General features: G+C 36.0%; 4 protein-coding genes and 2 non-coding genes across 6 annotated transcripts; 4 read left to right on the plus strand and 2 right to left on the minus strand.

The window, feature by feature from the left end:
* Positions 1-10,585: 10,585 nt before the first annotated feature.
* On the plus strand, positions 10,586-13,516 carry LOC131624654 (metal tolerance protein 10-like). Its single transcript, XM_058895590.1, has 6 exons — positions 10,586-10,909; positions 11,850-11,962; positions 12,174-12,419; positions 12,517-12,597; positions 12,691-12,921; positions 13,019-13,516. Exons 1-6 carry the CDS (start codon positions 10,750-10,752, stop codon positions 13,361-13,363), a joined length of 1,176 nt encoding a protein of 391 aa, XP_058751573.1. The 5' UTR covers positions 10,586-10,749; the 3' UTR covers positions 13,364-13,516.
* Positions 13,517-24,881: 11,365 nt separating this feature from the next.
* Positions 24,882-25,001, minus strand: LOC131624660 (small nucleolar RNA snoR86). The gene has a single exon (XR_009290640.1). It is a non-coding gene; the product is annotated as a small nucleolar RNA snoR86 (small nucleolar RNA).
* Positions 25,002-25,512: 511 nt separating this feature from the next.
* LOC131624661 (small nucleolar RNA snoR116) lies at positions 25,513-25,595 on the minus strand. Its single transcript, XR_009290641.1, has one exon. It is a non-coding gene; the product is annotated as a small nucleolar RNA snoR116 (small nucleolar RNA).
* A 32,630-nt stretch (positions 25,596-58,225) lies between these two features.
* Positions 58,226-58,901, plus strand: LOC131624643 (cysteine synthase-like). The gene is made up of 3 exons (XM_058895582.1): positions 58,226-58,402; positions 58,579-58,716; positions 58,833-58,901. The coding sequence occupies exons 1-3, from the start codon at positions 58,226-58,228 to the stop codon at positions 58,899-58,901; spliced, it is 384 nt and encodes a 127-aa protein (XP_058751565.1).
* A 2,315-nt stretch (positions 58,902-61,216) lies between these two features.
* LOC131624656 (cysteine synthase-like) lies at positions 61,217-64,776 on the plus strand. The gene is made up of 9 exons (XM_058895591.1): positions 61,217-61,355; positions 61,433-61,542; positions 62,325-62,382; positions 62,525-62,788; positions 63,019-63,156; positions 63,439-63,490; positions 63,987-64,126; positions 64,338-64,418; positions 64,552-64,776. The coding sequence occupies exons 1-9, from the start codon at positions 61,317-61,319 to the stop codon at positions 64,639-64,641; spliced, it is 972 nt and encodes a 323-aa protein (XP_058751574.1). The 5' UTR covers positions 61,217-61,316; the 3' UTR covers positions 64,642-64,776.
* Positions 64,777-64,914: 138 nt separating this feature from the next.
* Positions 64,915-66,267, plus strand: LOC131624657 (uncharacterized). Its single transcript, XM_058895592.1, has 2 exons — positions 64,915-65,524; positions 65,598-66,267. Exons 1-2 carry the CDS (start codon positions 65,241-65,243, stop codon positions 66,088-66,090), a joined length of 777 nt encoding a protein of 258 aa, XP_058751575.1. The 5' UTR covers positions 64,915-65,240; the 3' UTR covers positions 66,091-66,267.
* The last annotated feature ends 5,822 nt before the right edge of the window (positions 66,268-72,089 follow it).

Below are 72,089 nucleotides of genomic sequence, written 5' to 3' on the forward strand. Positions count from 1 at the left end.
TGAGGAATTTGAGGTAATTTTTCAAGTTTGATCGTTTTGACTTGCGAGTGTGTGGTAATGATTTTGTTAAAATTTTGTACACGTCCAAGGTATGTGTTTATCGCTTTCTAGACTATAGCATATTCATGATACTTAGGCTTTTTACAACTTTTATGTCATTCATTCTTTCATATACTTGTTCGCTTGTGAATCACTTTAGTTCTCATCTTTTTTGTGAGGTAGCTTTCCATTGATCACATATATTGGAGACCACAATTCTTGTTCTAACTGGATTTTATTATGATTAATCTTTTGTTTGTGTTGACTATATGAAAGCATGAAAAGGATCAAGGCATTTTTGTTTCATTTTGAGCACAACTACCTAGCCAAATAGTCATTTCACCTTGTGAGTGTGTGATCATTCATACCCCCTTTTGAGCCTTTTGTCACTATCCATAGTCTTTGAACTTGATGCTTGCCTATGAGTATTGATTTCACTTTTTGTATGGATTTTGATTGTTGTTTTTCTTTGAACCCTCAACTTTGTGTTGTTGTATGAATTTTTACTGAGACACCACATCTTCTTGAATATTTATTCCTTGTAGGTTATACATCCATTTACATTAGACCTTCACTGAAGTATCCTTTCTGTTCTAAGAGGCTATTTACATTTGACCTTCATTGAAGGATAATTAATGACCAAAGAGGATATTTATGTCAGACATTCATTGGAGGATCGAAGACAGATAAAATATAATAAATAATCAAGTTTAGACACAAAAACCCTTCGAAGGAAATGTCAATAATAGAGGAAATTTCCAAAGGAAGGAAAAAAAATTAACTTTTCAATGTTTTCAAAACCCTGAAAAAAGAAGAATTAAAGAAAAAACCTTATCTTATAAGATGGATCAAGCAAGCATGCACGACAAGCACTGATGAACCATATCGTACGAACTTGACCAAATGCTAGAGCAAGGAAGCTTGCAAATAAAGACAACAAAGGAAACAAAAAGAACTCTTTTGTAGGTCGTTAATAGTAGGAACGGTAAAATGTCACTTCAAAAGAATTTTATAACCAGTTGGTTTGCTAAGGACCGTGAATCCATTGCGCACCATCAATGGTTGAGATCTCCTAAAAATTGTTAGAAAACACTCAAATAGTCTATGAAAGAGGAAACATCATCACCAACTAGTGTAGAGAGACATGTCAGTCACTCCCAATGAAATGTTGCTTATTACAAGAAGGAAATTTAATGCACCTCTTCCCAAGAATAACAATGTCCCATAAAATACTTCCGCGTTCACGAATTTTGTGGCTGAGTAAGAGCACGTGTAACAAATTCTTGTCATGCAAAGCTGAAATAAAGGGCTTGATGAGTAACTTGTATGGGTCGTCCACAAGGTCTAAAGATAAAAGCCCAATAATAAAGAAAAGAGAATGAAATGCATAACAAATAATCTAAATTTCCTCAACGAGTGGGTAGTTCCGCATGCAAGAACTTTGCTAGCTGTCTAGATCAATCTGATGATCGACAGTGATCCACACTTTAAATTACAATTTGTTTCTCCTTTTTATTAGGGATATCACACAATTTATCAATTATTTAAATTTATTCTCATTCATACACCACTTTTCACTCCGATACGGACTTGAATGTTAAAGTGTTAATCTTGCAGGTCAACAACATCTCCATCGCATCAAAAGCTTAAAATCATCGCAACATGTTCTTCATCCTCACTTATTAATCAACTTTGGTCCATTACAAAACAATAATATATCGCTCCTTTATCGAAGTTTAGGAAAACTACATACTTCATTAGAAATAATTTGGATTGTATTCCAACATCAAGTTCGCCATACAGAATTTTTGAGAGATTGTTCACTTAGAATATTGTGTGTAAGTCAAATATGAGTGTTGTTCATAAATTACCTTAAGTTTTGATTCTCAATTAATGTGAGACTTTATAGTGTATCTGAAAAGAAGCGCCTTAGTCAAGGTTAAAAAACTAAAGGATATGTCAACCCATTTTTGTGGCTCATATCCTCAATCCTAACATGTGACACCAATGTTTCGACTTCAAGTTTATAGGACCACTTTTCCAAAACATCATTTGCTTTAGTTGTTTTGTACAAGCCCCCACAGTTGTGTCCTTTGTTAAAAGACACCTCATTAGGTAGAGAAATATATATAATGTTTATGTTTAAAAACTATTTTTAGTCTCAATTTTCGAACATTGTGAGACCTTTTAATAAAATAGATTAATGATCCCTTAATCAAGACTAAGAGCTAAATGGTTTGTCAACCTTTGAACGTGAAATAGGTTTTACCTCTACATGATGTATCATTGCACTCATGTTAATAACATTGTTTTTTTTTTGTAATCAAGATATATTAATAGAAAAAACGTTCACAACGAGATTACAAAAGAGACGGCCGGAACCGCGGGGAAAATTACCCACCAATTGAAACCTAACTTAAGAAAAACAAAGGGTTTTTGTCAAACTCATAAAAGTTACAATTGGCATGAGCAATATTCCCAATAAACGCCCACCTCCAAACTAAAACTTTAACATCCCAACCAACATCCCTAGAATTCCAACCAAAATTCTTGAAAATAATCTTGTTCCTATGTAACCACAAAGTCCAAAGAGTTGCCAACCAAACACATCCTAGCTTACCTCTTTTAACTTTCTTCCTATTACAAAAAGAATGTCAAATCCAAAAACTCTCTTTAAAATTCTCTGCCTTATAATCCTCCAAGCCAATCCAAGAAGCGATATAACTCCACACATCATCCGTCATACGACAAAGAAGAAGAGAATGTCTAGAAGTTTCACTACAAACACCACAAAAAGAGCAAGACAAAGCCGAGGGAGAAATAGAGATACCTCTACGGACAAGCGAGTCTTTTGTCGGAATCCTATCACGGAGACACCGCCAACCAAAAGCTTTACACTTTAAAGGAACATCAATCTTCCAAATATACTCCATGACAAAGTCATAACGGTTTGGGGGGCCCGAAAACAACCTTCCTCATGCAAATATCCTTGTAACAAGAAGACACCGTAAACCGATTATGGTCCGTCAATCTCCAACCCGGACTGTCGCCAATGCTGCCAGCAAACGGACCAGCTGCCTAGCGCAGAAAATCCAGCAGCTTCCGCGGGCAGATTAACCAAGCCCAAATCGCTCCAACGCCACTCGCCATGAATCCATCCGCCCATCCCTGCAATTGAGACATCCTGCAAACGGGAAAGAGGAAACAAAGAAGGGAACAACAATTTAATAGGTCCTTCATTCAACCAAGCGGAATGCCAAAAGGAAGTAGAAAAACCATTTCCAATACGAAAGAACAAATTATCACCAAAAAAAATTTCCGGAAGTTTCTTATCTAAAGCTAATAAATCCATCCACCATGTCGACTTGGGGGTATTCTTAGAAATATCTCCAATACCGGCCACCCGAATCTTAATATCCCCATAACGCGCTTTTAGCACCTCATACCATAAAGAATTGGAACCCTCCAAAATCCTCCACTTCCATTTAAGAAGAAGCGCCAAGTTGAAATCCTCCAACCTCCTTAAACCAAGACCACCCTTATCGACCGGCCTACAAACATTATCCCAAGACACTCAATGAATCCTCTTTTTGTCCTCCACCCCACCCCAAAGAAAATTGCTTTGAATACTATTAATCTCTTGAATAACCTTTTTCGGCGCCTTGTAAAAGGAAAATGTAAAAATAGGCAAACTTTCAAGAACCGACTTCAAGAGAGTTAATCTCCCACCAAAACTTAGCCACCTACCTTTCCACGACAATAACCTTTTTTTAATGCTCTCCACCAAAGGCCTCCACACATTAACCTTCCTAGGATTAATTCCAATCCTAATACCAAGAAAGGTAAAAACCTTCGGTTCCATTCTACAAGCGAGGAAATTAGCCACCACCTCCAAAAAATTAGAAATAATGTTAAACCCAATAAGTTTACTCTTATTGAAATTAATCCCAAGCCCCGAAACAAGCTCAAAAGCTCTTAGAACCGCTTTAATGGACCAAAGGTGATTCCAACTCCCACCCCCCATCAAAAGCGTATCATCCGCGAATTGGAGAACGTCCACAAAACAATTGTTTGTCACTCTAACCCCCGCATAATCCCCATTCTCCACCGCTTTATTCACCAAAAGATTTAAACCCTCCGCTACAATAACAAAGAGAAAAGGAGAGAGAGGGTCACCTTGCCTAAGGCCCTTTTCCACCACAAACTCTCTCGTTGGGCTACCATTGACAAGGACCGACATTTTGCTCGAAAAGATCATCGCCTCCATCCACTTCATCCACACCTCCCCGAACCCGAATTTCCTCATCATAAACTTAAGATAATTCCAATTAACTTTATCATAGGCCTTTTCGAAATCGACCTTAAAAAGAAGACAATCCTTATTCTCTTTAGTAACGAAATCCACTAACTCACTAGCCACTAAAACTCCGTCTAACATTTGTCTTCCCAAAACAAAAGCACTTTGACTTTTGGAAATGATCGATTGAAGCACCTTTTTAATCCTCCCCGCCAAAACTTTAGATAAAATCTTGTAAATGCACCCTACTAGGCAAATCGGCCTATAGTCATCTAATCCTAAAGGACTAGAGACTTTCAGGATTAAAGTGATGAAAGAAGACGTGATATCTTTGGACAAAACCGCTCCCGAATGAAAATCATTAAAGCAAGACATAAACTCCTTCTTCAAAAAGGAACACCCTTTCTTCACGAAAAGAAGGGAAAACCCATCGGGGCCCGGACTTTTCGATCCATCACAACTCCACACTGCTTCCCTAACCTCTTCCTCGGAGAAAGGAACCTCGATAGATAAACTATCCGCCATACTAAGGGTTTTAAAAGCCACACCTTCCAACACCGGTCTAACAAATCACTATCCTCAAACTTCCTACCGAAGTGAACCTTAACTTCATTCTTCACCTCCTCCACCTTAGAGATAATAACATTGTTGGAAACAATAGGGCCGATATAATTCCTCCTCCTTCTCTCTTTCATAGATCTGTGAAAGAACCTATTATTAGAGTCCCCGTCATTAAGCCACTTTAATCTCGCCTTTTGAATGAGCATATTTTCCTTAATTTTGAGATTCAACCAAATTTTACTACTAGCATCTCTCCTTATCAAAAGCGTTTCTTCACTAACATCATCCAAATCCTCCACCTCATTGAGCTCTCTAACCCCCTCCTCTACCTCCAAATCATATCTACCGAAAACCACTTTATTCCACCAAATAAGTTTATCCTTTATCAACCGAAGTTTCTCTTTTAAAACAAAATCCCCTCTCCCATAAACCTCCAAAGCCTCCCATTCCTTCTCCACAAAAGGCAAAAAATCCTTGTTATTAAATCACTCGTTATTGAACTTGAAAGGTTTGGGCCTCCAATCCTCTTTATCGACCACAAGCCAAACCGGACAATGATCTGAAATATCCCTCGATCCCACCAATTGTCCCTCAATCCCCCATGAAGCTACAATTCCTTCATCCACCAAGAATCGGTCCAATCTATTCTTGGATTTGCCATCCTCACTAAACCAAGTGAATTTCTTTCCCTTACAAGGCACATCTAAAAGGCCGCTACCAATAATAAAATCATTGAAATCTCTCCACTCCGCAACAGATCTTGCTGTTGATAAACCCTTCCTTTCGCTACTCTTCTTAACCGCATTAAAGTCTCCCCCAATAATCCATTTCCCATCGTTGAATTTAGCCTTCAACTCCAAAAGCTTCCGCCATAACTCTCTTTTCAAAACTAGCGAGCACGCCGAGTACACATTAACAAAATAATAAACACCTTCATTCCCCAAAGCTCTAATCCCCAAATAACCATCGCCACGAAAACTATTAACAACTGAAAAGGATCTAGGATTCCACAGAATCAACATACCTCCCGAAAATCCATTTGCTTCAGAAAATGAAAAATCCACGTCCTCCGTCCCCTAAAAGCTCCTGGCCATTGCCTCGGAAATCTCCTTCAATTTAGTTTCTTGAATAAAGAAAATGTCCGCCTTCCCCTTTCGAATTATACTTCTAACTCTTTTCCTTTTTAACAAACTCCCCCCTCCCCTTATATTAAAAGTCCCTAAAATCATTTAGAACGTTTAGAAAAAACCTTCCCTTAGCCAAATCTCAACTTCCCTTCAGCTTCCATCTCCTCAACTCTAGCTTTGCAATCAAAAGATGATTCCCCCGGAATGACACCCAAATTAGAGATAGCGTTCCATAACCTTTCTCCCGATTCAAGACCAAAATTCCCTAAAATTCTCTTGTTGCATCTAAGGATATCTGAATCCACCGAGGAAACGGCATTGCTGCCCCCACCCGAGTCTGCCTGCAGGGCCGGAACAATGGCTAAACCATCAACTGAATCATTTTCAATACGAGAAGCCCACCGGTTAACCTCAATCCCAGCACCACTAAAACAACAACGTTGATCGACCTCGTCGCTCCCTCCTTCCGCCTCTACATTCAGGAAACAGGGATCCGAAGCTCTACCCTTTAGTGTTTTTACTCTCTTCTTGAATCTACTCAATTTCTTCTTCTTGGAGTTGAAAAAACAGTGACTAGAATATATATTGCCCCGCCTACTGCTCTTGCCTCCCTTGAAATGTTTTCCAACCTTCCCCTTTCCACCGTCCGAACAGCCTCCGCAAACCTCCCTGCCAATCCCCCCCATTGGCCAAGATATCAGCCTCTCCATACCCTCACAAAGAGCACACCGACTCCGCCACCACAGTTTCATCCGGCTGAGACTCGAGGGGATGAAGGAAACCCGAGATCCCTTCCTGAGAATCATTCCCATCTGAAGCTTTCGATAAAAGAATTTCCTTGTCAAACTCTCCAACCGACTTATCATCTTTACCGCCACCCCTTCCCTGTTCCGACGACAGCACAAAACCTCCCCCATTGAGGTCATAACCCGTGTCCAGATGTTCCCCAATCAACACTGGCCCTGGTTCCAACAGATGTCCTGTTGATTCCACGCACATCGGCACTTCACAATCCAATTCGTCACGCTCCCCTTCTTCCTCCACCGAATCACCCCACAAGGTGCCTGAACTTGAAGATGAATTACTCCGCACACTATGACCTCTCTGCATCGTACAACCACTCACAGCCTCTTCCTTCAACACCAGTTCAAACTCCTCCCCATCAATCACCACAACCAAACTATCTCTTAGAATAAAAGACCAAGGTACTTTCACTGAGAAAATAGCAGCATCCATCACTCTACCATTCAAACAACTCTCTTCCACAGACATAAAAACTCCTAAAGCATTAGCAAGAAACACCAAAAAAGACCGGTCCCAAACGTGACAAGGGATTCCTAGGACACGAATGCGCAGAATCCTATCCACATCAACATCAGAGGTTCTCCATTTTCTAATAGATCGAAAGTGTTTCTTCCACCAGTCCTCCCCTTCACTTAACAAGCCATCCAACACCCCTACTTCTGATTCCTCAAGAACGCATAAATTGGGGCCTAAAGGAATCGCAGCAATCGCAAAGAAACCCTCTAATTCTAGGAGAGATTGGATATTATAAGACTCACCGGGAGACAACACTTCAGCTACAAGAGCTTTCTTCCACCTCTCCTTGGACACGGGATCAGCTTCAAAAGATAACTTCATAGCCTTCTCCTCTATGGCAATCTCCCCACCAGCGACAATCTCTGCAAAAGTAAAATTCCCAACTCTCCTTTGATTCGCCCCCATCTCAGACAACCTCCTACCCCCTCCTCCGTTCTTCTTAAACCTCCTCCCTTCCCCCCTTTTACGCCTCCTTGCTCCCATGCAGATCCGTTTCTTTCGAAACGAGGAATATTCGCGTGAATTTTCCTCCCCCCACAAATCACATTGTCTAACCTTACTGCTAGCAATCTCGAATCTTCCACCTCCACAAACCTAGCAAAGCCAAACCTCTTTCCCCACTTGTTCCTTCTCGGTGAAATCGCTACCTCCACCACATTGGCAATACACCCAAATATTTCAAAGAGATCCAACGCCTTCGAATAATCTGGAAAGTTGGAAATGAAAAAGGAAAACCACTTGACTTCCACTTTCCGACAAGCATCTCCTCTCGGAAAAATATCCCATCTTGGGGGCATATGACGAAACCCCCTTCTTTCAACCCTGTTCCACTCCATCAAACAAACAAACCAGGACGACGACGATAACAAGACTAGAAGGTGAAGCCCGGGAGTAAATCCAACCCAGAAGCCCTAAAATAACCCCCACGACAAGGTCCCTGCTCCTAAGAACAAGAATTTAAATCGAAGACGAGGGGTTAATAGAACCCAAACTAGGGGACCACCACCAGACCCTCATCGAAAAAGATGAATTGAGGAAATGATAGAAAGTAATTGAGATGAAAATTCCACAATTTTATCATTTGAAACAAAAGTTCTATAACCTAATGTCAAAATGAATAATATTGTAATAATTTAAAAAATATGAAGAAACGTAATGAATCTTTTATACTTTACTCAATTGAGAAAATATGAAGAAACTAATTAAAATTAAAAAAGCTAAGCAATCAATGTCGGAATAACAACAAAAAAGTCCATGTTTTCAACCTAAATATCGATATTTTAAAAGTTGTTGGCATACATTAAGTAATCATAAAGGAAAAAAGATTTGATTGAGATAGAGATATTATCGAAACAAAGAGATACTAAGAGTTTGCAATTTTTGATATTCTAATTCTAAAGTAAGTGGACACTTAAGAGTTAAGGCCCTTAAAGTATCTATTTATATATTCTTCAAATTTCAAAGTTACCCTTAAGGATAGGTAATATATACCTTAAAGTGTTTTTTTGCCATTAAAGGAAATTCCTTTTTTTTTTTATTTATCAAATATATGATTTCAGTCAAATATAAAAAGTTAAAAATTAAGGCAAATTGCATTTTTAAAATTAAATTATTATTATTTTAATCAAACATTAAATTTTATTGGTAAATAACAATCAATTAATATTCAAATATATGATTTCGGTCAAAAATCAAAAGTTAAAATTTAAATAAATTGCACTTATAAAATTGAATTAATATATTATTTTAGTCAAACATTAAATTATATTGGTAAATAACAATCAATTAATATTCAAATATATGATTTCAGTCAAAAATCAAAAGTTAAAATTAAGATAAAGTGCATTTATAAAAAAATATTATTTTAGTAAGAAAAACCAATTAACATTCAAATAATTTTGAAATTTAAAAAACTAAAAGTAATCATAATAGAAAAAATAAAAAATAAAATGTAATAAACAATTCATTAATATTCAAATAACTTTTAGAATTAATTATAATATATTTGTCACATTATTTTATCCGATTAGTTATCGAAAATAATTTATTTATGTTAAATTTAAAAAGTTTTAATATTCTCTTAATTTTTATACTTAAAATTGAGGTTAAGTACATTTTTAATAAAACATTTATGAAATATGACAAATTGTTATATAAATTTTTTTTAAAAAAATATTTGTTAAAGAATGGATTGCTCATTAATTTTCAATGAATACAAATAGTAGTTAAAATATTTAAGTTAAAATATGAGAATTAATTTCATGCATCGGATTAAAAAATAAAGGGACCAAAATAATTATATTTAAGTTAAAGTTTTAATATTCAAAATCTATATTATTATTAATTGAAAAAATATTATATTGATTGAAGAGATTAATATCATATTAGTTTAATTTTTTTTATTTAATCAACATATAGATAAAGCAGAAAAGAAATAAAATGAATTAAGTAGGGACATTTTTAATGCCGGAACAATATATAACATTAAAATAATATATTTTTATTTTTTTTTAAAATTAAATTCCGCAAAAACCTGAGTTCCACTCAACTTTGAGTTTCCAATTAAATAAATAACCAATTAATATTATAATTATTACTACAAAAATAATATTTAATTATTAAGATAACAATAATAACAAATAAAAAGATTAAGTAACAGAAAAAATCAAACAAATAACCTATTTAAAATTTTCTTTTTTTACTAAAATACTATTTCTGATGCTATTTATAAAAAAAATATTAAATTCATTAAATAATTAATCAATCTGATTTATATCATGTCCAGATACATTAATTTTTACTTAATGAATCTAAAAAAAACAAACTTTATAAGAAACATTTTGAGTTAGATTTATAACTAAAAAAATCACCTAAAAAACAAATGCACATACAATGAACCTTTTCGAAATTAAACAAACCAACCAAATATAAAAATATAATACTTTATTTTTGTAAAGATACTATTTTTTCCTAACCTAACAAAAAAACAAAAAGTAAAAAGCATCAATCACTGTACAACAACAGTGTCCACAAAATCACCTAAACTCTAGTGATCCTCATCACAAACTCTATCCACTATTTAAATCCAAAAACATCTTTTAAAATTTAAAAACATTTTTTTAAAATTCAAAAATATTTTTTAAATCTAAAAATACTTTTTAAATTTAAAAATATTAAAAAACATTAAAAAAAAAAAAAAAACAACAACCTTATATATCACAATCAAACGTTTGACACATACACACTTTGCAGTTTCACCCTTACGTGTATTTCCTTATATCTAGGAAAAATCGTTACACATTTGCATCAAATCGTAACAAAATCAAAAACCAAATCATTATAAAAACACACACAACACACAACAACACAAACAAACCCTCCTCGTTTTTTCAGAAAAAACCAAACATGGCTGAGATTCATGGCAGAACTGAACCTCTTCTTGATGAAGATGCTGCTAATGGTTCTTGGAAACTCAACGTCAAGGAGTTTCATCTTCCATCCCAGAATGTTACTGATCGCCAAGACAAAAGTTCCTTCAGTTTCAATGGCCTCCTTCGTAAGCCTAGTGAGTATCATTCTTAAAATTTCCGAAAGTTTGTTTTTTTGAATTTTGTGTTTTTTCAACTGATACAGTATCTTGTTCTTTTTTATTTTCATGTTTTTCGTCCATTGAATCAATAAAGTTTCAATTTTTAGGGTTTATTTGGTTTCTGTAGTTGAAAAAGTTTTGAAATCTCTGTTTTTTTGGTGGTGATAATGTTGATTTTTTTTGTGTTGTTTGGTTGTAATAATAGTGGGAATCTATTATTAAAGGAAGTGCTTTTTGTGGTGGATATTCATCAATCTAAAGTGCTGTTTTTATTTAATTTTGTTATCAAAAGTATAGGATGATTAATATTGATAACGATCAAGGCTTAATTATGCATGAATCTTCCTTTCTTTGTTTCTTTACAGATCATTCTTTTGTACTCTTTATAATATAATAATAATAGTACTTTTTTGAAGTGTAAAATAGATTTCATGTTAAGTGCTTTTTTTTTTACGAAAGATTGTGTTTGTTCACATAATTTTGTTTACATTTTTAGGGTTTGTTTGGATTGAGTTTATCTACTGCTCTAAGTTTTGTGACATCAAAACAGCTTATGACATTTTATATATTTTTTGAACTTATTTTTATAAGTTCTTCAATATAGCTAGTGAAAACAACTTAAATGTATTTTATCTTTTGTTATAATTAAAAACAGCTTATGCAAGCTTATTTATAAGCACTTATTTTGTTATATGCGGCAAATAAGTTGTTTATCCAAACAGATCCTTAAAGTGTGTTTGGTTTCGTCTGATGGAGTGTCAAAAGTGATTTTAGACACATGAAATTGTTTTTGACAACCTTTGAGTGATTTCAATGGAATTGATTTTGCCTCCAAAATATATTATAAACTGAAGTTATTGATTGTTCAACTCGCTATTATGTGTATGTAACCGATCTTAAACCACTTGTGTTTCAGAGAAGCAACGCAAGGTGGCGGAGTATTACAAGAAACAAGAGAGACTCCTTGAAGGATTTAACGAAATGGAGGCTATGCATGAAACCGGTTTTTACCCCGGAGGTCTTACCGAGGTAGATTGTTCTATATATGACTATGATTTACATTTAATTTGTGATTTCCTATGTTGTCAGTTGCGAATAGCGGAATTTAGCGGTTTGTTCAATTCTGCTATAGTTCTGTTATAGCTGTTATTTGACAGCACCGATGATTTCCGATCTGAATGATTGAATTTAGTCCATAAAGAGGATTCTACTAAATAAAAATTGCGTATATTTTTCTCAGGATGAAATGAAGCAGCTTGCGAAGAGTGAGAGAATGGCGGTTCATGTGTCGAATATATGTAACTTGGTGCTGTTTGCTGCAAAGGTTTTCGCGTCGATCGAGAGTAGATCACTGGCCGTCATTGCATCAACACTAGATTCTCTTTTGGATCTCTTGTCAGGTTTCATACTGTGGTTTACTTCCAATGCTATGAGAAAGCCTAACCGGTTTCACTACCCGATCGGAAAGAAACGCATGCAACCAGTGGTAAGATCGCATCGCAATGCGATCGATAACTACTTTAAATCAGTTGTTTAAGATATTTTAAAAAAAAAACACATGCTTATCGGTTTTTTCTATGCAGGGTATCATTGTTTTTGCATCAGTAATGGCGACCTTAGGCTTGCAGATTTTGATCGAGTCTGGCCGACAAATTATCGCAAAGGTAATTATTTTTGTTCGCCAGTTCGAATTTCAGCTTAATCGGTTTTGTCGCGTGTAGAAGTGATTTAAATTTCTCTTCGTTGTTTCCTCACAGGCAAAGCCTGAAGTTGATCCGACTAAGGTAAATTGGATGATTGGAATTATGGTAGCCGTGACCGTGGTGAAGTTCATTCTTATGCTTTACTGTCGAAGATTCAAAAACGAAATCGTCAGAGCTTACGCACAAGATCATCTTTTCGACGTCGTTACTAATTCCGTCGGATTAGCTGCTGCTGTTCTAGCTGTCAAGTATGTTTGGTGGATCGATCCAGCTGGAGCTATTGTCGTAAGTATACTATAACTATATCTTCTTTTCTTCTCATTTTATTTACTCCACGATCTCGATCGAGATACTAACGACTATGATTTTTTCTCGATTGCAGATTGCGTTATACACAATAAACACATGGACAAAGACAGTGATTGAGAATGTTTGGTCACTCATCGGAAGAACAGCGCCACCCGATTTCTTGGCAAAGCTAACATACCTTATATGGAACCACCACGAGCAAATCAAGCACATAGATACGGTTAGAGCCTACACGTTCGGTGCACATTACTTTGTGGAAGTCGACATTGTTTTGCCGGAGGACATGCTTCTGAACCAAGCGCACAACATCGGTGAAACACTTCAAGAGAAACTAGAACAGCTTCCGGAAGTTGAAAGAGCTTTTGTGCACATTGATTTTGAGTTCACTCATAGACCTGAGCACAAGATAACAGTATGATGGAATGGAAGAGATTTGTTATGATTTTTTGTTTGAAACAAGTGACATAGTTTCTGTTTTGTTTATAGTTGCTGATACATGGGATTGTTTTTGTTCTCTGATATACTAATGTTTATTTTTAAGTTTATTTCAAATAATTGCTATTTTGTTTAATCTATGTGATAGACATATAAATAAGCTTGATTGAAATAAGTCATTTTCAACCACGCTTGGCTTATTTCTTTTGCTATTCAGCATTGTCTTGCTCGCCAGCAAGATAGAAGCTTTTGCGGCCAATAATACTTATATTCTCTCCTTTTGGTTTCTAATTTTTAAGGGATATCTCCATAGACACGTACTAAGGAATGACCTAAAGAAAGTAATACTAACTCTTCAAATATTATAATTTAGTATGCAAAAAGACCACACTTAAATGTATCTAATCACTCGCACATAGCACTTAAGTGTTTCGCTTCTCAAGATCTATAATGATGATACTTCTGAAAAGGCGTTTAAAAGTTTGGAACATTAAATGCACGAATACACAAAATTGAAATGTTTCCCTTTCACTTGCCATATCAACCCCGACCAACCACCACGGAGGAATCCCATCAACCCCGACCAACCACCACGGAGGAATCCTACTATTTCCATAATCATCTCAACACACGAGAATTATCATCTGCTTAATCATAAAGGATCTCAACTGCAAGTACATCTAACATCTCTCTGTAATACATTACTAAGAAATAGAGAATTTGTTATTTCCCTTTCTGTATATATAGAGAACGTCTTAAATGAAGGTAACTGAAAATTCTAGTAACTCACACGCGATGTCGTACTGGATGTTATGACATACACAATCACACAGAATAAAACTTTAAAACAGAAGTGCATAAAAATAGTAAAGAACACAACAAATTGTTCACCCAGTTCGGTATACAACAATACCTACTATGGGGGCTACCAAGCCAGGGAGGGAATCCAATATAAGCAGTATTAATTCAGAGCTAAACTCCCCCGTTTACAACTCCTCACTTAAGATCTACCCAATGCAATTCCAATCTAATCCTAAACCTGAGTATCTTCATTCACTCCCCCTAAATCACAACAGTGATTACAAACAGACATTAATCAAATAAGAGAGAAGACACACTTCAAAACACACCTTGATCTGCTTAAAAGCTACAATCAAGAGACACACACTCGTGCTTAAAAGCTTAGAGTGACAAATTACAAAAACAACTTATTCCAATACAATCATCAAAAGACAATTGCTTGGAGTACAAGAGACTAAACACACAGACAGAGAACTACGATTCTTCACAATTAACAAATCTCTCTACGTTCCAAATTAGGATTGCAGTCTTCTTATATGCAGCTCTTGGGCCTCGGGCTTTCCAAGAAACAAATTAGAGTTAACCAAGTTAACCTAATTTACACGTCATCAGGTTGTTACAGAATATGTTATTAACGAAATATTCTAGGAGAAATATTCGGCATACAATAAAATGTTTCCTAAATTGTAGATTGAGAGAAATCAGGAAACATAATAGTAAAACATAACAGCTCCTGCTGTCAACCATGGATGTCATGACATCGGTCATGACATTCACTAACAAAACCTGTATTAGCTTAAACATATGCAACCGGCATAACACCATATAAAGCATGTCATGACATTGGTCAAGACATTAAACACCAAGGTATGTTTTACCACAAATGCAGCCAACATGAAAACACCTACAATCTCCCCCTTTGGCAAGTTTTTGGCTAAAACAACCTGTCACACCATATCTAAGAGACACTTGCAACAGAAAACACAATCAGAGCTAATACAGTACAACATACCACACAAACATGCACTACTACTATCAACAGCCTGCATACACCAACCACAGCTACTTCTACAGCAATCATGAAAGCACATAACATGGGTATACTACCACTACAACCATACCACTTGAGCAGCTGTCAAGCATAACAGAGATACACGGTTATACTACACAACCATATCAAACAGACCAACACACAAAATAAGCATCATAATTATTGATCACACATACTTGTTGTACTGGGGTGACATTACTATTCCTTGGTTAAGTCCTCATGAAGGGTGGGTGATGAAGACTTTATGGCCTTGGCACGACCAGATTTCTTAGGTCTCCTTACATGAAAAGTCCTAGGTTTCAAAACATGCACCATTTTTAACGGTGCATCATTTAGAATCTTATTAGGATTAGTTACCTCAGTGCTTGTAGTGGTGTTATGCACATTTAGAGAAGACCCTTCTTTGGAAGAGAAGGAAGATGATTGTTGATACCTCTCAATGAGGTGAGTGAATTTTGAACAATACTCAGTGGGGGAAGAGCAATTTGAGATCACACGATAGTTGTTGTAGAAAGATGGAAACTGAAGAATCCTTTTATGAACTGGGGGAACCTTCACACCTAGGCCCTTTGTGAAAGTATTAACAAACTCTAGATCAGTGGTCGTATGCTTCATTGTAATATTTTTGTCCTCCATAAGATCTTTGATGTAGAGATGTCAAATGATGTTGCAGGGCATAGTTATTACATCCTCCTTGACATTATGCTTAGATAAACCTTATTGAATCCAACTTAATTTAGACCAGTCTAAGCTTTTTATGTGAATCATACCCATCATCAGATTTACACCTTCACTTGTGATAGGAATAATCATGCTCTCCTTGTTTTCTTGATTTCTCAGGTTGATTTGTGAAGCATTTGCTCTTTCCATCCATATTTTTTATGCTTGGTCTATTGCTAGTGACTCCTCTCTTAGATGAAATTGATGACCAGTAGATAGCTCCCTTGGGACCATGTTCCATACAGTACTCGCCTTGAACAGATAACCTTCTTTTTTCATATCTCTAGTCCATATGTCATTAAGGGCATTCATCATTGTTTTCTTTAGGTCAAGGTTGTGAGTACTCCAGGAAGTTTCAGATGATTTCCTTGATCTTCTAACAGCTTCTGGGATTTGGTTCCTAACAATAATCTCCCTATGGAGAACATTTTGGATATTGAAGGATGGGCATTTATCAATTCCAGAGGCTTCGTTTATCTTAGTGCACACAGTTGATTTTTCAGCATATTATGATGTTAAGACATCTGTTTTGACATCTTCATATTCCACTTAGATAGTAGTCTCACCTTCTTCTACAACATCGCACTTTATTTTCGTGTTCTTGCTTATAGCACGAATGCATTCTTCTTTTCTGGGACATTCATCTTGTTTCAGTTTCCTTTTTCTAGAGCTTCCTGTTTTCCTTATAGCCTCCTCCTCATTTATACCACAACTTGAGTGTTTAGTGTCAACATATGACTTCCGCTGAGGTGGCTTTATCTTGGCCATATTTTTCTGTTGAGGGGTCTTTCTTCCAGCAGGTGTATGAGTTTCAGGAAATCTGAACCTTAAGTGACCTATCTTACCAAATTGATGGCATCTCTTGGCGGAGATAGGTGTGTGCTTTTCCGGATGTTGAAGCTCTTGATTGGACTTCTTTTTATTCATTTTGTTAGGAGTGATTCCCACCTCTCACTTGCTGATATTTATGCCTTGAGTACTTCCCATTGTTGACTTATTGTTTAATCTTGTGTTTCGCAGTTTCCTCTCTAGATCAATAATGTTTGTCATGAGACTTACTCTTTCTTCTTGTAATAGTGCATAAGCATTTTTATACAATGACAATCTTTTACACAGTACTTCATTTATTAGACACGTCTCAGAGTATCCAGCAGCAAGTTCACTAATGGTGAGTTCTTCAACATAAGAGCCATCATCAGACTCATCCATTTCTTAAATCTGGTTCTTTGTACTGGGAACGGGAACCTCTAGTTTGATAGTTCTTTCTTGATGATTACCCTCAATTTTTTCTTTGGCCACGGGACAAGTAGAAGGAAACATGGAGTTTTTAGGCTCCCATGGGTAACAATTATTCTTGGACCTGACTCCCTTCATGACTTCTTCATTTTCTCCATTTGTGACAATACATTCTTCTTTAGTGAACCTGACATTGAACTCTTCATCACACAGTTGGCTGATACTTATAAGATTTGCAGCCAGTCCTTGTACAAGTAAGACATTATTCAGATTAGGAACACCAGGACATCCTGACTTGCCAACACCTTTGACTTCTCTTATTTCTCCATCACCAAGAGTCACATAACTAAGTCTATCAAGTTTGATGCCAACACCTTTGACTTCCTTGGCAGGCATTCTTAGAGAAGTGTGTGCTACTAGAGCAACATTCTTAACCACCCACTGTTGTTTCCTTTTAAGAGTATCATGTTTAGGTTTGGCTTGATGTTTTTGGTTCGGATATCCAACTAGTTTGAAACAGAATGGCTTTATGTGACCAAATCTTCCACAGTGGTGACACCTCCATCTTTGAAATTTCTTCTTTGTATGACTCCTTCTTCTGTTTCTTTGATGTTGTGACATTGGAGCTGACATCTGGTTTGTCAAGCAAGCTTCAAGTTTTGATCTTCTAATCCCAGAAGTGAATTCCGCTTTAGCCACAAATCCTACCCCATACATATCTCCTGCTCCCTGCCCAAACTTCAGAATTTCTTCCAGAGTGTCAGTTCCATTATTCAGCATTCTGAAGGATTTAGTCATTTGATCAAGTTTGTAGTTCAACATGCTCATTTCACTACCGAGAGAGTCTATGGTTGCAAGATGTTTATTCTTCTCAGTTTCCAGCTCATTTATGATTATCGTTTGCTTCTCTACTTGTTTGCAAACTTCAGCATTCTTGATACACAACTTCTTGTATAAGGCAGCAAGCTCATCAAAGGTTAACTCATCATCACTGGAATCATCATCAGATGCATAGAAACTTGTTAGAACTGTGACATGTTTTGCAGTTTCCTCTTCAGACTCATTGTCAGAGTCTTCATCAGACCAAATGACAGACAACCCTTTTTTTTCTCCTTGAGGTAGGTAGGACATTCAGCTCTAATGTGTCCATATCCTTCACATCCATGACACTGAACCCCTTTGCCTTGAATGGGCTTCTCTTCAGCTTTAAATCTTCTGCTAGGATCATAGGTCTTGCTGATGTCATTGGAAGTGTTCTTGACATTGGGTCTGGATTTCTGATCAACCCTTTTAGCGAACCTGTTGAATTGTTTTCCAAGCATGGCTATGGCTTATGATAAATTTTCATCACTTCCACCATTGCTTTCTCTTGAATTATCTTCAGTGTTAGAAACAAAAGCCATGCTCTTGTTCTTCTTTTCAACAGAGTAACAAATACTCATCTCAAAGGTTTGTAGAGAACCAATGAGTTCGTCCAGCTTCATGTTGCTGATGTCATGAGCTTCTTCTATAGCAGTCACCTTCATAGCAAATCTTTTAGGCAGTGATCTGAGGATCTTTCTTACCAGCTTTTCTTCAGACATTTTTTCTCCTAAGGCTCCTGAGGTATTTGCAATCTCAAGGATATTCATATAGAACTCATGAATGGTCTCATCCTCTTTCATCTTGAGATTTTCAAACTTGGTGGTAAGCATTTTTAGTTTAGACATCTTCACCTTGGATGTGCCTTCATGAGTTGTTTTGAGAATATCCCAAACTTCTTAGGCTAGATCAAAGTGCTGCACAAGCCTGAATATGTTCTTGTCAATTCCATTGAACAAGGCATTTAGTGCCTTGGAATTGCCCAAAGCCAACTCTTCCTCAATTTTGCTCCATTGTTCTTCAGGAATTAGAACAGTGGTTCCATCTTCCATTACCTTCTCAGGATGTTTCCATCCGTTTTCCACAGCTCTCCAGGCCTTGCTATCCACAAACTTTATGACAACTACCATACGAGGTTTCCAGTAGTCATAGTTAGAGCTATCCAGAATGGGTGGTCTATTCCCAAACACTAACAATTCCTTCTCCATATTACCAGAATTTTGTTGTCCTTGGATCTCACCCAGATGTAAACAGGCAAGGCGCCTGCTCTAATGCCAATTGAAAATTCTAGTAACTCACATGCGATATCGTACTGGATGTTATGACATCCACAATCACACAGAATAATACTTTAAAATAGAAGTGCATAAAAACAGTAAAGAACACGACAAATTGTTCACCCAGTTCATTATACAACAATACCTACTATGGGGGCTACCAAGCCAGGGAGGGAATCCAATATAAGCAGTATTAATTCAGAGCTAAACTCCCCCGTTTACAACTCCTCACTTAAGATCTACCCAATGCAATTCCAATCTAATCCTATACCTGAGTATCTCCAATCACTCCCCCTCAATCACATCAGTGATTACAAACAGACATTAATCAAATAAGAGAGAAGACACACTTCAAAACACACATTGATCTGCTTAAAAGCTTCAATCAAGAGACACACACTCGTGCTTAAAAGTTTAGAGTGACAAATTACAAAAACAACCTATTCCAATACAATCATCAAAAGACAATTGCTTGGAGTACAAGAGACTAAACACACAGACACAGAACTACGGTTCTTCATAATTAACAAATCTCTCTACGTTCAAAATTAGGATTGCAGTCTTCTTATATGCAGTTCTTGGGCCTCGGGCTTTCCAAGAAATAAATTAGGGTTAACCAAGTTAACCTAATTTACACGTCATCAGGCTGTTACCGAATATGCTGTTAACAAAATCTTCTAGGAGAAATATTCAGCACACAATAAAATGTTTCCTAAATTGTAGATTGAGAGAAATCAGGAAACATAATAGTAAAACATAAAAGCTCCAGTTGTCAACCATGGATGTCATAACATCGGTCATGACATTCAATAACAAAACCGGTATTAGCTTAAACATATGCAACCTGCATAACACCATATAAAAGCATATCATGACATTGGTTAAGACATTAAACACCCAGGTATGTTTTACCACAAATGAAGCCAACATGAAAACACCTACAGTAACAAGTTTCAAATTAAATTTTATTTCATTATTCTCCTACACATAATGACTTCGGTGTGGGAGTTTTAACCTTGTAGGTCTCCAACTCCACCCTACCTGAAGCCTTGATCCTCTATCATCACCTTTTTCAACTCATTTCTAGTTCTTCATAAATGCCAAATGTATGTAAATTTACGCTTGAATACTTGGCACTTTTCGCCTCCATTTTGCGTTTTCAATTATCGTTTTTCAAAGTTTTGCTAGAATTTATTGTATTTAGTAGTAGAATCTTTGATTTGTATGTTATTGTGCAGAAAAGTATTGGATCAATCTTAAAAGAATAAGTCACAAAACATGGAAGAGAATGCACAAGCAAACAGGCAAGCATGAAAGGGGCTTATGTCTTGACAAATTCAGATATTTTGTTCCATTTTGTGTGTTTTGCGCATACTAATGTGAGGGAATAGTGACATTTCATCGGACGAATCCTTTGGATGTCGGGCGAATTTATCTGTACAACTCTTGTATTTATAGTGTAAAAACAGATTTTTTGAGGGATCCACTATTTTGAGAGATGTGTGATCACCCTTCTTTGAGTAGATAGACTTATAACACAACATTAGAGGCTGCATCATGATGGTCCGGAGTTGGATTTGCATCAATCGTCTTAACATCGCAAGAGTTGCGGTTCATCTTTCTTCTTCTCTTTGTATTCTTTATTGTTGGGATTTTTTTGTAAGTTTACTTTGATTTTACGTATATGTATTGATCACGGTGTTGTATAACATCTACTTTACAAATCTATATTGATGTTTTCCTTGTTTACTTGCTTTGTGTTTGGATTTGAGTTGTTATAGACATATACTCTTCAAATTTAGATCTAGGATGAACATTTATTAGGTTCTAAACTCTAGAAATAGATTTAGATATAATATTCACATTGGGTATCGAGTCTTAATGATCTATGTTGTTTAGTTGCGTAAGACATCACCGATGAGACAATACGGTAGAACTCTTGTTGGTGCTTCGGACATGATTACTCTTATGTGAGGGATGCATTATAATATTGATGAGTGTTTTAGATTGCATACAACTGATCAATAGATTTTAAATATTTGATGAATAGATGAAATCCAATCTCAACTAGTTCTCTCATTTTTAAAAAAAATACATTTTTTACTTGTTGATATGATTTACTATGATGAATTGACATCATGCCAAAAAATTGTCCTCAAATTCATAATAAAATGTAAAATAGAATCAAGAAAAACTATAATTCAATTAATGCATTATGATATCATATGGAAAATTTACACAATAAAAAAAATGTGTCTTGTTGGTATTATTTTTCACATATATGCTATGCTTACATTTAATTTTCATTACACCGTATATACACCATCACTTTTTTCAAATCTTTAGACAAAGAAAAAAATTACTAAAAAATAAAAAGTATGTACTATTACCGTATATAAATACGGTGTGGTTGTAAAAATGGGTGTAAAACTAGTATTTTTGTATTTTTCAACATCTAATATGTATTATGCTTTTCAACTAAGTTTGTGTTGGGACTTGAAAGTTGGATTAGATTGAAATTAAGATGATTAAAGTGATTTTTGTTTGAATATTTTGCAAATTTATAAATGTAGTTTTTAAGATAATAAAATTAATTTTTAAGAAAATGGTATTATCATTCAAAACGAAGGAGCGGCAATTTCATTATAAATTTTATTAATTAATTATATATTTTAAAAAAAATTGTTGATTAATTTTTGTTATACTATTGGGACTTTAAGTAGTCTATGAACACTAGTATTTTTTTCCTAAGGGATTGTTACGAGACATTTGTTTGTTTGTTTTTCCTTATGGAACGATAACTAAGGTGCATTTGTTTGTTTTTTATTTTTTTAATAACAATATGAAGAAATTAAATTATTATTTATTAGTCATTTTATTTTTCAATTATTTTAATTATTTTTCTTTCTAAATATTTCAATTTCATTAAATTATTAAAATTTAAAATAGTTATTAATTTTAACAAAAAATTGTCTCAAACTAGAGTTGAACACAAGTTATGGAGATATTGTACTTCAATGATTGAACTGGATCTCCTTAATAGTAGTGAAGATTGGACGTTAATGTTGAAGAAGCGAGTTTTACGACCTCACAAAATTATCAAGCACCATATTTTTTCTTCTTTTTGGATTGGCATAAAATCATAATGGAGTTTCTACGGAGTCATATTATTTGCACCATATTTTTTCTTCTTTTTGGATTGGCATAAAATCATAATGGAGTCTTCTACGGAGTCATATTGTTTGGCCGCTTGGCACAGATGTATCTATTTTTTTTGGTTGGATTTATAGTGTGATACTATTCTTGTAGAAGATACTAGTTTGGCTTTTCTTCTGTCCCATGAGATTGATCCTTGCTCCTCTGTTTGAGAATTCATTCAAGAGGGGCAGTGGGTGTTGCCCAACATGTGGTCCTTGTGGTTAATCTCTTGCACAAGTTACATTTGCTTCCTTTGCAGTCTAGTAATAATTTTTGATACTTGTTTGATACTGAGTCGGGTAATCTCAGCTCTAATGAGGCTTATATTCTCAAAGTCATTCGGACACCCAAGCTGGATTAGGCGAGGAAAGTTGGCACCTTGACATTCCCCCTACAAGACCTCTTTTTGTTTGGAAGCTTATGCACAATAAAGTTACAACAGATGAGAAGGATCGTCGTAGAGATATTCACATAGTCTCCACATGCAGACTTTGTTTTGAGAGTTAGAGTCCATAGCTCACTTATTTTTTGTGAAAAAGATATGGCTTTGGCAAGTGCGTATTATGAATTTAAACTACTGTCCGAATTCACTTATTGCTAGGTGGCAGCGATGTAATGCTGAGAGCTCTAAGCAGTCTTGCTTGGTGCTTTCTGCCGCAATAGTTTACTTGTTAAATCAAATTTGGTTCATGCGAAACATTTCTAAACACCAGAACATTAAGTCTTGTTTGCGTTTAGCCATCAACTTTTTTAGCAAATATCAGTCTGTCTTTTCATCACATTAGTTTATTTAATTTCATCCCCTCTGAGATTAGGAAAGATTTTCTAAAAAATATGTTAAGTATAATTTTCTTTAGATTTTCTTACTTCTTTTGACGGGATTTTTACCCCTTACCCTGTGTAATGCTTATTTTTGCAATATGAGTTAGGTGTGTTCATGGATGCGGGTATATCCAACTCAATCCACAACAAGTCATATAATTTTGGTTTAGGTATCAAATTTTAGTTCATTAACGGACATAACTAACCCAACCCACAACAATTGATAGAATTGGTTTGGATATCAAATTTGAGTTCTGTAAGCTTCAAACCCTTTGACCTAATTCATTGATGTGAAATTAATAATTTTCAATTTTTTATTATTTTTTTAAATAAAAATATAAATTTATTATCTCATTACAAAGCATAATATTTCAAAAAAAACTTTATTTTCCACCAATAAACTAGTAAATCAATGAATTTACATAATATTAAAACAACATATTTATTTTTATTTTCTTTAGTTTCATTTCCAACTTTCCTAATTTATAAAAATAATATGTTTTCTAAAAATTTATTCTATTATTCAATTTTATATCATACTGTTCAATATTATTAGATATTAAATAATATCCTGAACATCAAATACATTCCATTCATATTTGAACGGGTGCTTTATTCCAAATAAAAAAAAACTAGAGTGCTTTAATTTATATTGAAACTTAAATTTAAATAAAATAATATTTTATTTTTAAAAATTATAATGATAAACTTAATAAAATTAAAATTAATATGAAATACTACCATATTATAACTCATAAGCTGTACAATTGGAGTGTTGAAAAACAAATTCAATAGTCGAATAAAGTATTTAAAGTAAGGTGTATTAAACAAAATTATTGTAGTAAATATAAATTAAATATATGCAGTATAAAAAAAAAAAAAAAGAGTGTTGAATAATAAAACTATTGTACATGATTTAAGAAACATCTTTGTAAATTTAAATTTAATAAAAGTTTTTGAATGATATAATAAAATTATAATTAAATAAAATATTATAGATTCACATTATTAATTTTTAATAATAATATCGCAATGAGTCAAATTTTGGTTGGTTAGTAGTTTTAGTGGAATGAGTTTCATTAAAATAATGGGTTAGAATTCAACATAAATAGGTCAAATATTTTGCCCGCTAATTGGAAAAACAGAACTCTCAAGTATTTTAAATGATATTAAAATAACTAAATCCTTAATTATTAATGTATTATTAAGTTTTTTTAAAATAATATTTAAATTATTCTTATTATTTTAAAGGGAATTTTAATTAAATCAAATTATTAATAGTAATTTTTTTAAAGTTTCTTTTAATTAAATTAAAAGATTTTTGAAGTATTTCTAAAACAAGAAATTTTCTATAAAGGTTAGAACTTATAATATTATAATTATTTTTAAAGCTAATATTGTTTTAGTCCAAACAAATTTACATATAAATATAAATATTTTAAAAATGATTATCCCATTTGATTTGGCTATCCTTTTAATCGCATAAATCTGAATTAAAAACATAAATCTGAAATTTAAAGATCAAAGTTAAAAAAAATGTCACGACTTGTTCGAGGCCATATTCAAAACTAACAAATTTGATAGGCACGGAGAATCGTAGTTTTTTGTCGCCAACCTTCAATGCAAGTAACAGCCATTAATTGACGCTCTTGCTCTGCAAATTGGCTTTAGATTTCGGGACTAAATTAGACAAAAATCATGTAAAGAATATTGAAAATGTAGGAACATTTGAATGCATAAGCCTGTGATTAAACAAGGACCAATGCCAGAATATCAGCTCCGTTAATTTCGGCAACGTACAGCACTGAATGCACCATCGATTAAGTGAATCAGAGACTCTAAATTGTTGCCTTAATCTAACTGATAACAAGTAGAAATCAAGATTGTAAGCAATAATTGAAAATGTAGAAACATCTGATCTGAATGCATAAGCCAATAATTGAAAAACAAATGCCAGAATCTCAGTTTCAAATCAATTTCGGCAACGTACAGCACTGAAATCACCATCAAATAAGTGAATCAGAGACTCTAAATTGTTGCCTTTAAACCAAAACCAATCGAAACCCTAAAAATCGAAATCAAAACCCTAAAAATCAAAATCGAAACCCTAAAAATCGAAATCGAAACAAATAAACATAGTGAATGAAATTAAAGGCGAAGAAGCATAGGCTCAGATTGTATGGTTGGCATCAAGAAGCTTTACTTAGCTTTCAAAGTTTGATGGTATACATAATTCATCATCACTGCCATGAATCAAATAAACAACATAGAAAATGCAGAGAGAATATGAAAATATGTGAGAAATCATATGAGTGAGAATATGAGAGAAAATTAAGAGTGAAGAGTAGAGGCTGTGATGATGGATGAAGAATGAAGAGAAGGAAGGGGTTAAATAGGTAGAGGCTATAGAACGGAAGCAACAACGGCGGCGAAACCCTAACTTGTTCGGATTGAATTATTCTTTTTGGGCCTTTTATTAGCCCATATGACTTTGTCAAATACAGGGTATTATTTGAGTAATTTACGTCTCACCCTCTCGTTAAAAAATTGAAAATATTTTTGACTCATTCCCACATTTTTACTGTAAAAAGAATTATAAAGTATGTTTTTGCATCTGTCATTCTTCAAAAAAAATTTTAAAAAAGTAAATTAAGTCTATTTTTTCAATTTCTTCCATGGTTTTTGCACCTTTTATGATTTGAAATTATTCATGGATTTTTTTCTTCGTTTATATATATAAAAACAAATGTGGTAAAATTGTTTTAAAAGGTTTCTGTTTTGTCATATATTTGAGTTAAAATGTGAGAATATGTCATTAGACATTTAGACTCCTTTAATTCTCTCACTCATTTGACGAAATTTCAATTATGCCTTTTGGTTATACAGATATACATTCGAAAGCATATTTTTTTTTAAAAATTAATTTTTTTCTTAGATACATCTACGGAAGCATTAAAAATACAGTGAACGTTGAGAAAATTCAAATTAATTTAGTTCAACAAATCATCTTTAGGTACATTTACGGAACATGTTAAAAACAAAGTATTATGTAGATGTACTACATTCTACTATATATTAAATCACCTGCATTTCACTCATAAACTCCAATTTTTTTTTAACAAAAATGAAACATCAAATTATAGTACATTAAGGTAATGCAATTTAAAGGCAACGGAGAATAATACATCAAAATAATACATTGTATAAATTATCAGTCATAATGTCAAATACATAATCAAAATAAAAGTACATAAATGAATTAAAAATAAAGACATCAAAAAATTCACAGGCATCACTACTGTGTATGTCGGACATCATCCTCCGCCTCTCCTCTGCCTCTGGCCCTGCCTCTGCGTCCACCACGCCGTCTGCTGGCTACTTTGCCTTTACCGTCAAGTGCCCTACCTGTCCTGGCACGTTGTCGATGGTACAAAAATGCCTCATCTGCCACCCTAATAGTACCATCCACTACACGCATGCTATCAGACCCCTCAGGGTAGAAACCATCGACAATGTTTGCCCGCACCATGTCAACTATCAAACGACACCGAGGAAGAACATCGTTAATGTGGTCCAACTGAGACTAATGAATCCGCAAAATTTCCTCAAGGGTTGGTATGAGTGGTGATCCCGGTGCAGTGGGGAGAATGTATTTGCAAGCTTCTCAAATCAAAATTATAAATAACTTGGTTTTGATGAAGACAACTTGGACACCAACCTTCATAAAGGATGAGCAAAAAGAATATTAAAGCTTTGGCAAATTTGTACCATTTCAAGTCTTGAAGAATTGTGAAGATTTAATAAGAATCAAGCTAAAATGTCAAAGGTATAAATAATTCTCACTTTGATATTGTTAGCTGAAGATTTCGTTTTGAAGTATTTATCCTTCGAAGAGGTAGAAAATCGAAGGAAAGATGGTTACTGATGGCCATCCCTTAAAAATAAAAGAATGACTACTGATGGTCATGCTTCGAGAGTAAATATTTCTAAGTTCACTATGAAGATAATGAATACTGAAAGCTAGTGAAAAGTATGTGTCTTCGGGGACTTAGACGAATTTGTAAATATATTCAAGTATTACTACTTAGCGTGTTTTTTCGTAGTGTTTGTTTAATACACTGCCACGCGTCGAAGATAGACTCAGGCGGGAAGATTTGAAATTCGAAGACGGTTTCGTAACTGTCCAAGTAACAGATGGCATCGCTAGAAGTCCTTATGAGAAACGTGGCAGCAGATTAGTATAGGACCGTTAAGGTCGAAACTAGTATAAATAGGAGTTTTAATGTTAGGATTCCGTGTGTTCATTTTGTACAAATCACTCACATATTTACTCAAGTATCAAGCGTTAAGAGAAAGAGTTCGCTGAGAAAATGTACGTATGACACCACCATTTTAATACATGTGTATTATCTTTTGTTTTTTTATCTTCCAGAATTACTGCATTTCGTTTACTTCTTGCCATTTACATTTCTGTATCTTTACTTTAACGTCATTTACTTTCGAATTACTTTCATGCTATTTACTTTCAAAGTCTTTTACATTTCTGCAGTTTAAGATTCTTTACGTTTCAATAGTCTTTTTAATTTTCTATGTTATGTTACTTATCTTTTCATTGAAGTCACATTTATAACAAAGTGATTGTCAAGACTATTTGTTCTTTAATCGAACAAAGCTTATCGAAGAAGACAAATAATGAATATGGTCCGAATGAACGTTGATGACAATCTTCTTGACTATGTGTCCTAGGATCAATCTAGTCGATCCTGCAAGTAACCAAATCATATTTATTATAGTTTGGAAGACTAGCGGTTGTTTACCGGAAATCACCGTAAACAAATTGGCACGCCCAGTGGGACGGTGTCAAGCAGATTGTTTTAATCAATTGCTTTATTTTTGTCTAGACAATATCAAGATCTTGTATGAACCTTAGGAACGGTAAATTAAAGAACAGTGCACAACCGATTCCCAAACGAAGGTACAACAGGAAAATGGTCGTTACGGCCAGTGCAGGGGGTGATCGAGATCCCCCACAAGGTTCAGGATCAGGAGCGGCAAATTCGACTTCGACTCAAGAAACACGAGATGCAACGGGTCCAAATGGATCGAGACCTGCAGATAATTCCCAGGCTTTGCCTGAAAATAATACAGGGCCTTCAGGGACTATTCCAGTTTCAGTGTCGACAACCGCACCCTCATCCACAAGCGCAGAGGACGTATTGTTTGCCTCGACAAATGCTGCAAATAATTTGCATGGTCAAGGCACGAATTCTGCTTTCGAATGGAGGCCAAATAGTTCATATGGAATGCCATACCCATACGGAACAGGCGTACGAGGGGCAGGACCTATATATGCCCCAACTAACAATGCGACATTTTCACCGAATGTTAGTTCAGTGGGTCGAAGTGCACATAACACTGGTTTTTCTACCCAGGTGCCTCACTTTACCACAAATAACCAAGCAGCATTTCGACAAGAAATGGATGCAAGCAACCATGATATGGTAGGGGTTTTGGCCAGAGAATTGACTTCAGTTTTAAGCCCACTAATGGCAAATGTTACTACTACAAATAGAGAAAACATGGAGACTTTCCAAAAGATATCATCTCAAATGAATCGAATGGCAGAATTCATGGGAATAACGCCACCTAAAAGGAAAGACAAACAGCCTTTGAATCAAGAAGAGAGGCCCATTTTAGAACGTGTTCAAGACATAGTTCCGTCATCTAGGACAGCCACTAGGGATGTAGGCCCCTCACGAAGAACAGAGATGTTCGAAGGAACTCCAATAATTAACTTAGAAGCTTCAAATCAAAGAACCGTCCCCGTTCGACAAGAAACGGAGGAGGAGCAACCCAGATTAAGGATTGTGGGTAGGAACGAACACCCAGATGAGGTTGTTCAAAGAGTCAGAAGAGAAAATCTGGCTACAGAAAATAACTTAACTGCCATGATAGAAAGGGTTATGGCTAATAATGGCCTTAGTACTGGACTTAGACGTCCAAACTATACATCCCCTATATCAGATTATATCATGCAGACAGAATTGCCTAGGGGCACTAAGGTACCCAAATTTACAAAATTTTCAGGCGAAACGAATGAGTCAACGGTGGAACATATTGCTAGATATTTGACAGAAGCAGGAGACTTAGCGGGAAACGAGGATTTAAGGATCAAATATTTCCCTAGTTCGCTGACAAAAAATGCCTTCATTTGGTTTACTACTTTGCCACCAAATTCGATAGATGCATGGGCATACTTGGAAAGGCTTTTCCATGAGCAATTCTACATGGGTCAAACTAAGATAAGTTTGAAAGAATTGGCCAGTGTTAAAAGAAAATTCACAGAAACAATTGATGATTATTTAAATAGGTTCCGTCTGTTGAAATCAAGGTGTTTTACAACAGTCCCAGAGCATGAACTTGTTGAAATGGCTGCAGGTGGTCTAGATTATTCAATAAGAAAGAAACTAGATACCCAATACCTTAGGGACATGGCCCAATTAGCAGACAGGGTTCGACAAGTCGAACGGCTGAAGGCAGAAAAAGTTAGGGCGAATAAAAGTTATAAGAAAGAGAGAGTAGCGTACGTCGAAGCCGAGGACGCTGATGATGAGTCTTTCAATGACTCGTATAGCCCTGAAGAAGTCGAAATAGACCTAGCTGAATTGAAAGAGGCGCCACCTTACGCCTGCAAATTGCTAAATCCTGCCAATGGAAAAAACCCAGTAGAAAACGATAAGAATGATAGGTTCCCTAAGAAAACTTATACATTCGACATTACCAAGTGTGATGAAATATTTGATTTATTGGTAAAAGATGGCCAAATGATACTACCTCCAAATTCAAAAATTCCTCCGTTGGAACAACGGAAGAAAAGAGGTTTTTGTAAATATCATGGGTTTTTAGGCCATAAAACTTCTCAATGTTTTCTTTTCAGGGATCTAATTCAAAATGCTCTCAATGATGGAAGGTTGAAGTTTGCTGACAAGACCAAGAGTCATATGAGGGTCGATACCAATCCCCTAAACATTGCTGACGCTAGCCTCTGCGAGGTAGAAGATATCAACATGGTGGAGGCTTCTGAAGTCGAAGTTGTGGAGACTAAAGCAATGTTCAATGGAAAGCAGGCTACTGAAAGCCTAAAAGGTGAAATAGTCTTCAACACTGTTGTTGAAGAATCTTCCAAGACAGAAATAACTGAAGAAAACAGTGAGGCCACTGAAGACCTCAGGATGAAACTCCAGAAAATCCAGATCTCTGAAGTTCCTCCAGCAGCGGTTAACATGGTTAGCGCCAGACGACCAGTGTCTGAATTTGGCGAACTAGAGACATGGCTGACGAGGAAAAATGGGGGCATCGAAGTCCCTCCAAGAACCGAAAGCCTCAAGGAATATCTCTGGAATTGCCACGAGAGAAATGGTGGTAAGCAATGGATGTGTCCAAGGTGTTCGATCATGCTGAATCGAAGGGTCGAAGCCAACTTCGAAAGGGTTCGACGCGAAAGGTGGGAACACCCAGGAAGAGAGCCAAATCCCCTACTACAACTGTACCCAAAGATGGAGGAAAGCTTGGTAGGATTTTTGGTCAGATGCCACAAAGAAAACACTGAAGTTGCTCTCTGCCCAAGATGTGGGGCAGTCTATGACGAAATGCTAGCACGATCATTCGAACGTGTGTATTGCTACATGAGTCAAGAAACTCAGGGGTTGCGTCCTAACCTGTACGATTTCGACATACGGACTCCAACAAAGAGGCCTGATAGCCCACACCCCAGAACTCGAAGGGTAACTTTCAGAATCCCTGCAGATGCGCCAAGGGATAGGTGGGTACAAGCTGATGCAAGAACCAACAAATGGCGAAGTTGGGACCAAGGTGGTAGAACTGCAATGGCATATAGGAAACAATTTCAAAGATCAAATCGAGAGGCGTATCGATTGGAGAATTATAAAGGAAAAAATCCTATGTCTCGGTCCCAGTGGAGAAGGCATCAGAGAATAAAAAAGGCTCAGAAGGAATACAGGCCAAGAGAAGCTGGAGACTCTAGTAGCAACCAAGTCCCATACCAGGGGGCAAAGTCAAACAAACCTCCGGTAGAACGCAGATTGTTCGAAGCTGAAAAACTCTTGGATGAAGAAGACAAGATGCGTTCAAATTCTTGGAAAGAAGAGGATAGAATGACAAATGATTTTGACTCTGATGGAGTGTCATCTATAAACTTGAATTGCAATGTTGTCTCTGTACTCCCTCACGAGTTTAATCAGGAAACTGAAGTAGAAGACTGTGAAGAGGCTGATATCGAAGAAATGACAAAACACAAACCTGTGTGTTACTATGTGCTGAATAACGGTGCAGTAGAAGAACAGAATGCTTTCTTCGAAAGGCCTGATGAGGGTATGCGAAATCATTTGAAGCCACTCTATATCAGGGCTAAGATTGAGAACGTGGGCATAAATAAAGTCCTAGTTGATGGGGGAGCAGCAGTGAACCTAATGCCTCAATACATGCTAAAAAGAATTGGTATGTTCGATACGGATATAAGGCCACATAATATGGTTTTATCTAACTACGAAGGCAAAATAGGACAAACACTGGGAGTTGTTCAAGTCAATTTGACAGTAGGCTCAGTTACCAGGCCAACCATGTTCATGGTTATACCAGCAAAGGCAAACTACAACCTTTTGCTTGGTAGGGAATGGATTCATGGGGTAGCAGCTGTGCCCTCAACAATGCATCAGAGGGTGACAATTTGGAGAGAAGATGGTATAGTGGAGAATATCGAAGGTGATCAGAGTTACTACATGGCTGAGGTCAACCAGGTGAACAAAACCAACTTCGACAGGAACCTGGCAAACATAGGCCCTTGTCATGCTGCAGAAGAGATGTATACCCCAAATAAAAATGCATTGTACTATTTAACTTTACACCCAAATGGATTCCAATGGGATAGAGAGATCATGGATGGTCCACCAGATACAGCACCATTGGAGAATTATCCGACAGTACGGCCAACAGGCTGGGACGACGACATTAATCATGTCTGAGTCTTCGTTCTTCGAAAAGATTTCGGCCTATGTGGCCGAGAACAAAAGGAAGGCGGCTCTCGAAGCCGAACTATCAGATACAAAGATAGATGCAGTTTTACCCAAAGAAGGAATAACAGAATTGGAGATACGTGCGAGTTTCGAACTCCCTGAACACACGACTCCAGACGAAGAGATCGTAAGAGAAGAACCAAACCAAAGGTTGGATGCAATATACGATGAGGAACCTTTGGGGTTCGAAAAAGACCCAATGGCGTCGAATATAAAGATGTTGGCCCAAGATCCACTTGAAGAAGTAAATCTTGGAGACAATGATCAAAAAAGGATAACATATATCAGCGCGAAACTAGAACCAGAATTGAAAGCAACGGTCATCAAAATGCTGAAAGAAAACAGAGATTGTTTCGCTTGGGACTATGATGAGATGCCTGGTTTAGGAAGGGATTTAGTCGAACTAAAATTACCAATAAAAGAAGGGAAGAAGCCCATAAAGCAAACTCCCAGAAGATTCGCGCCAGAGATTCACTCGAAGATTAAAGCAGAGGTCGAAAGACTCTTACGGTGCAAATTTATCCAAACTACAAGGTATGTTGAGTGGATTGCTAATATAGTACCTGTAATTAAAAAGAATGGCTCATTAAGAGTATGCATAGACTTTCGTGACCTTAATGCAGCTACTCCTAAAGACGAGTATCCCATGCCTATAGCAGAAATGCTAGTAGACTCAGCCGCAGGTTTTGAGTATTTGAGCATGTTGGATGGATATTCGGGATACAATCAAATTTTTATAGCAGAAGATGATGTATCCAAGACAGCATTTCGTTGCCCAGGGGCAATAGGCACTTACGAATGGGTTGTGATGCCTTTTGGTTTAAAAAACGCTGGGGCAACTTATCAAAGAGCAATGAATTCTATATTTCATGACTTTATAGAAACATTCATGCAAGTATATATAGATGACATTGTGGTAAAATCTACCTCGGGTATGAGTCATCTCGATCATCTGAGCCAATCATTCGAAAGAATGAGGAAATATGGCTTGAAGATGAATCCCCTTAAATGTGCTTTCTTTGTGCAGGCAGGTGATTTCTTAGGATTCGTAGTCCACAAAAAAGGCATAGAAATTAACCAGAACAAGACGAAAGCCATTAGGGAAACCAAGTCCCCATCCACGAAGAAAGAACTACAATCATTATTGGGCAAGATAAACTTCTTAAGGAGATTTATCTCTAACTTGAGTGGACGCACGCAAGCTTTCTCACCTCTACTTCGGCTTAAGCAAGGAAAATTCGAATGGCGTGCTGAACATCAAGAAGCTTTCGATCAGATAAAGCAATACTTGACTTGTCCACCAATTCTATCTCCCCCAAATGGGAAGAAGCACATGCGCCTATACATTTCAGCATCAGATAAAACAATAGGCAGCATGCTTGCCCAGGAGGATGAGAATGGCATCGAGAGAGCCATTTATTACTTAAGTAGAGTACTCAATGATGCAGAGACTAGATATACTGATATAGAAAAACTCTGCCTTTGTTTGTATTTCTCCTGTATCAAACTTAAGTATTATATAAAGCCAGTTGATGTTTACGTTTCATCTCATTGTGATGTTATTAAACATATGTTATCTAAGCCAATACTACATAGTCGAATTGGCAAATGGGCTTTGGCCCTTACTGAATATTCATTAATATTTCAGCCTCTCAAGGCAATGAAAGGTCAGATTGTGTCAGACTTCATTGTCGACCATGCAGTGGTTGAGAATCATCAGCATTATGTGGACTTAAAACCTTGGAAGTTATACTTCGATGGTTCAACGCATAGAGAGGGTACTGGGGTTGGAATATTGATAATTTCTCCTGATGGAATTCCAACAAAGCTCAAGTTTAAAATCGAAGGTCCATTATGCTCCAACAATGAAGCTGAATACGAAGCATTAATTGCTGGACTTGAGGCTTTGTTAGAATTGGGGGCAACCAGAGTCGAAATTAAAGGAGACTCCGAATTGGTCATCAAACAATTGACAAAGGAGTACAAGTGTATCAAAGAGAATTTGATCATGTATTTTGTCATCGCAAATAGGCTACTCAAGAAATTCGAATATGTGGAATTAAAACACGTATCAAGGGTGAATAACCAGGAAGCAAACGACTTGGCACAATTAGCTTCAGGATATAAAGTATCAAAAGAAAAGTTGGAGGAATTGATTGAAGTAAGAGGAAGAGCAATGTTTACTAAACTTTCGCCAAGTGATCTAGAGAACTCACAATTGGGTTATGCCAACAAAGAACAATTCGAAGTACTAAATATAGACTCATTGGCAGACACAGATTGGAGGAGTCCAATTATTAGCTACCTAAAAGACCCTTCGACGGATACAGACAGGAGAATCAAGTATAGAGCATTGTCATATTTTTTGATGGGAAATGAATTATTCAAGAAAACTCCTGAAGGGGTATTGTTGAAATGCTTGGGTGAAGCAGAAGCATATTTGGCTCTGTCGAACGTACATAGTGGGGCATGTGGTGCACATCAAGCAGGGCACAAAATGAAATGGCTCTTGTTTCGTTATGGGATGTATTGGCCTTCGATGTTAAAGGATTGCATAGAGTTTGCGAAAGGGTGCCAAGAGTGCCAAGAACATGCAGGTATCCAACACGCTCCAGCGAACGAATTAAGTACAATAGTAAAACCATGGCCTTTCAGGGGATGGGCATTAGATTTGATTGGAGAAATTCACCCCAAGTCATCTAAAGGTCAAAGGTACATTTTGGTAGGAATAGACTATTTCACAAAATGGGTCGAAGCAATACCACTGGTAAATGTGGATCAAGAGGCTGTGATTGAGTTTATTCAGAAACACATTATATATAGGTTTGGAATCCCAGAAAGTATAACAACTGATCAGGGATCAGTCTTTACTGGACGAAAAATGCAAGATTTTGCCAGAGAAATAGGTTTCAAGTTATTTACTTCTACACCTTATTACGCCCAAGCAAATGGACAGGTTGAAGCAGCAAACAAAATAATAATTGGCCTTATTAAGAAACATGTGGGAAAGAAACCTAAGAATTGGCATAAGACTTTAGATCAAGCGCTCTGGGCTTGTCGGACATCTCCAAAAGAAGCCACAAATACAACTCCTTTCCAGTTGACGTTTGGACATGATGCAGTACTCCCAATTGAGATATGTTTGCAATCAGTAAGAATACAAAGACAAGCGGACATTCCTCCCAACGTATACTGGGAGTTAATGATGAATGAGTTAGTAGATTTGGACGAAGACAGACTTCGAGCACTGGAAATGATAAAAAGGCAAAAGGAAAGAGTGTCCAGAGCATATAATAAAAAGGTGAAAGGTAAAACTTTTGTTAATAATGACTTAGTCTGGAAAGTTATTTTACCTATAGATCGAAAGAATCAGGCACTTGGTAAATGGTCCCCACATTGGGAAGGACCCTTTCGAATCTTAAAAGTATTCTCGAACAATGCTTACGAAATTGAAGAATTAGCAGAAGATCATAGGATCTTGAGAGTAAACGGGAAATATTTGAAGAGATATAAACCAAGTATGCACGAAGTAAGGATTGCAAAGACGTAGATACTCAGGGTACTACGAAAAGCCAAAATGGTCAGGCATGTGTCAAAAAATTTACTTCACATTGATCAAAATGGCTTCACAATCAGAAAGAATTATGGAAAGAAAAATCAAAGAAGACACCAAAATATTCTTTTCATTTCAAGCATAGAAGTACATTCATTACAAAAAGATCCAAAGAATAGGATCTGAGGTTACAAAAAGAAAGGAAGGCATATATATATAAAAAGATTAAACCTAAGGTAAAAACTTGCTAGTTAATCCTTTGGTCTAAATTGTCCAAAGACAACACAGGAGAAGGTTCAGCCTCGAACATATCCCTGGCTCCAGAATCACGCATCCTTCTCACTACGCCTTTCCTAAGAAAAATGTAACTAAGGAGTCTCCCGTAGGGAAGACAAGTCACACTCCCTCGACGGTCAACACCGGCAGAGACAGCTTTAACAAGTCCTTTGAAGATCATTAAAGGAATGTTAATTTTCCTCCCTCGAAGACCACAGAGGATGAACTCCAAGTCTTCAACCATGATGTTGTTTTCGTCGATCCGCCGAGGTTGGAAGTTCCCCACGAGCATCTGGTGCCAGATCCTGATGACTTTGGCACTGAAGCGATCATTGTCCATAAGAGTTCTCAACATGAGATGAGTAGTCATGCTGAAACTGTTGTCATCAAAAGTTTCACCAGAGTTATTGCATTTTATCAGGTTGGCAATAGTGGTGGGAGTAATGCTGAGACGAGCATGTCGAATTTCAGAATCAATGGTGGTCCTACCTTCAGGATCTATGCGTAAAGACGCATTCATCCAGAATTCTGCCACCATGTTGGGGTAAATAGCACCCTCCAAGACTTCTTCAAAATAGAAGTCCAGTTCTTGGTTGACAAACAGGGTTTCGATGTTGATGAAATGGCGAACAAGTTCATCCTCAGAGAGTCTGAACTCGCCTCTGATGAGGGCTTTGATGTCGTTAAAGAAGAGGGGTTCAGCCATTGCAAGATAAGAAAGTTGTTCTGAAAGAGAAGTTGTGTGTTTTCTTTTTTCTGTGTTTGGTTTGGAGAGAAAACGCATGAATGAAGAAATGAAGACAATATTTGACCCTTTATATAGACTGGGAATACTGAAGGGTGGTTTTTAATTGTTAATGAGTGATTGGACTGCGGTTGGTTTTCCAAAGAAAGAAGTTATGGCTTCCGCCGTTTCCCGCCCTTGGAAGTTGAAAAGTAATCATGAAACGGATGCACGCACGTCTTAAACCGACGTTTTGGAGAAAGTGACGTCACTGTTTAATAATGATTATGGCTAGAGAAGGGGAAACGTCAAGTCTAGAGGCAAGGATGCTGCGAAAGATGTTCAGGATTCTACACGTTGCATTAAATGAAAAGCACTGTAGAGAATCTAAAGATATATTTTGGCAGAAATGTTTAGATTCGCTAAAAGTAATGCTGGCAAACATTATAGATATAAATGGGAGTCAAGCATACAAATATTATGAGTCTACAGTAGTTTCGATTACAAAACAAAGATGCAACAAGTAACAGGATTGAAAACATCTAGTTAAAATCCTCAGGGAGATCCGTTTTGATCTTCAAGTATTGAGTCTCCCACGAAGACATACGAAGCTCGATTAGTGCCCGTTGTTTCTTCAAACTTTCGATTTTTGGCACTAATTTCTGTGCAGTCTCGAAATGTCTAATTCCCGACTGCGCCACTTCGAGCAAATCTTGTTGGTTAGATTTTTGGATGGCTGCCTGACAACGTTCAGCTTCTTTTATCTTGTCCTCGAGTGCCTTTATCTCTTGTTTCCAGGAGTTGATGTTCTTCTCATAATCATCAAAGGCCTTCTGATTTTCTGAATGTTTGAGCTTGAGGGCCTCACCTTGTTTCGTTGCGTCCACAGCAGAGTTCCATGAAGAGTCATGAGAGGCCATTGTCTCAGATAGTTCTTTTTCGACATTTTGCCTTCGAAGAATGTTGGCCTGGAGTTGCTCGAGTAGAGAGCCCAACAGAACAATTACCTCTGAAACTTCTGTGGAAACTTGAAGCAAATCTACCTTCTTTAGAAGTTGATTTAAGTTGTGACTCTTAATAGGTTCCCGGTTGAGGACGTCTACAAGATTGACCCCAAAGAATCTCTCTTTTATTTGTCGGAGGAGGCTAGGAATATCCTCTTTGTCACTAGATTCTACAGTTGCAGCTGGAGAAACATTAAGTTTCGAAGACGAAGAAGTATTCGCATCCATGATGGCCTTTAAGAAACTAAGAGGATCAGTTTGCTTAAGTTGTTCCAGCTCCAAAGGAGTAGGCTTCACGGGGGCAAGCGTCGAAGTTGTCTCAGGAATGGTTTTCGTATCAAGAGTCGAAGTCTCTTGAGGATCTTGTTTTTCTGGTTGAGAGATTTCTTCCATAGCACCTTGCTCCGACGCAGTATCTTCACTGTCATGTGTTGGGGGGTTCACATTGTCGCTGCCTGAGAATGGGTGATCTTCTTCCAAATTCTTGTCTTGATGAGTAGGTGGGGATTCGTCAGTGGAGTGACTTTCTTCGACTGGTTCATTAGGCAATATGGTAGCAATTGGCCTAACATCTTCAAAGACTGGCGAGAGAACATGGGTTTGATTTTGAGATGTACCTATGTTAAATAGAGCAAAGTTAGTTATAAAGATAAACCTTTGAGAGGTTTAGTTGACGAAAGTTAAAGTTTGACAATTACCGTAAAGTTTGTCAACATTAATGGTAAAGCCATGGTCCTTGAAACCTGAAGTGGCAGTGCCAGCGTCTTCCTGCAATAACAAGGTAAATGACAGTTTAATTATTTGGTTAAGATCATAAGATAATATGTGGGGTGGAACCCAAATACCTTGGTTGGGATATTGTCTGGACTTGAATTATGACTTTCCACAACGAAAGCATTACTAGCAGTTTTCAGAGGAGACTCTTCAGAGGACGCCTTATCACCAGGAGAAACAGTTTTAGAGGGGCTTGTCCTTTTCCCTTTTCTTGAAGGGGTAACAGCTTTTTGTCTCTTCTTGTGTCCTTGTCTAGTTTGGGGAGGAGATGTATCTTCGCCATCTGAGGCAGCTGTCGAGGAAGCTTTTCGCTTCGAACCTGTTGGGGGTTTCGAGCTCTGGCAAATAGACGATAAGTAAGAAGGATACTACTCACAGATTGTACAAAATCAAGAATATGAGATGAGTACGTACCATGGGCTTCTTGTCAGTAACGATGGAATCACTTTCACTTGGTTTGTTACTCTTAGATGTCCCAGAATCTTTTTGGGCAGAAGCTTCCTTGATCTTCCTCCTTCGTGCAACAGCTGTAGTTGAAACTGAAATCAGTATATCAGCAAAGAAAAGAAAAGTCAGTCGAAAAGATTGTCTTAATCCAAACCTTCAGGTATTGGGGTCAGGACACGAACATGTTTAAGATCTATATGAAGATGTCCTTTGAAAGTATCCAAGGTATGCTTAGTCGGAACCACTCGTTCAGCGCGTTTTTTGGTACTCTCTTGAAGAATTTTGAGAGCATTCCCACACACGAACCAGTCTGGGAAAGGAGGACTTAGAGCCACACCAAAATCAGCACTTGGTAGTGGAGGGAATTTTGGAGGATTAAGTTTGAAAGCCACTTCATAACGTAGTTCTGGTCGAACATACGAGGGCAATTTCAACTTATCCAGTTTGGCGGAAAACTTTTCGCGCAAAATGACTGCAGCCTCACGAACGGTCCGACTAAGATCATCAGGCCTGTAGATAGTTTCAAAGAATTTTTGAAAAGCTTGGATTTCTTTAATATGAGTTGAAGTACCTTTTTGAAAATTCTCCTGCACATCAGTAAAAGCTGCAGTTAGTGCTTGAGCAAGGCTATCAGCATCAAAGATTTGGGAGCTATAATAATCCGTCCACCATTGATGAAAGTCTGGTGTAGAATAAAAAGCAGGTTCGAAAGAGACAGGAGGAAGTTTGGTGGTGCCAACGTATTTGTTGATTTTTGTTTTACATTCTTCTTCAGTCAAGTACAAGGTATGGAAACACATATGGTTTCTTTTCTCATATAAACACTTGGGTTTTATTTGAACCAACCCAAACTGTCTCGAGACCAAATTTGGTTGGTAGCACATGAGAATGCATTGACCCTTTGATGGTCGAAGGCGATGGGATAATAACCTTGGAGTCAGAAAGGCTTCCCAAATTTCCATAGACTCAGTTTGTTGATCCTGAGATGTTGATGGAAATTTTCGAGTAAACCATTCAGGACCTATTGTTCTGTGTACAAAGGGAGCCATAGAAGGATCGAACTAGTTACGCCGGGCAAACATCATCGAATACGCCAAGAAGTGTTCGCGAAGCTTTCCAATTTCTTCTTTTGGAGTTAGGTAAGCTAACCTGGTCCATTCTATAGTTCGATTCTTGATTTTGTTATCCTCCTCGTTGACGTTTCCTCGAAAGGGAAGATGAGTTTCGAATGTAGCGTTAAACCACAGTTGTAATAGCCAGAAAGGGCCAGCATAAAGTAAACTACCAGATTTAAAATTCTTGGTGAGGGATGCAGCTTCGCTGAGGTTTTCATAAAGAGACCCTAAAAGCAGTTGGCTGAGGTTGAGCTTTTTTCCAGCATGCAACTGATTAGCCATGCAAAGGTATCTCTTGGCAACTTGAATAGATCTTGAGCAGAAGGCACATCGTGAAAGCCATAGCGCTAGAAAAGCAATATGTTCTTCATCGGATACTGCCGTTTCGGTGGTAATATGATGATTCTGGATGAATGCAGTATAAGTGACTTGTGAGTCATTAAAACCAATAGTATCATCTGAAGGATAGAAAAACACTTAGAAAGGGGGGGGGGTTTGAATAAGTGTAGCTTTAAAAACTTGACCGATAAAAATAAATTGCACAGTTATTTTTATCCTGGTTCGTTGTTAACTAAACTACTCCAGTCCACCCCCGCAGAGATGATTTACCTCAACTGAGGATTTAATCCACTAATCGCACGGATTACAATGGTTCTCCACTTAGTCAGCAACTAAGTCTTCCAGAGTCTTCTGATCACACACTGATCACTCCAGGAACAACTGCTTAGATACCCTCTAAGACTTTCTAGAGTATTCTGATCCACACGATCACTCTAGTTACAACCTGCTTAGATAACCTCTAAGACTTCCTAGAGTATTCTGATCCACACGATCACTCTAGTTCCTTACAACTTAATGTAATCAATTCTAAGAGTATTACAATTGCTTCTTAAAAGCTATAATCACAAACTGTGATATTTCTCTTAACGTTTAAGCTTAATCTCACTAATATATTACAACAGCAATGTAGTGAGCTTTGATGAAGATGAAGATTCTGAGCTTCGAATAGAACAGTGTTTCAGCAAGTTAATATTCACAGAAATTGTGTAAGTTCGTTAACCTTGCTTCTCATCAGAACTTCATATTTATAGGCGTTGGAGAAGATGACCGTTGAGTGCATTTAATGCTTTGCGTGTTCCGTACAGCATCGCATTTAATGTTATACGCTTTTGTCAACTACCTCGAGCCTTGTTCATGCTGTGTCTACTGACGTTGCCTTTAATAGCTTCTAACGTTCCTTTTGTCAGTCAGCGTAGCCTGCCACTTGTACTTCCTTCTGATCTGATGTTTGTGAATACAACATTTGAATATCATCAGAGTCAAACAGCTTGGTGCAAAGCATCTTCTGATCTTCTGACCTTGAAGTGCTTCTGTGCGTGATACCATCAGAACTTCAGTGCTTCTGATCTCATGTTCTTCTGATGCTTCCATAGACCCATGTTCTGATTCTGCTTCGACCATCTTCTGATGTCTTGCCAGACCATGTTCTGATGTTGCACGCTGAACCCTTGAGACAAAGCTTCTGAGCGCTGAATTATGCATACTCTTTATATATTTCCTGAAAAGGAAATTGCATTGGATTAGAGTACCATATTATCTTAAGCAAAATTCATATTATTGTTATCATCAAAACTAAGATAATTGATCAGAACAAATCTTGTTCTTACAATCTCCCCCTTTTTGATGATGACAAAAACATATATAAATGATATGAATTTGCGATCAGAAAGAGCAGACGGCAAAAGACAAATTACACAGCTATAGCATAAGCATGTGAATATGTCTCCCCCTGAGATTAACAATCTCCCCCTGAGATAAATAATCTCCCCCTGAAATAAATACTCGAAGAACTTTAATAAAAGACTTCCCTGATTATTTCGGTAGAGACGATCACATAAGCTTCTGTCTTCAGAGAATTCATAGCTTCTGACTTCTGCTTCCATTGGACAGCTTCAGAACTTGAATTTCTTTAGATCCCTAGAACACTCATAGCTTCTGATTCCTGCTTCCATTTAGGACAGCTTCAGAACTTGAATTTCTTTGATCATCAGAACATTCACAACTTCTGATTCCTGCTTCCATCTAGGACAGCTTCAGAACTTGAATTTCTTTGATCTTCAGAACATTCACAGCTTCTGATTTCTGCTTCCATTTAGGACAGCTTCAGAACTTGAGTTTTCTGGATCTTTAGAACATTCACAGCTTCTGATTTCTGCTTCCCTCGGATAGCTTCAGAGCTTTGAATTTCTACCAACATCACTTCATGCTAGATTTGTATCAGAACATTGTTGAATGTACCAGAGCATCATCAGAGCATCTCTACATCCTGGAATGTTACAGAACAAAAACTAAACGACAAAAGTCAGCATGAACGAGTCAGAACATAAAATATATATTAGAACACATGATATGTATCAGAGCCATATAGGCTAAAATAATGTATCAGAGCAAATAGAATTTTGTCAGAGCAAATAGACAAATATGGATCAAATTCTATTATCAGTGCTTCTGATTCTGAAGCTTGACAGCACTCAGCTTGCTTCAGTTTCCATGAGCTTATTCTTTTTACAGAATAACGCTTCTTATGGTTTTGCTTCTTGTGTGCTTTGAAGATTCTCTTCATTTCTTTATACCTGCAAAACACTTAAACCATATAGAACTTGCAGTTCTTGTTAGTGAAAGCAACTGATTAAATCAAATCATTTATCACATATTTCTCCCCCTTTTTGTCATATCATCAAAAAACAGAAAAGATTCAGAGACAAACAAAAAGAAACACACGGAGGAAGAAGATGATTTCATTGAAGTTCAAACATCAGGTACAGAAGTACATGAAGATAAGTAAGATCAGATGCACAAAAACAGATGCAGCAAAAAGAAAGAAACAACACAGACTCAATCTAAGATGGCCCTAGCCTTGACAGGATATTTGCCAGCATCTCTTGAACCTCATTGTTGTGTCCAACTTGCCTCACCATGAAAGCTCTAAACTCAGCATTGAGTGAGCTTTGCTCATCCTGTCTCTTCTGAATTTCTTCCAGAGTCCTTGCAAGACGAGAAGATTCATCAGAAGAAGCTTCACCGCTTTCAACCACAGGAATAGCAACTTGATCTGTAGCTTCCATGGATAGATCATTTGCAGGGATTTCCTCAACAGGATCTGATTTAGCAACATGATCTTCAACATCTGCTTCTTGCATAGAAGCATCTCCATATTCTGCAGCAGGAATTTCCGAGTCTCCATTCTCAAGTGCCTGAAGAATGGCAGCTAGATTCCTGGGAGCAGAAGGACCTTCAACTTCTGGTGGGTCAACAACTTCTGGAATGACCAAGCTTGGGTCTTTCTCAGAAGGGTTTTCCCTCAGATAGTTAAAGAGAGTCTTGAAGTCTCCGAGCAGAACAGGATAATCAGGAATAAAGATAACAATATCCCTGCATGGATTTGCTTCCATGTCAGCAGCCAGTCTTAATTGTTCCATCTCATCCAAGAAGGGCTTCTCTTCCAACAGATGTCTTCCTTTGAGACTAGCAAACCAGAAGTCTACATAATTCCTCAGAATTCCACGAGGCCGTGGGGCAGCAGCCACTAGTCTTTTCTGTACTCCCATTGCTTCTTCTTGAAACACCTTGCGAAATCTTTTCCAGATATTTCTTGTAGAAACATCATTCAGACCATTTAGGAAGGCTTCCTTCAGAAGGTCTAAGCCATTGATTACCTCATATCTGAAAAGTTCCAGGTAGGTAGAGAGTTCAGGTTCAGGCGGATTGAGGGTGAATTTGTAGTCCGGGTAGAGAGGACAAAAGGGTTTTGATTTTCTGGTAGGTAAGGGATGGGATACAGAAGGTGGAGGTGCGGTGGATGAGGAGGAGGGAATAACTGAGAGAATGATTGATGAGGATGGATTATTTGTAAAGGGAATTGGTGAGAAAGTCTTATCAGAAGGAGTTGGGGGAAGAATATTTAGAGGAGTGGGATTTAGAATGGGAGAGGAGGAGGTTGATGGAGAAGGATTTGGTAAGGTGAAGTTTATTTTTGGTTCAGATGGAGGTGATTGGAAGGATGGTTTAGGGACAGAGGGAGGTGGAGTAAAAACCTGCCTGGAGATTTGCACAGAAGAAGAAGATCTGGTTCTGCGAAAGGAATCTCTAATCCTTTTCTCCCTTCGTTCTTCAGAGTCCACCTTGTCAGGATCAAAGGTGACTCTCAACTTCTTGGCTTCCTTAGCCTCATCTTCTCGGGCTTTTCTTTTAAACCTAGCCTTTTGTTCCTTCTGATCCTTCTTCAAAAGGTCAGCCTTGGACGGAAGTACTCTGCCACGGATCCAAGCAGGATCAATATCTGATTGCTTCCTAACACAATCTTCCAGGTAAGACTTGACAACCTGATGCAGTTCTTCTTGAAACAAGGAGGCAAAACCTTCAACAACAACTCTTCTTGAGAGAATGTCAGGAAAGCTTGAGCACACAGAAGGTACATTTTGAATGAGTTCTAATCTGAACAAATCCACACCATTGAAAATGGGACCTTGAACTACTCCAAGCAAATGGGATGCATTGAGTTTTCTGATGGAGTCCAGCACTTTGCTTTCAATAAGAATGTCTGAAATCATTCTTCCAAACGGAATAGTCGTTCTTGAAAGATGAGGGTACTTCGCCCTTTCCTCTTCTCTTGACTCAAAGATTGAAGTCTTCAGATTCTCAAACAGAATATGAGAAATGTTGATCTCAGTCTTTTTGCCAATGCAGAAAAGAGTGTGCTTGTGATCTGGACTGATGTAAGAAGAGGAGAGCATCCTTTTTCTGTGGTGAAGAGAACCCAGAATAATCTCAGCCCATACTCTATAAAATGGCCTCAAGGTGCCTGTGTTATTCGAGTCAATCCCAGAAGACTGAGAGATTTGTTTTTCAACTATCGACCAATCAACAGATGCATGTCGAAAACCAGACCAACCTTCTTCATCATTCAGATTGTATAGCTTCCTGATCAGTTTTTCAGAGATAACCACTTCATGCCCTAGCACGAATGAAATGATGGCCGTTGGGGTAACCGTTGCATGTACCCAGAAATCCTTCACAAGATCAGGATAAATTGGACCAACCAATCTATTAAGGTACTTGGACCATCCTTGCTCAAGGATTCTTGCATCACACTTAAAGCCATTCGCTTTAAGATTGTTTAAGTCCACAGCAGTTTCACATAAAACCTCCAAGTCCTTCGTGGGTATCAAGCAAGTTTTCAAAGGAGCATATTCATAATTTCGTAGAAGGATTTGTGAAGAAGTAAGTCTTTCTTTTGAGGAAGATGAACAAGAGGAAGAGTTCATGATGATTATGCCGTAAGATCAGAACAAAGACTAGGGTTTGTAAAAAAAAACAGATGCAGCGAAAAGAAGATGTAGAACAAAATAGAAAGAAGGAGAAAAGAATGAAGTTGAAGCGGGCTATTTAAAAGATTTGAAAATAATTAAATCATTTTGCATTAAATGAGAAATGACATTAGGAGAGATAGCATGGTAAATGAAATGATTTAATACAGTTACCTAGGTCGGTGTCTTTTCAACTGCACGCTTCGTACTGACCGTAGAGACACGTGTTCATCATCAGATAATGGATGACAGGTGTGAAATATTCAACAGGCTTTACGCCTTCTGATTCCGATCACTGCTTCTGAATTGATCAAGTTTCTCTTCTGGAAACACTCCTTCTGAAGTGTGCTGATGTAAATCTGAATGATCTTCTGATCCATTACTTCTGATATACACAGCTTCTGGAGATTCACTTCTTTGTTCTGCAGCTTCTGATAAGACAAAACTGTATCTGCAGAAATTCTTAAGCTGCTTTGTTTCATCGGAACCAAGTTTATCATCAAACCAGATATTGATTGATTCTTCTACAATCAATGTTTCAATATTGTATATTATGTAGCATTTAGAGCATTCAGAATAATCAAGAACGAAACACCATTGCTTTAGAAACAAACAAAACAGATGGTTCCAAGACTAATAAACTTTCTTTTCTGATCTCCTACGAACATAGTTTCTTCAACAGATTTAAGTACCAGAACTTGGAAGACAGTCCTTCTTCCCTTCAAGTGTTGAGACCAACTTGAGTCCAGGTGACATGATATGTTGACTTTTATCTTCTTTGTCGCCAAGAGAATCTGCAAAAGAAATAGTCTTTTTCTTTGGTACCCACATCTTCTTGGGTCCTTTCTTGTTAGTTCTCCTCAAGTTCTGATTGAACTTGGGTTTAACATTGTAAGCAGAAGGAGGAACAGCATGATAATTCTTAATGTGAGTTTCATGATATTTCCTAGGTTGTGTCACATGCTTTTTGGTGTGTGTTATGTGAAAACTTTGAGCATGTGAAGTGTGCCTAATATCATGGGAGTGGCCATACTTGAACTGATCATACAATGGCTTGTATGTGATTTTCATTTCATCAACAGGTTCAAGTTTGTATGGGGTTTCACCCTCAAAACCAATGCCGACTCTTTTGTTTCCAGACACAGCATATATCATAGAAGCTAGCTGACTTCTGCCAATACTTCTAGATAAGAACTTCCTGAAACTTAAATCATATTCTTTCAGAATATGGTTTAGACTAGGAGTGGATTTTTCTGAATCAGAAGGAGATCCAACATTATTGGATAATTTTAAAAGTTTTTCTTTTAATTCAGAATTCTCCAACTCAAGCTTCTTTGTTTCAAATTCAAATAGCTTTTTCAGCTTTTTGTATTTGAGACTAATCTGAGACTTGAATTCCAGAAGTTCTGTTAGACTGGAAACTAACTCATCTCTAGTAAGTTCAGAAAATACCTCTTTAGAATCTGATTCTGATGTAGATTCTGATCCGTCATCTTCTGTCGCCATCAGCGCACAGTTAGCCTGCTCATCTTCAGAGTCTGAATCATCTTCTGACTCATCCCAGGTTGCCATAAGACCTTTCTTCTTATGAAACTTCTTCTTGGGATTTTCTTTCAGAAGTTTTGGACATTCATTCTTGAAGTGTCCAGGCTCATTGCATTCATAGCACATGACCTTCTTCTTGTCAAATCTTCTGTCATCAGAAGATTCTCCATGTTCAAATTTCTTTGAACTTCTGACGCCTCTGAACTTCCTTTGCTTGTTCTTCCAGAGTTGATTTAGCCTTCTGGAGATCAAGGACAATTCATCTTCTTCTTCGGATTCTGATTCTTCAGGATCTTCTTCTCTAGCCTGAAAAGCGTTAGTGTATTTCTTGATATTGGATTTTAATGCAATAGACTTACCTTTCTTTTGAGGCTCGTTTGCATCCAGTTCAATTTCATGACTCCTCAGGGCACTGATCAGCTCTTCCAAAGAGACTTCATTTAGATTCTTCGCAATCTTAAATGCAGTCACCATAGGACCCCATCTTCTGGGTAAGCTTCTGATGATCTTCTTTACGTGATCAGCCTTGGTGTATCCCTTGTCAAGAACTCTCAATCCAGCAGTAAGAGTTTGAAATCTTGAAAACATCTTTTCAATGTCTTCATCATCCTCCATCTTGAAGGCTTCATACTTCTGGATTAAAGCGAGAGCTTTAGTCTCCTTGACTTGAGCATTTCCTTCATGAGTCATTTTCAAGGACTCATATATGTCATAGGCCGTTTCCCTGTTAGATATCTTCTCATACTCAGCATGAGAGATAGCATTCAGCAAAACAGTTCTGCATTTATGATGATTCCTGAAAAGCTTCTTCTGATCATCGCTCATTTCTTGCCTTGTCAGCTTTACGCCACTGGCATTTACCGGATGTTTGTAACCATCCATCAGAAGATCCCATAGATCACCATCTAGACCAAGAAAGTAACTTTCCAGTTTATCTTTCCAGTATTCAAAGTTTTCACCATCAAATACCGGCGGTCTAGTATAACCATTGTTACCGTTGTGTTGCTCAGCAGAGCCAGATGTAGATGTAGACTTTGCAGTTTCATCAGCCATCTTTTACTGAAGCGTTTTTCTCTTCCTGAATCTTTTCTAAACACGGTTAAGTGCTTGCACCTTAGAACCGGCGCTCTGATACCAATTGAAGGATAGAAAAACACTTAGAAAGGGGGGGGGGGGTTTGAATAAGTGTAGCTTTAAAAACTTGACCGATAAAAATAAATTGCACAGTTATTTTTATCCTGGTTCGTTGTTAACTAAACTACTCCAGTCCACCCCCGCAGAGATGATTTACCTCAACTGAGGATTTAATCCACTAATCGCACGGATTACAATGGTTCTCCACTTAGTCAGCAACTAAGTCTTCCAGAGTCTTCTGATCACACACTGATCACTCCAGGAACAACTGCTTAGATACCCTCTAAGACTTTCTAGATTATTCTGATCCACACGATCACTCTAGTTACAACCTGCTTAGATAACCTCTAAGACTTCCTAGAGTATTCTGATCCACACGATCACTCTAGTTCCTTACAACTTAATGTAATCAATTCTAAGAGTATTACAATTGCTTCTTAAAAGCTATAATCACAAACTGTGATATTTCTCTTAACGTTTAAGCTTAATCTCACTAATATATTACAACAGCAATGTAGTGAGCTTTGATGAAGATGAAGATTCTGAGCTTCGAATAGAACAGTGTTTCAGCAAGTTAATATTCACAGAAATTGTGTAAGTTCGTTAACCTTGCTTCACATCAGAACTTCATATTTATAGGCGTTGGAGAAGATGACCGTTGAGTGCATTTAATGCTTTGCGTGTTCCGTACAGCATCGCATTTAATGTTATACGCTTTGGTCAACTACCTCGAGCCTTGTTCACGCTGTGTCTACTGACGTTGCCTTTAATAGCTTCTAACGTTCCTTTTGTCAGTCAGCGTAGCCTGCCACTTGTACTTCCTTCTGATCTGATGTTTGTGAATACAACGTTTGAATATCATCAGAGTCAAACAGCTTGGTGCAAAGCATCTTCTGATCTTCTGACCTTGAAGTGCTTCTGTGCGTGATACCATCAGAACTTCAGTGCTTCTGATCTCATGTTCTTCTGATGCTTCCATAGACCCATGTTCTGATTCTGCTTCGACCATCTTCTGATGTCTTGCCAGACCATGTTCTGATGTTGCATGCTGAACCCTTGAGACAAAGCTTCTGAGCGCTGAATTATGCATACTCTTTATATATTTCCTGAAAAGGAAATTGCATTGGATTAGAGTACCATATTATCTTAAGCAAAATTCATATTATTGTTATCATCAAAACTAAGATAATTGATCAGAACAAATCTTGTTCTTACATCATCATCCATTTCATTAGGATCGAAGGTTTCGCCAGTTGGTCGAAGTCCTGTAATCGCAGCCACATCAAAAAGAGTAGGGGTAACCATTCCACAAGGAAGATGGAAAGTGTTGTGAGAAGCATCCCAAAAGTGAACCGCTGCTACTAACATGGGTTGGTTGTATTCTAAACCTGTCTTTGACAGTTGAATCAAATCATATATTCCTAACGATTTCCAGAAGGATTCTTTCTGTTTCTCTACTTTTTCTAACCAGGCATAGTACAAATCAGGATCCTTGGCCAAAGGAATTGACCTAAACACTTTTACAGAGTTGGTCATATAGTTTACCCTAATTTTCGCTAAAGCTAAAGGAGTTTCAGTGGGAGTTTCTTCCATGTTAGCAGATTTTCCTGAGGGAGAACAGCCATCTTCGTCTATCTTAATTTTGCTAACTAATGGTCTGGTCTTGTAATAAGCGGGGAAGAATTTATTCAGAGATGGGATATTTTCACCTGGTAATGGACCCATAAAAGCAAGAGATTTTCCAGAAAGTTCAAAGGGAATGATTACCTGGGAAGCGTAAATAGCGCGTATTTCTTCGGTGTTAGGGTTTTGAACATGCTCTTGTTCCCCAGACCGTATTGTTGATTGGAGCTTCAGAGCAGGTTGAAGAACATTTGAAGATGAAGCCATAGAGAAATTTCTGATTAAGAGAATGAGATTTGGAAGAGATTGAAGATGTTTGGTTGTTTCTTTTGAAGAAGATGAAGAAATAGAGGTGGAAGGTTGTGTAGAAGTATAAGACCAAGTATTTAAAGGTTTAACGGAAACCCTTTTTAAATCTTTTGGGTAAAATCCAAAGAACACGTGGCGGCTGGTGATTTAATCCAACGGCGGTCGAATAAGAGATAGCTTCACTCCTAGTATGTAGGAGTAATGATCAAGAAGTAAGGTTAAAACGTGGGAATGTAAGTTATGAGAAGACATCTTTGAAAATGACAAGACGTTTCGGAAACAGGGTCATAAATGATTATGACGTTAGTCAGCAGTCTTGGAACTCTCAAAGATCAATAAAGAACGAAATCTTATAATGACAAGAAACGCCTATTTCTGTTGACTCTCGAAACAGGCATTTATTGGGGGCAATTTGTTAGCTGAAGATTTCGTTTTGAAGTATTTATCCTTCGAAGAGGTAGAAAATCGAAGGAAAGATGGTTACTGATGGCCATCCCTTAAAAATAAAAGAATGACTACTGATGGTCATGCTTCGAGAGTAAATATTTCTAAGTTCACCATGAAGATAATGAATACTGAAAGCTAGTGAAAAGTATGTGTCTTCGGGGACTTAGACGAATTTGTAAATATATTCAAGTATTACTACTTAGCGTGTTTTTTCGTAGTGTTTGTTTAATACACTGCCACGCGTCGAAGATAGACTCAGGCGGGAAGATTTGAAATTCGAAGACGGTTTCGTAACTGTCCAAGTAACAGATGGCATTGCTAGAAGTCCTTATGAGAAACATGGCAGCAGATTAGTATAGGACCGTTAAGGTCGAAACTAGTATAAATAGGAGTCTTAATGTTAGGATTCCGTGTGTTCATTTTGTACAAATCACTCACATATTTACTCAAGTATCAAGCGTTAAGAGAAAGAGTTCGCTGAGAAAATGTACGTATGACACCACCATTTTAATACATGTGTATTATCTTTTGTTTTTTTATCTTCCAGAATTACTGCATTTCGTTTACTTCTTGCCATTTACATTTCTGTATCTTTACTTTAACGTCATTTACTTTCGAATTACTTTCATGCTATTTACTTTCAAAGTCTTTTACATTTCTGCAGTTTAAGACTCTTTACGTTTCAATAGTCTTTTTAATTTTCTATGTTATGTTACTTATCTTTTCATTGAAGTCACATTTATAACAAAGTGATTGTCAAGACTATTTGTTCTTTAATCGAACAAAGCTTATCGAAGAAGACAAATAATGAATATGGTCCGAATGAACGTTGATGACAATCTTCTTGACTATGTGTCCTAGGATCAATCTAGTCGATCCTGCAAGTAACCAAATCATATTTATTATAGTTTGGAAGACTAGCGGTTGTTTACCGGAAATCACCGTAAACAGATATATAAATGTTCACAATATACTTTGCATGCATACCATAAAAAATGTCATAAGTTTCATTCCAATATAAACCCTTGTTGAAACCTTATTCAAAAACAAAAATCTATGGAAAACCTTCAGGAACCGATTCCTCCCTGCTGAGAACCGGGTTCCAGCTTTCAGGCAAAAACAAACCTCTGGATTTTTGTACTAGGAACCGGGTTCTACCCCTCTGGGAACCGGTTCCCCTGTGTTAAATTTCAAATTTCCTTTTGTAACGTTAAGCAGGAACCGGGTTCTCCCAGGCAGGAACCGGTTCCTACTGAACCAGTGTGTTTTATTTTTGCATGTTTGAACCCAAACGAAATTATATTTCATACACTTAAACATTGCATTGTTTCATGAAAATACAACCTTTCTAAAGGGTGTTTTACACACTATAAATTATGTATCTTTCATATTCAAAAACACCTTTTTTATTAACAATTTCATACTCATAAATTTCATTATTTTCAAGTCTTTACAAACCAGAATTTTCTGTGAAACTTTCTACATTCATTTTCATTGAAAATTTATTCTAAGTTTCATACATACATTGTGAACACTTATATACTCACTGAGAATTGTTTTGCTTGAAGAAGAAGATCAATCTAAGATTGATATTGCTCTCCATCTTTCATCATAAATTCTTGTATCATTCAAAAGATTATTTCTCCTTACTATCCAGGATTGTTTGAAGTAAGTGTTGTGTTTTGAAGAGGATTGTTCTTCATTCACATTAGTGTTTTTTGATCTTAAAGGTGTTAAGAACCTTTGATCACCCTATAGGTTAGATAGTAAGCATAGGCTTGTACAATAATTCTAACTATAGTGAAATCTCTTTCGTGTTGGAAAGGGGACTGGAGTACTCTCGGATTGTGAGGGGAACCAGTATATATCCTTGCGTTCTTTACTTTTCCACATTTTATTGCTTTCATCACTATTACCAAGAAAAGAAAAGAACCACTCAAAAACCTTCATACATTCAACCAAAAATTGTTAGAAGTATTCTCATAAAACCGATTGAATTTTTGAAGACCTAATTCACCCCCCTCTTAGGCGTCTTTTAGACTTACAGGGATGAAGGCTCTAGCACGTGTAAGTTGTAACACCCCATTTTCTACCCGACATTTATAATAAAATCAGAGTTTCAAAATTTTCCAACAAACATGAGATGTCACATTTCAACATAACACGACAACAATCAGATACATAACACTTTATTTTGGAGGATTACATAACAACTTTTATTAATTAAGAAGCGGAACTCAAGATATTCACCATATACAACATATTGATCTTTGTTTAATAACAACAAATTAAACAACATTGTACTTATTAATTTCAATCTTTAATTATCATAAAAAAATTAACAAAGAACGAGCAACATAAACAACTAAGTATCCTCCGAAGGCTACGTATCAGAGCGACTAAACCGACTTGGACTAACAGCAACTAAGACTTTATTCTTGATTCACCTACGCGTTACCAACAGAGGGCAACATTACAACATAATGGGTGAGATTCTCAAACCATATAAACAGGTTGATGATAAATAATATATTAGATCGAATTATATAAAATCATGCCTCACAAACATTTTAGAGCAACACATTTAACCACATAATCATCAACATGTTATAATAACAACTCACCAAAATATATACACATGAATTCAAATACAACACAAGGAAAGGCAACTCATCAAGGCATAAAACCACGCCTCACAACAGTTTAGGGCAACACTTTTCAACTCGAAAATATCAACCAATTATAACAACAACTCATTAAAATAACACAATTCAACCACGTGACTCTATGCAATGCTTATGCCTGTGGTACCATTGGAGCAGAACTCCCAATGTAAAAATCTTGCCAATTAATATAGGCATCAAGGCATAAGCCTTCGTTGCTAATTTGTCAATCCAGGCCAACGTGGGTGCCATAATTTCAGGCCAACATGGGTGCCATAATTTCAGGCCAACATAATAATCACATGCTCTGAATGCATCAACAAGGGAAATCATCTACAAAACTTAAATACATATCAACTCAAATCCACAACAATTTCAACATCAATATCAACAACGTAGTAACAACTCAACAACTTCTTCAACGTTGTGCCAATAAATAGAGGCACTCATCATATTTAAACGTTGGCCAAAGGCCTACAACTTATATCAACATGTCAACAACAACATACATCAACAACCATGTATTACAACAATATTAATCAACAACAAACAGCCTAATCATTTACCGAAATATATTTAACGGCTTACTCGTCAACAAATTACAATAACAACTTTTCAGCATATTATAACGGCAATTCATCAACAAATTATAATAACAACTTTTCAACATATTATAATAACACTCGTCAACAAATTATAATAACAACTTTTCAACATAATATAGCAGCAACCCATCAACAATTTATAATAACAACTTTTCAACATATTATACTAATATTCATCAACAAATTATAATAACAATTTTTCAACATAATATAGCTGCAACTCATCAACAATTATTAATAACAACTTTTCAAAATATTATAATAACACTCATCAACAAATTATAATAACAACTTTTCAACATAATATAGCAACAACTCATCAACAATTTATAATAACAATTTTTCAACATATTATAATAATACTCATCAACAAATTATAATAACAGCTTTTCAACATAATATAGCTGCAACTCATCAACAACTATTAATAACAACTTTTTAAAATATTATAATAACACTCATCAACAAATTATAATAACACTTTTTCAACATAATATAATTAATTCATCAAACATATATTCAACTATTAATTTACTCTTCTGACAATTCTTATGAACTTAATTGGTTAATGGTCTGACTCAAGTAATAATGAAACCATTTCAAAATGGTCAAATACCTTTAATTATCTGCCATATATTCCCAAAATATTTCTCAATTATACTACTAATTTAATAGCCTATTACTCACCAAATTTACCAATTAAATTAACATTAACATGATCAATTTTACATATCAAGTTTACCGCATCACAACAACAACACAAACACATACGACAATAATTTCAACAACTTAATCCCACATATTATTCATCATATACCCGGTTACAGAGCAAGAACCCCACCTTTACATTGGATTGAAGATCGCTCTATTCCACCGGTCAAATCTTTGTTCTTTGCCCTTTTTCTCACAACAACTTTTCCACGATCTCTTTTTCTCCTCCCAATCCTTATTTTTCTTCCTTCAAAACCTTTCATTTGTTTACTGACAACCAAAACCTAATATTTCTTTTTATTCAACTTAATCCAAATAATAATAATAATATTCTTATTGGGCCTAATATTTGCATACTCCCACTTTTACTTTTTCCGACACGACCAACTAAGTCCACTTAATTACTCTCATATAATTAAATAATATTATTTATAATATTACTTTCTACAACTTCATCAATCCATCAATTTATATAATACTTCTTAGTAATAAGCCAGAAATTCCCAACTTCGACACCTTCAATAATTAAATTCCGTTATAATTTAATTAAATAATTAATTAAATTATCGGGGCGTTACAACACGCAGAATGACCTCAGTGTACTCCGACACCTCTCCCTAGCCAATAATGTCTGGTAAGTGTTGTAATATCCAACCCTGAAAAAATAAACATGGGGATCAAACATATTATCACAAATATATAAACTTTGAGAAAAAGTAAAAGGATATAAGACTGTTACCACTTAAAGGGTACAGCTTCCAGCCACAGTCCTTGACTTCCACATGCATCCCTCTATGATACTTGTACGTCAGTGTAACCGCTCCCCAGTTGTACTCATGGACACGTGGGTATCCGATAAGTACCTCAGATAGACGACATTTGTGTACGACGAGCTCGTGTCCACAAACAACTATGGGTTCCTAACAAAAACAGGAAGTACATCTCAGCACCCGCTGCCTGTGTATATCCACATCTGCCTTGTCACCAACAGTAGTCTGTGCCGCAAGGAGCTCGGCCTCGTACTGTTGCGCCAAGAAGTGAAACCTCACATGCGCCCCACGGGTCCTCTCCACCTCCTCAAGCACGTCCTTAGGATCAGTCCCAAGCTCCTCAATCAGCATCTCCCTCGTTTCCTCCTTCGTCATCCTACCGTGACCAAGGAGGGTACTTCTGATAGGTATATGCAGGAGGCGACGTCGTCAAGAGTGATGGTAACCTCACCATGAGTAAGATTAAATGACGAAGTCTCTGGATGTTACCTCTATGCAAATGCCATCAACATCCCATTATGTATCGTGTGGAACCCAACCTGACAGAGGTCCTTCAGCCCAGAAGCTGAGAGGACATCATGGAACCACAACTCAATAGGTTGCACGAGAGCGGCAATCTTTCGGCTGTGGTTGTAGAACTTCTGAGAATTCCTATCCTGAAATTTAAAAAAAAACATTGTTAACAAATCCCATATTAATTTCTTAGATATACATTCTAGTTTAAATAAAATAAAATAAAAAATCTTTACTTTTTTTTAATTATCATGTTGAGTTTATACTATTAGCAAGACAATCAATAACATTTTCCTATAACATCCTCAGTCATTTCAATTTATTCAATAAATAACTAAAAATATCATTAAAAAACTAATAATTAATGGGTTAAATTTTTTTAAAAAAAAAGACAAATAAAAATTATTTTTCAATAAATACTACAAAGACAAAAGAGTCCAAATAAGGTGTAGTATTGTTCAGTAGTGAAGATTAAAAAATAGTAGCTTGTCTATGAATTTGTACAATTTAATAATTGTTAATATAATGCAAGCTTTCTTTGTCCATGGTGCTAAGATTCTACCAAGATAACAAACATGGAGATGCAGTGTTCAATCAAGAACAATGTTACTGAAGTAATTTCTTTTGGTTATTCATGATTATTCTGCAATTGGAAATAATTGTTGTTTGTTACAGTAACTTACATCTTGATTTTACAGTTAATTGGAAACACTCCCATGGTTTATCTGAACAAAGTTGTGGAAGGTTGTGTTGCTCAGATTGCTGCCAAGTTGGAGTCAATGGAACCTTGCTCAAGTGTCAAAGATAGGTATCAAAAGAGTTTGATCTTTGGTTTTCTCTGTCATGAATTAGGTTTTTATTGTTTCTTTTTTGATCTTTGATTTTTTCTCTATACTATATCACTGAAATAGAATCAGAAATTTAATTATTAGAGAAAAATATTTCGGTACTGGAACTAGAGTTGATCGGAAAGAGTGGATTCAGAGTCTGTTACGAAAGATTAACACTCCAAGGCTCGAGTAAGTATAAGAGTGAAAAGTGAAATTTGAATGAGAAAGAATTTGAATATTTGTGGAGTGTCGCGCTTTTCTCTTTAAATAAGGGAGATGGATGATACTTACACGCTTGTGGACAGGGCCGTCTTTGAGGGTGTGCAAGGCAACCTACAACACATGGCCTCGCACTTTTTCATGTTTAAGCTATGGCAAAAAGGGCCTCCGATTATATATTCTACTTCTAATTTACGCTTAAATAGGGCCCCTTAAAAAATTTCACGATTCAACTGAAGATAATTTCAACTTCTTACACAGGGCCTCTCAAAAGTTTGAGACGACTCTGCTTGTGGAATAGCGTGGTATGCGGTTAGCCGTTGGAATGATTTGGGCTGTTAGCATGACGTTTTCGTGAGGGGTTACCTGCAACACGAAGGAAAAGGGTATACCTGTTCTACGTTTAGTAGCTTGTTACTCCGTAATTGGGCTTTTGTCTTCTGGGCTTCGTGGGTGGCCCGGAACATATCCTATTCGCAACTTTGAATATATCTGAAATATTTTCTATAAGAACCATGGTAGAACTAGAAGTAAGGTAGACTTGTGATTACAATGAAGCTGCACATTTTAGCTTCCATTTTGATGTGTGATGTAAGCCTTTCGAACGCAGAAACAAACATGATCTTAGTGGGAAAACGCTCGGTTATTGTTGTTGTATTGTTTCAAAAGTGTTTTTAGTTTACGTCCCGACTCTTTGATTTTAAAAGGAGTTTTATTTGAAAAGCCGAAGAGGCTATCTGGCAGAGCTGAACTGTCTTAGTAAATAGAGAGTTATTAACTGTTATTTGGAAATTCGGGATGCAGGATCGCGTTGAGTATGATCAACGATGCTGAGGATAAGGGTCTGATTACACCAGGGAAGGTTAGTAATACGATTCTTGTTTGGAGACACTGCTTTTTCCCTCTTATAAACCAATCATGTCTAGTCATAGTAATGCCATGCTCGATGTTGAATTTTCTTAAATGAGATTTTTCTTTTTGCCGGCTGTGAACATGGTGGCGAAAGACTGTTCTAGTCGAGACTACAAGTGGGAACACTGGAATTGGGTTGGCCTTCATTGCAGCGCTTAAAGGTTACAGGCTAGTTTTAGCAATGCCAGCTTCAATGAGCCTCGAGAGAAGAATTTTGCTTCTCAAAGGTTACAGGCTAGTTTTAGCAATGCCAGCTTCAATGAGCCTCGAGAGAAGAATTTTGCTTCTCGCTTTTGGAGCTGAGCTGCATATCACAGATACTGCCAAGGGGTTTAATGGTAGTCACAAAAAAGCCGAGGAGTTAGAGATGGAGATACCTGATGCTTTTATGATTCGTCAATTTGAAAATCCTGCAAACCCAAAGGTAATTTCATCTCGAGGCGTTGTAATGTTGGAAATAACTCCATTTGTCTCGCAACAATGTTATGTTGAAAATTAAAAGTCACTCGTTTTAAGATGTTTTTTTCCCGTAAATGTGTCATTAGTTGTAGAATGGAAGAGTAACATTCTAATGAGAAAGCTTTTGTCACATCCTTGTAGATTCACTATGAAACTACTGGCCCTGAGATATGGAGAGACTCTGGAGGGAAAGTTGACGCCCTAGTAGCAGGTATTGGAACTGGTGGTACAATAACAGGTGCAGGGAAGTTCCTCAAGGAGAGAAACCCGGAAATCAAGGTTCGTTTTATGTCACATGAAATGTCTGTGTGGAGTGCATGTGGAGGGAAGATAGTTTAAATTCTCTTAAAGTTGGAATTTTCTTTAAGATGCTAATATTGAGTGTTTTCATCAAGGTCTATGGAGTGGAACCAGTTGAAAGTGCGGTATTGAGTGGAGGACAACCCGGTAAAATTCTCTACTAGAACTTCCAACGCTTATGTTAAAATTCTTTAATCGGAAAATGTTAATATATTACTTGTTGTGTTTGTATTTTCTCGTGGTATCTTCTGCAAATCCTAACTCAACTGCCAGAAGTCCATATTGTTAGGTTGGACGCCGTTACCAGGGTTCAAACCCGATATAATATATTATTTTATTTTTTATTTATTTTAATATTATTAAAATTCAAAACACATAAAATTTTAAAAATTTTGCTTCACATGAGACTTGAACCCATTCCCCTCCATTCAAATGCTAGAGCCATGACCACTACACTATGACAATTGCCTTGTTAATATTACACATGATACTTATGTGTAGTAAACATGTCAATACATTGAATTAATTTACCTTGTAGTTTAAATACATTTGGATAATTAATATTTTAATTATTTTAATATTAAGAATTATTAAATTTATTTTAATTAATTTCCGGTTTTAAGTGTTTTTTTTATTATAATATATACTATTAAAATGTGTTTTGATGTACAATTATTTTTAAAGTGATATATAAGAATAAATTAAGATAAATTTAAAAATAAACTGAAACAATAAATTATAGTATATATTTTAAAATAATATGAAAAATTAATTTCAGTTTATTTATCCAAATTATACTATATATTATAAATTAATTTCAGTTTATTATTATATGCTATATATTATAAAAAGCACTTAAAACAAAACATTAAAACTGAAAATTAATTAAAATAAATCTAATAGTTGTTAATATTAAAATAATTAAAATATTAATTTTTCAAATGTATTTAAAATATTAATTTATAAATATTTTTAAAGAGAACATTTGAAATACTATGTATTGACAATCATGTAAAATATTAACAAACCAATTGTTATAGTGTAGTGGTAAAGGCTCATGCATTTGAGTGGAGGGGAGTGTTTAATAATAGTTTAAGTTTATTTATTAGAATAAAATTATATATTTAAGAGAATAAATTATAATTTAAGTTTATATTAGTTTCAATTTATATATATAATTTAATTATTGAAATTAATATATTTAAATTATTTCAATTATTTTCAGTTTATTATATATATATATTATTTCTGTTTAATTATTTTATATATAATTAATTTCAGTTTATTATATAATTAAAGTAAAATTTATAATTAAGTGATAACTAAGTGATAATAATATGTGTAAGTGCATTGGTGGTAAGGAGTTAAAGGGCATTAGTTTAAGTCTTGTGACAAAGTTTTTTAGACTTTTTTAAAATTTTGAATTTTTACAATAAATAAAGAAAAATTAAAATATGTGAGGTCATTAAAATATGTGAGGTCATTAAAATATGTGAGGTCTGTTACAAATTTTTTTTTAAGGGGGAAAAATCAAAACACGCCTATATGGCAGGGGGTAAAAGGCATTTAACCCTAAAAATATTAATAAAAATTGGGATGTTACAGGAGACTCACATTGGTTATAAATGTGGAGAGTTGAGTATTTATAAGTGGGATAACCCATACACTTATCACCTTAAGGTTTTGGGTGAATATGTGATGTCTCTTTCACTTGTGTGTTGCTCTTGACCCAATGTTAAATGCTCCTTCTCATGAACTAACATTTTTATGGTGTTCGTAGTTTTCACTCAATCTGATATTTATCCTAATAGTACATTGAGAAAATTATTGGGTTGGTGATCTCATAGATTGTAAGTTTACCATATAATTTTGCATCTTTTATCGACTCTCTTATTGCCACTCAAATTGTCAACAAATCATTCTTTCATGAATGCACAAATCACATTGAGATTGATCTCACTTCACTAGTCAAATTTTCAGGATGAAGCAATTACTATATTTTTCGTCTCATCTTTCTTTTAGATGACTGATTTGTTTACGATGTCTTTCAACATTTTAATTTTTTAATTGACAAACTCTCAACGCTCTCTATCAATATATCGTGAATTTGAGCGAGTTTGTACAACTAACAATTGAAATAAATTATGTCATATTATTAACAAGTCCCATATTAATTTCTTAGATATACATTCTAGTTTAAATTAAAAAAAATTAAATTCCTTTACTCTTTTTTAATTATCATTTTGAGTTTATACTCATAGCAAGACAATCAATAACTTTTTCCTGTAACATCCTCAGTCATTTCATTTATTTCAATTTATTCAATAAATAACTAAAAATATCATTAAAAAACTAATAATTAATGGGTTAAATTTTAAAAAAAAAAGGACAAATAAAAATTATTTTTCAATAAATACTACAAAAACAAAAGAGTCCAAATAAGGTGTAGTATTATTGTTCAGTAGTGAAGATTAAAAAATAGTAAGTAGCTAGTCTATGAATTTGTACCGTTTAATAATTGTTAATATAATGCAAGCTTTCTTTGTCCATGGTGCTAAGATTCTACCAAGATTACAAACATGGAGATGCAGTGTTCAATCAAGAACAATGTTACTGAAGTAATTTCTCTTGGTTATTCATGATTATTCTGCTATTGGAAATGATTGTAACAGTAACTTACATGTTGATTTTACAGTTAATTGGAAGCACTCCCATGGTTTATCTGAACAAAGTTGTGGAAGGTTGTGTTGCTCAGATTGCTGCCAAGTTGGAGTCAATGGAACCTTGCTCAAGTGTCAAAGATAGGTATCAAAAGAGTTTGATCTTTGGTTTTCTCTGTCATGAATTAGGTTTTATTGTTTCTTTTCTGATATTTGATTTTTTTTTCTATGCTGTATCACTGAAATAGAATTAGAAATTCAATTATCAGGGAAAAATATTTGTGTAGTCACATAGAATTGAAGATGCTAGTATAGTTTGTATACAGTTCGGTTCGGTACTGGATCTAGAGTTGATCGGAAAAAGTGGATTCATAGTCGGTGGAGAAGGAGCTAACCTGCAAGGTTAGCACTCCAACGCTAAAGTTGGTAAGAGAGGGAATAGTGAAATTTGATTGAGAAATGATTTGAATACTTGTGGAGTGGTGTGCACTTTCCTCTTTAAATTAGGGAGCTAGTTGATAACTGCATGCGTGTGAAAACGGTGTGGGATGCGGTTAGCCGTAGGATTGCGAGTGGTCCGGAACATATCTTATTCACACAACTTTGAAATATATCTGAAATATTTTCTATAAGAATCATGGCAGAACTAGAAATAATGTAGACTTGTGATTAAAATGAAGCTGCATATTTTAGCTTCCATATGTATGTGTAATGAAAGCGTTTCGAATGCAGAAACAAACATGCTCTTAGTGGAAAAAGGCTCGGTTATTGTTGTTGTATTGTTGCAAAAGTTTTTTTTAGCTTACACCCCGACTCTTGATTTTAATAGCAGTTTTATTGGAAAAGCTGAAGAGGCTATCGAGTAGAGCTGAATCGCCTTAGATAAATGGAGACTTTCTAACTGTTATTTGGAAATTCGGGATGCAGGATAGCATTGAGTATGATCAAGGACGCTGAGGATAAGGGTCTGATTACACCAGGGAAGGTTAGTAATACAATTCTTGTTTTGAGACACTTCTTCGTTCCCCTTAACCAATCATGTCTCGTCATTAGTAATGCCATGCTCGATGTTGAATTTTGTTAAATGAGATTTTTCTTTTTGCCGGCTGTGAACATGGTGGTGAAAGACTGTTCTTGTCGAGACTACAAGTGGGAACACAGGAATCGGGTTGGCCTTCATTGCAGCGCTTAAAGGTTACAGGCTGGTTTTAGCAATGCCAGCTTCAATGAGCCTTGAAAGAAGAATTTTGCTCCGCGCTTTTGGAGCTGAACTGCATATCACAGATCCTGCCAAGGGGTTTAATGGTAGTCATAAAAAAGCCGAGGAGTTAGAGAAGGAGATACCTGATGCTTTTATGATTCGTCAATTTGAAAATCCTGCAAACCCAAAGGTAATTTCATCTCGAGGCGTTGTAATGTTGGAAATAACTCCATTTGTCTCGCAACAATGAGTGATATACTTGTTTGTTTTACACATACTAAAAAAGTTCTATAAATTAATGTTATGTTGAAAATTAAACGTCACCCTCGTTTTAAGATGTTTTTTTTTTCCGTAAATGTGTCTATAGTTGTAGGACGGAAGAGTAACATTCTAATGAAAGCTGTTGTCACATCCTTGTAGATTCATTATGACACTACTGGCCCTGAGATATGGAGAGACTCTGGCGGGAAAGTTGATGCCCTTGTAGCTGGTATAGGAACTGGTGGTACAATAACTGGTGCAGGGAAGTTCCTGAAGGAGAGAAATCCGGAAATCAAGGTTCCTTTTCTTTTCTTCTCGTTTTTTGGTTCAGTAGCCTAGTGGCTGAAATTTCATCTCTTATAAGTGAATAAGTAGGATGTCGCGGGTTTTAACCCACACGCTCCTATAGTCGGATGTCGCGGCACAACTACCAACTGAGCTGACTTAACGAGACAAATCAAGGTTCCTTTTCATGTTGCATGGAATGCGTGTGTGGAGTGTCTGTGGAGGAAAGATAGTTTAAATTCTTTTGAAGTTGGAATAATCTATAAGATGCTAAAGTTGTGTGTTTTCATTAAGGTCTATGGAGTGGAACCAGTTGAAAGTGCAGTATTGAGTGGAGGACAACCAGGTAAAATTCTCTGCTAGAACTTTCAACATGTATGTTAAAATTCTTGTATCTGCAAATGTTAATATATTAGTTGTTATGTTTGTATTTTCTCCTCCAACTCCTTTAGCTCGTAGTATTTTCTTTCTAAAATTCTTTTGGTATCTTCTGTAAATCCTAGCACAACTGGCAGAAGCTGATATTGCTAGGTTGGACGTTATCATCAGGGTTCGAACTCTAATACTCACAGTTGTGTGTGTGAGTTTCTAACGAGAAAGAAAAACTTTTGGTATCAATCTTAGAGAAGCATATATCCTTCATTGCATCTACCAAACTAAATACTATGATTTTTCAATCATGGTTTAATTTTAGAAACATTTATTACTTTTCCTAATCAGCTTGTTGAATTACATGCTCAAATTCCTTTCATTAGGCAATCATTCTGTATTTTACATTCAGCCTCTGACATCTGAACGGCAATATACTAACCGCATATGTTACGTGTATGTATATGTTAAAGGCATGCATCTGATTCAGGGAATTGGTGCTGGCATTGTTCCTGAAGTGCTGGATGTTAATCTACTTGATGAAATTATTCAGGTCACAAGTGAAGAAGCTATAGAAACTGCTAAACAATTAGCACTAAGAGAAGGTTTGCTGGTATGGCCATGGTTATAAATTTAGACTCCTTTTCTTTTGAAATTAAAACCTCCATGTATTACTATAGGCATGTTTGAACGAATTTATTTGAGTTTATCTACTAGCATAAGCACTTGCAAGACCGTTTGAGAGAGCTTATGAAAACATCTTATGTTTTGTCCATAAGTTGTTTTCAGCTTATTCTATTTTTATGTTGAGAATCATGTTTTAGGTTGGGATTTCGTCTGGAGCAGCAGCCGCAGCAGCAATAAAACTGGGAAAGAGGCCAGAAAATACCGGCAAACTCATCGCGGTACGTTTACGCACCTCTCAACAATTCAGAAAACAATTCTGGAATCTGAAATACTTGATGTGTCATGTGCATTAATATGATGATAAGAATGTTTTGAGTAACAGACGAATCCACGTCGTTTTCGTTGGTGCAGGTGGTGTTCCCTAGTTTCGGAGAGCGTTACCTTTCTTCTCAGTTGTTTGAGCCTTATAGACATGAGGCAGAGAAGATGACATTTGATTAGAGGAAACTGTTATTATAATAACTACAAAACAAAAAAAGATGCTTAAATGCAAGGTATCTTGAAAAAGGAATGTGCTCCTTCTTTGTATTGACTCTTGAAAAGAAGTCAGAATCTTTAAGAATATCCATTTCAGAATTCCTTTTGGGAAGGACCCTGTTTGTTGTTTTTAACCACTAGGCCGTGTTTCTATCTATGAAGCACAGACACTGACACTTCGACACCGATAATACTTTGAAAAAAATTAATAAATTGAAAGTAATTACAAATGTCAGTGTCGTGTTAGTATTGGTGTCTCACACTGACATAGACAGACTCACATTTTTCAGAGGTGTCGGTAATATAGAAGTTTGTCCCTAATTGAAAGGAAAAATATAATAAAATGCAAGGACCAATATGCAAAATGACAATCTATGTTTCTATTCATGCCAATCTCATTTCCACATTCAAAGCCACTCAAACATCACACAACAAAACAAAGTTAACAACAACAGTCTCAATTTGCTTCATCACACAAAACAGAACAATCATCTTACAAATCTCAACTCTCTAACAACCTAATTAGTCCCATCTTTGAAAACCATTGAAGCATTTCAAAGGTTATGGCTTTTCTTCTGCCAAATCTCCAACCTTATCTTCAAACTCAATCCAAATCCAAAGACAAGCCTCTTCATCAAACCCTTTCACAACCAAAATCCACTTCTCATTTTCATGTATCTTCAACTTCCTCAGCTTCTTCTTCTCCTTTAGCCAATCTTCAAACTTCAACTTCACAACAACAGCTTCCAAAAGATGAATTCTATGTCAACCTTGGACTTGCCGTGCGAACTCTCCGCGAAGACATGCCTATGATCTTCATCAAAGACCTCAATTATGATATCTATAGGTAACTTCACTACTAATGCTTTAACTTTTATTATCTCCATTCCTTTTTTCATTGAAATTTGATAATTTTTCAGGGACGATATAACATTTTTGGATCCGTTAAACACATTTACCGGAATCGAAAAGTACAAATTGATCTTCTGGGCATTGAGGTTTCATGGAAAACTCTTGTTTCATGAGATATCACTTGATGTATACAGAGTGTGGCAACCTTCAAAGAATGTAATACTGATTAGGTGGAACCTCAAAGGCGCACCGCGCGTCCCTTGGGAAGCAAAAGGAGAATTTCAAGGCACTTCAAAGTATAAGTTGGACAAAAATGGCAAGATTTATGAACACAAAGTTGATAACTTAGCATTCAATTTTCCCCAAAATGTTAAACCAGTTTCAGTTTTGGATTTGATTACATCTTGCCCTGCAAGTCCAAATCCTACATTTTTGTGGGGTTCTGTGGATATCTACTCTTCTTCATGGATAATTTTATATAAGACAGTTAGGGAGACAATATTGTATCAAGAAAGAAGTTTGTTGCCACAAGATGGTCTAGCTACTTGTTCATACCCATGAGCTATCGCGCGCGCGAAGGATCCAAAAATTGTAGGAGCAATACTCATGTAATATATGATGTATAGTATATGTTGTGACAACTTATATATAACAATCAATATGTATAATATCGAGTTTGTTGTAGTCGGCTACCTGGATCCGCCCCCATTGTATAATATATATATATAGAGCAAAGATTATTCGTTGATTTTCATTCAAAATGGTTAAAACATTTTACTTTGCAATACATATGTGTCTGTTATTGATAGAATGCTAACTTCTGATAAAACATACGTAGTATATCGACAGAGTTAGAACTTAATACATAAGTCGTTGTAATAGTCTTGTAATATAGTGGTAAGTATTCCCGTCTGTCACGTCGGTGACCCGCGTTCCATCCCCGGCAACGGCAAATTTTGATATTTTTAGTATTTTTGATCAAAAGCGTTAAAAAATTGAACACAAAAAATACTTGGCCCGTGCAGGTCTCTGACCAACTGAGCTAACGGGCCTTGTTATTAAACAATTTCAGACAATTTATATGATTCATTATTGCTATGTATTTCCTAAGTTCAACTCAACAAATTCTGTTCTGCTCACATGACATGAGTATGAGTTACACTCTTCCCTATTTAGTCTGTAAAATGTCACCAAAGCTAATTTTTAATAAAACAACAACGATAGGATATTATATCTAGATACGAAACATACTTTCTTTCTATTTTTAGACAGAAAGCAAAACATAGTTTCTACTTTTAAAAAATTTAGAATTTCTTTTATGATATATCATGTTGATTAATGATATGAAAAGTGTAAGAATGGTGGGTCAATAATATTTTTTAACTCAAATTTTCCAAGACTTCTATATCATATATTTTTTATGTTTATTTTTAACAATACATTTTTTTATACGTTGTAGTTAAAATCTTTGACATCCAACACCTGATACCTCACTAAATCGTATGCTTTTATCATTATAATCATTGTTTAAAGTTATCAAGTTTCAAAAAGTATAAATTTTTATTAGAAAATTTGAAAACATACCGGAAATTTTAATTTTTTTTTGGTAAAAACTCATAAAAATTCGACCAGCTATTTCGAAATGCGGGTGTTTTTATAAGAAATTTTCGATAAAAACTCTTGTATTTTTTGCCAAAATTTTCGAAATGCATGTTTCAGAAAACTCTAAATGAACTCTATAGAGAAGCCCATGTCCGACGGTCGTCCAAGATAAAGGGTAGGTGAAAGAGACTAGCTCTTCTAGACAACACCCTTATACGTTAATGTCCTGAACTTCAACGCACATCTAAAGAAAGCCATGTCTGAGGACGAGCACAGTCCACAAAAAACTTCTCTTCGAGGCCATGATAATGATTTTCAAAGACTAATCCTAGACGACAATTACACACCCATCCATCTCGACAACAACTTAACCCGCACTATGAAAATTGGGGGCAAACCTTCTTAGATCAGTGGAGGATGAACTCATCAATTTCTTCAAGGCCAACACATACCTTTTTTGCATGGTCTCCCATAGAGATGTTGAATATCTACCTCATCATGGCATGTCATCAACTCAACATCAACCCTTTTGCAAAATATGACACTCAGAAAAGGTGTCAGCAGTCACCAAAAAAGGCTGAGGCTACCAAGAATATAGCGAACAGACTCATTCAAGCTAACTTCATCTTAGAGATGAATTACACGAATGATTAAAAAATGTGTTAGTCAAGATAAAAAGTAGTAAGTGGAGATGTGAGTTGACTACATTGATCTTGGTAGAGCATGTCCTAAATTCATGTTTTCTTTGACAACATCGAAAAATTGGTAGACAATTTGGGTTACTATAAATTTTTATCCTCAACGGGTGCATATTTCGATTACAACCAGATCTCAATGCACGAGAAATATCGGAACAAGACAATATTTATGACATAGCACACTAATTACTAGTATAATTTCACGCCATTTAGATTGAAAAATGTATGGGCAACCTACTAGAGAATGATGAACAAAATATTCAAGAAAGAAATTTGAGATATGAAGGAGGTCTACATGACGATATGATTGTTAAATCCAAAGAGGAACAATCACATGAAATTCACCTTACAACCGTGTTCAAACATGTACGCTAATTCAACTTGAAACTAAGCCTATAAAATGCACATTAAGGGTCAAGGCCGACAAGTTCCTCAAATTCTACCTCTTTGAAAAGGGGTTGAAGAAAATTTGGAAAAGTGAGACGCCATCATCAAGATGGAGGCTCCCTCCACCAAAGAAACAATAATGAAGTTAAACGGTATGCTCATCGTCTATAAGATATTTATCTATAGGTCCGCCCAACATGGACATCCTTTCAAAAAGACCCTAAGATTGAAGGTACATTTTGAGTAGATGCCATTGTATGAAAAAGTCTTCAAACTATTGAAGTACACTCTCTCCATACTCTAGTTCCTCTCGAGATCCATGTCCGATGAGACTCTATTCATTTAACTTGCGGTCTCAGCAAAAATGGTCAACATATTTCTCGTAAGAGAAGTAGGTACAAATCATAACCCAATCTAATTCATTTATAAGGCCATAACAAGACTCATAGTGCAATATCAAAATATTGAGAAAATCTCCCCAACTCTAGTGGTAGCATTGAGGAAGCTACGATGATATTTCCTAACACACTTACTAATGGCACATTCCAATCAATTGTTAAAGCACGTTTTATTCTGACTAGATATGCAAAGGTTTCTCTAATTATATCCGACCCCTAGGATCCAAACAGTCAATCTAATGATAATAAAAAAGCGCTTAATGGGAGGCCACCCATCAGGTTAGGTATTTTTTAATCTAACTAGTATTTTTTTTTCAATTGCACGTTATTATGTTTCCATGTTTTCTATTTTGTAGTATATGAAAGAGATGAAGAAGAAAAGTTAAGAAGAGAATAAATAAAAGAGAAAGGAAAACAAGAAGTGAATAAAGGAAGAGAGCCCCCGTAAAATTTGCGCCCATGGTTTTCCAAATTATGGCGCATTTTAGCCACATCGTAACACAATGAATGTTGCTTTATGACCATTGGAATGACCGTTGTTAAATCGCGATGCAATATACATGGATCATGGCGCGATTTGCATATTACAGAGCCTATAAATAGCAATTTTCAAATTATTTTCGTACACTACTCATTTTAACTTATACTTTATCTAATATGCTACACTCTTTACTGATTATCTTCATAAGATACTCTAATTTTTCCTATTTTAGTTTCATTATAAGTGTTATTGCAGCAACTTAGACATAAAAAAGAAGCCAAGTCTTACGTCCATCAAGTACTGATATGTAACCACGATAATTTGTTGTTAATACCCAAATCATGAGTTTTTATCAGAGGCACATGCTCAAAGGTTCATGGTATTAGAGAAACTCACGTGCATACCAGAAAGATGTTTTGATTCCAAGATTTTGTTTGAGTATCTAGAGCTACTTGAGAGATTGGGGAAAACAAGATGATTGAAATTAAGAACCTTATTAGAGAAACAAATTGTATAATAGCCTTGAAGTTCTATGCAAATGCTCGCAACCACGAGCTTAGTTGGTATGTTTCTTATGTTAGAGGTAAAATAATTGAATATGGTGGTAATATCATTAACAGGTTGCTCGAGTTTCAAACTCCTTATGTGTGCATGGGAGCCAATTTTAGAAAGGTTATGTCGTCCAAGAGCATAATAGGTAAGGAAACCTGGGAAAATCCGCAAAGATTGACCACTGCTAATTTGACCCTGATTTCTATAGCTTAGGCATCATTTTTTGTGAGTACTTTGAAGAGTGCCTCAGGCACATTTAACTTTATTATAAAAATAGTTTCAGCAATGCTATTCATACACTCAAGCATACACTACACCATAGGCACTGTTCATAAATACGGTGAACAGTCCCATGAACAGTTTCTGAATAATGTTACAAACAATGTCCGTGAATAGTGTATAAACATTGTAAGTCAAAGTTGATTAATGACATGCAAAAAGTTGGTTAATGAATTGATGAAGTTGGTTAATAAACACTTAATTAATAAAATAAATTTTAATAGTAAAATAAAGTTGGTTAGTGAAATGTAATAAGTTGGTTAATTAAGTTATAAAGTTGGTTATTTTATTATTATGATATTTCACTGTTCACCGTATAGATGAATAGTGAAATATGGTGTAGTGTAAGAAATTGTGTAAGAATATCATTTCTCAAATAGTTTATGGATTGTTGGTTGTGCTGGAAGATGAGCCCATCAATGTGGGCAGGCTAATAATTGAAAATATCAAGAGTACGATTGATTCAAAATAAAAAGCATGTGGTAAATTTTGTGTTATTAACAAATTGTGCAGGTTCGCAGGAGTAAAGAGAGAACTTTATGATGACATATTCCAACCGAAAGCAGCCATCAACACTGTGTCTGTCAGTCATAGCTTCCAAGCCCAGTTTGATGAGTTTTATAAACCACACACCTACTCCAAACTTGCACGATATATTTGCAAGTTAACAATATTTAGAGAACTATATTAAAGAGAAAAAATCGGGTGATGGGAAATAAACAAACCCAAATGTGAGCTACTTAGGCCGTGCATAACCAAGAATATGATTAGATGATGGATGCCATGCGCCACTTTGAGCCTTTCCTTGAGAATAATTAGTGATTCGGGTGTTTCACAAATCATAGTAGATTTTATTCAGTTTATTTGATGTACATTTGAAGTTTTTATTAGTTTTATTTACCAATGCTTTCCTTACTATAAATTGCTTGTTCTTTATTTAATGAAAGAGTTGGTTTCTGTTGTTTTCTTTAGTTTTTAGTATGATACCTCACCAATGGCAAGAAAAAGAAAAGAAAAAAAAGAAGAGAAAGACACCATAAAAGAATAAAAGAAAAGAGAAAAGCAGTGTTTTTGTGGAAGTTCCAAATGTGGATTGAAGAATTATGAAGAAGGGTAATATTCAACAGACTTGTACTCGATTTACAAATACCTAAGTTGGTAAGGTTTGAACCAAATTATTCAACTATTTACCTTTCCTTGTTTGAGTATCCATATAGTCATTCATCTACTCGATTGTGCTTTATGTTTGAATTATTGTCTGTTTGTTTGATTATACGCTGAGGCAAGTTGTTTGTTTCAACTTAGAGCCTTTTTTGGGGTAGCTTATACAATTTTGTCTGTTGTTTAAACCCTTTGAGCTTGAGCAATTATTTTGGCGACTTAGCCACAAATATTTTTCAATTGACAAGAGTAATCTTTCCACCCTCCTTGGAGTAAGGTAGATTGTTTATTTTTCTAGTTCATGCAAAAAGCTAAGTTTGGAGTTGTTTCTAGAATCATCAACAAATTAAGTTTGGGGTAAGGGGTACTAGAATCCTGAATAAAAAAATTATGAAAAAAGAAAAAGAAAAGAATGAATAGAAGATAGAGAAAGTCTTTATAATTTCAAGTTTAGAGCTTCGGAGAAAAAAATGCTAAAAATAAAAAAAAAACTCGGAATTCTAGTACCCAACAATTAAAAAGAAGAAAATTGTAAGGATGACGTGAAAATAGAAAAGTAATAGGTACTTAAATCTAAGGAATTAAGCCTACTGACCAAAAATATCCCACCATGACATAACCCACATTACAACATTTGAAAGACCTCAAAAGTTTGTTTTCAAATTGAAGGTTGTTGAACATATGACTCCATACACAATTTTGGAGTGGGGGAGGGGTGAACTGTAGGGGTTTGAAAAACAGCAGTTTAAAACAAAATTTTCTTTAATCCTAGAGTTCAATTTTTTTTCTCAAGAAAGCGTTTGAATATTGCAGCACAAAAACAAGATAAAGAAAATATACATAAAGTAAATAGATAAGAGAAAAAAGATGACACCATGATTTATAAAGGTTCATTCTAAATAAAGTAACCTATTACTCTCTCCAAGACTTGATACTGAGGGCATCCAATAATTATTATGAGCTTTTATAGGTTAAACTCATGAACCCCCTTATACAAGGAAA

Source organism: Vicia villosa, unplaced genomic scaffold, assembly GCF_029867415.1.
Source record: "Vicia villosa cultivar HV-30 ecotype Madison, WI unplaced genomic scaffold, Vvil1.0 ctg.000146F_1_1, whole genome shotgun sequence".
NCBI classification, from domain to species: Eukaryota; Viridiplantae; Streptophyta; class Magnoliopsida; order Fabales; family Fabaceae; genus Vicia; species Vicia villosa.

Coding starts and splice junctions, on each gene's coding strand:
- LOC131624654 (XM_058895590.1), top strand. CDS start 10,750: ATGGCTGAGATTCATGGCAGAACTGAACCTCTTCTTGATGAAGATGCT. Junction 12,420..12,516: donor AGAAACGCATGCAACCAGTG/GTAAGATCGCAT, acceptor TTTTCTATGCAG/GGTATCATTGTTTTTGCATC. Junction 12,598..12,690: donor GCCGACAAATTATCGCAAAG/GTAATTATTTTT, acceptor GTTTCCTCACAG/GCAAAGCCTGAAGTTGATCC.
- LOC131624643 (XM_058895582.1), top strand. CDS start 58,226: ATGCCAGCTTCAATGAGCCTCGAGAGAAGAATTTTGCTTCTCGCTTTT. Junction 58,403..58,578: donor AAAATCCTGCAAACCCAAAG/GTAATTTCATCT, acceptor ACATCCTTGTAG/ATTCACTATGAAACTACTGG. Junction 58,717..58,832: donor AGAGAAACCCGGAAATCAAG/GTTCGTTTTATG, acceptor GTTTTCATCAAG/GTCTATGGAGTGGAACCAGT.
- LOC131624656 (XM_058895591.1), top strand. CDS start 61,317: ATGGAGATGCAGTGTTCAATCAAGAACAATGTTACTGAA. Junction 63,157..63,438: donor AGAGAAATCCGGAAATCAAG/GTTCCTTTTCTT, acceptor GTTTTCATTAAG/GTCTATGGAGTGGAACCAGT. Junction 64,127..64,337: donor CACTAAGAGAAGGTTTGCTG/GTATGGCCATGG, acceptor ATCATGTTTTAG/GTTGGGATTTCGTCTGGAGC.
- LOC131624657 (XM_058895592.1), top strand. CDS start 65,241: ATGGCTTTTCTTCTGCCAAATCTCCAACCTTATCTTCAAACTCAATCC. Junction 65,525..65,597: donor CTCAATTATGATATCTATAG/GTAACTTCACTA, acceptor ATAATTTTTCAG/GGACGATATAACATTTTTGG.